Source organism: Misgurnus anguillicaudatus, chromosome 25 (assembly GCF_027580225.2).
Source record: "Misgurnus anguillicaudatus chromosome 25, ASM2758022v2, whole genome shotgun sequence".
Taxonomy (NCBI): domain Eukaryota; kingdom Metazoa; phylum Chordata; class Actinopteri; order Cypriniformes; family Cobitidae; genus Misgurnus; species Misgurnus anguillicaudatus.
The window spans coordinates 16,991,984-17,064,072 of record NC_073361.2 but is presented as its reverse complement, the minus strand read 5'-3'; the positions used below and the strand labels follow the sequence as shown (position 1 = coordinate 17,064,072).

General features: G+C 37.6%; 2 protein-coding genes across 3 annotated transcripts; one reads left to right on the top strand and one right to left on the bottom strand.

Annotated features, from left to right (window-relative positions):
• Positions 1-23,677: 23,677 nt before the first annotated feature.
• Positions 23,678-28,668, bottom strand: gdap1 (ganglioside induced differentiation associated protein 1). 2 transcript variants are annotated; one of them, XM_073864269.1, is made up of 6 exons: positions 28,529-28,668; positions 26,471-26,663; positions 24,866-25,039; positions 24,670-24,764; positions 24,343-24,457; positions 23,678-24,270 (listed from the first exon to the last, which is right to left on the bottom strand). In XM_073864269.1, the coding sequence occupies exons 2-6, from the start codon at positions 26,574-26,576 to the stop codon at positions 23,918-23,920; spliced, it is 843 nt and encodes a 280-aa protein (XP_073720370.1). In that variant the 5' UTR covers positions 26,577-26,663; positions 28,529-28,668; the 3' UTR covers positions 23,678-23,917. The 2 variants fall into 2 exon arrangements, with proteins under 2 accessions (XP_073720370.1, XP_055037782.1); XM_055181807.2 differs by lacking the exon at positions 28,529-28,668 and adding an exon at positions 27,066-27,398.
• Positions 28,669-28,921: 253 nt separating this feature from the next.
• On the top strand, positions 28,922-68,090 carry jph1a (junctophilin 1a). The gene is made up of 6 exons (XM_055181805.2): positions 28,922-29,300; positions 30,533-31,304; positions 52,014-52,132; positions 62,558-63,246; positions 64,287-64,383; positions 64,503-68,090. The coding sequence occupies exons 1-5, from the start codon at positions 28,922-28,924 to the stop codon at positions 64,365-64,367; spliced, it is 2,040 nt and encodes a 679-aa protein (XP_055037780.2). The 3' UTR covers positions 64,368-64,383; positions 64,503-68,090.
• The last annotated feature ends 3,999 nt before the right edge of the window (positions 68,091-72,089 follow it).

Here is a 72,089-nt window from a genome sequence, read left to right as displayed (position 1 = left end):
AATGCCTTGTTTGCTGGGATTTCGAAATTGATAATTAATAAATAGCAATATGTTCAAAATTCAGCTGCTTAAATCCTGACGGGGCCAGGTCTAGAGAGCACATCCCTCCTCTCTCCTATTTTGGAATCCCTTCACTGGCTCCCTGTCAGGTACCGTGTGGATTTTAAAATACTACTGCTTACCTATAAGGGCCTGCATGTCTTGGCAGAACTTTTATCCAATTACTCTCTGTTCCTCTGTCTCCGGGCTCTTGACTGTTCCATCAACCTGTATGTGCTCCATGGGGGAATGGGCTTTTTCATCTATTGCTCCTAAATTATGGAATTCTCTTCTGTTGGAAATTATCATCACTTCTTAAAACTTTATGTGATTTCTCTAATGTTTCTATTTTATTACATTGTTTTTATATATTTTGTCTTCTCCCTCTGTCTTTTATGGACTTTGCACTATTTGTTTTTAATAATGTATTTTTGTATTTGTTAGGCTCTTTGACAAATTGCTTTAAAAGGCACTATATAAAATAAATGTATTATTATACAGTATAAGTTATTATAGCACTGATTAAGTAGTTAAGTAAATGCATATGCATTTCTCATGATTGAACAGTCCAAGTTGCATTAACATGGAATGCATTGTCTGACGAGTCTTTATTTTAACTGGCACCTGGTGATGAAGAATTAGGTGTCTGTTTGAAGATCTGCTTAGCAATAAAGGCTATCATATGTATAAAAGATTATACAGTAAAGCTGACTTTCCCACAATTAACAACTAAAATTATGTTAAAGGGTAGGATTTATGCCTGCTCTATGAGTTTTGTATCCAATATTTGGCCTGAGATTTTATTATGCATATAACTGATAGCACCCATTCATCTTTGATTGTTCATTTAAACGAGCAAGGAGGGAATGTTAGGCCTCGTCAGTGATAAGTCCAAATTTTGTACAATGTGGGGTCTGTTTATGTAGCCTATTTTAAAAAATATCTACATATATCTACATATTTTGACGTATTCTTCCAAATGCAAAATCGTTTTTCACTGCTTTCACCCGCATTGTTTTTGTAAGGCTTCCCCATTGTTAAGAGTCTGGTCATGTGCTTTTTAAGAAGTGAGTGTCAATGAATTGACCCTTGTCGTCAAGAGACGGTCAGGGAAACACTCTTCTAATCCCCATCCATATGTTGAGGAAAACTGTGGGTGGTAGTGACGTAAAACTCACTGAAAGGACATTCTATTAACTTCCCAAAAAAACATTCCAGTCATTCTACAACCAATCTCTTATTCCAAGACATCAAAGCCTCATCATCCAAATGAGACTGACCATTATTGACAACAGCTAAATGGTCAGTATCTTTCATTTGACCTTTATTTGTAAGGTTGTGCAGGAATCTGCATTTTATTTATATACTTTTTTCTTTAGTAATGGGCGCTTTTCTGCTGTAAAGACATTGAATTGAAGTTGTTTTCTCCAGGACTTATATATAAGACGACTTCTCACCCCATATGGAACCCCTAGTGATGAGAAAACCAGTTGTTTTCCCAATGGAGTAGCTAAGATAACATAATATAGTGGATCTGAGCAGTCTTTTTGATATATCTGTCAGGTACATTCATATGGCCTGGAATCAAGCAAACCTTCGGATTTCTTTGAATAACACCCCAAACTAATTTTGGCCCTTATGTCATTGCATTAGGTACAGAAAATCAAAGTGAGTGCCATCTGGCACAGATATACCAAGAGTAAAAGGGAAATCCATAAAGTCTATAGAGCATTGAAGACAACAAACCAAGACCAGTCTGCTACCAACCGCAACTAATAAAGTTAACGGACAGGCTTTTGACTGACAACGCTGATCGTAGATCAGTTCATGAGGGAAACATTTACCAGTGGTACTAATGTAACAGACCTGTTATTCTAAGGGAACCAGTGGCACGGTGACGCAATCCACCACAAAGACTTGCTTCAAATTGGCTGAAGCATAAAATTTTGGTTTCATTCATGCAGATACAAAAATACACATGCTCTCAGCGAACACAGCATGGAGCGCTCAAAACGATTTTCAAAGGGATAAACTGAAAGACATGCTTTCTTTATATTGCAAAAGAAATGGTCACGATTTAAAAAAAGTAAAAATGGTTCCTCCCAAGCTGTCACTGGGTCTGTGCTTTTTTTAAAACAAAGTTTTTTTTATAATTTATGTTGTGTTCACACCGTCAAGCGCGAGTGATTTCAATGTTAAGTCAATGTAAAGACGGGTTGACATGCGTCTGGAGGTCTCGTGGCGTGAATGAGGCGTGTAGCACGGCGCAGTAGACGCGATTCCACGTCTAGTTGTGGCGCAAATTGAGCATTGCGGTGGAAATGCGCGAGTTGAAAAATGTGAATTTTGGCGGAAAAACGCTTTGCGTTAACCAATCAGGAGCTTGCTCTAGTAGTGACGTGATTACAGGAAGCGAGCCCCAGAAGCCCCTCCCATGACGCGAATTTCCGTGGGAATATCTCGATGACTAGAATTTCACGCGCGGCTTTCATGCGCGAATGAAGCAAGTAAATTCAAAATGTTCAAGCGTCCAACTCCGATAGGCAGGCACTTATTTTGACAAAACATGTGATGCACACAGGTTCATTCGACAAGCTGAACACATATTTTAAAATTACGAACCACACCCATGACGGGCTACATGCATCTTAAAAAAAGAAGTCACCGGCCGCCACTGGTATTGGTACTAAAAAATTACCTGTAGGGTCAAAAAATATGTAGCTTTGATGTTTTAACATGCACTTTTTGCTACCAATATGCCCCTCTGAGGGTACTTCTATGAACTCTTTAGGTGCAAAGGTGTACTTTTTATAAGGTACCACCCCAGTGACAGCTAGGGACAATTTTTTGACTGGCGGTGCAGTTAAAATGTTGTGATTTAAAAAAAAAGGTCACAACGACATAAGTGTTGATGTCCATAGTGACAACTACATATCTGCACTCAGATGTTGTATAAGTACCCATTGTACTTCTTCTTAAATGGATGAGTATAACTTGACCTGAATATATTTGACCTGAGTGTCTCACAGGCTTTATTCATTTAAAATATGACTCCTTGAGAACAAACACAGGATTTTCGCAGTAAAAAGACTTTCACCTTATGTTTCTCATTTCTTAATACATTTTGATTCATGAATAAAAAATAGCATCTTTAACAAGCCTGATGATATTCTTTAATCCTTTCAAACCAAAGGGTGCATTGTTTTTTTTTTTTTATAGTGAGCGTCTAGTTCTATGAAATGTCAGTACACTCTCAGAAAATATGGTAAAAATGCTCTCAATGGGGCAGTATTTTTTAAAAGGGTCTTGCCCTAGTAAAGGGTACTGCCCCAGTAACACCTTGGGACCATTTCTTGAAAAATTTTTTGACAGTGTATTAAAAAATATCTCTTTCACACTTTTCATATTTGTATTAGTCTACATGCCCTTTTATTCAGACAATAACAGTCTAGTAACCTAAGGTCGGTTAGTAGCCATGCTATTTTCAGTGGACCTTAATACTTATAAGCTGTTCCTTTGGGAAAAAGAAGTTTATTTTATTATCTGTATTTTGTCTTTTTCCAAGGACATATTCTGCTGGTTATGATTTCAGTGGTCACCATTGGAAAGCCTTGTGTGGGTCATCTGACAAGCCTTCTGTCATGTGACCTGCCACAATTCAGCCAACAAAAAAATTATGGAATTAATGCATTAATGAAAGCAGCTTTATCCAACTATTTTATTTTACTTATTATTATTTTACTGTAAAATAATGCTTTTACTTAAATTGCATGATGTTTGCATGATGTTGCCATTCATTTCTAAAGAAAAGATCAGATCTGAACCAGGCAGAGTCAAGAGAATGAAGAGGCTATTCACAACCTCAAAGCTCATTTTTGGCTCGGGTCGGGAGGTTTTGTGCCAAAATTATGGCAACATGGCAGTGGTCCCTCTTGTTTATTAGTAAAGGGAAGTGTAAACACTAAAACCAGTAACCCATTAAAGCAGTAAATAAATAAAAGGGGATTGAGTTCATGTATTTTCCCACTGTGAATTGAATTAACACAATAATATTTTCCATCCAAGTGTCACAAGGCTTTGGCATGAGAATGTTTGGCAATTTGAGTGGAAGAGAAATTTCTAATCTGTGTGTGTGTGTGTGTGTGTGTGTGTGGTTTTTTTGGCCATGGGAAATAAGCGTGGATTGATTTGTTCATTGTAGACCAAAGGTTCTTTTTGAATTATTTAGGCCTGATTTCATGGGAGATGAGATTCTAAGTGTCGGGGAACTAGATGACGTGTAAGAAACCACATGCATTTTCTCTATGAATTACTGATTTATATTCACATAATGTAGCCCTAAATGTATTTTTAATTTACATTAGTAATTAATGCTGCAATCAGCAACCTTTGTCATCTCTGTTTGAAACATGAAATTGTAGGTTACATTAAGTAATATGTGGGATGAAGTCAAATGACATAAAACTGAGATGTCCTGTGAAATCAAACCCTGACAGCTTAAATTATGAATCGTTATTATAAGCTTACTATTGCTAATGTGGTATTGTAAAGAGTAATTTATCAATACTGATTGTTTATGTGCTTGCTAAAAACTGACTGTTGTTTACCAAAAAGTTGCAGATTGCCGTTTATAAATTAAAATGGTCTTATTTCATATATGTAGTTCCATATTTTTTTTTCCATGTTTTGTTTTTTCTTGATCGCATATGATACTGAGTTTTTACTGCTTTTACTGGTACATGAAAATGATACAAATTAAATACAATAAATGGGTATTATGTGCTTAAAGGGGACATGTCATGAAAATCTGATTTTTCCATGTTTAAGTGCCATAATTGGGTCCCCGGCCGGTGCTTCTAACAACCTAGAAAATGTGAAAAAGAACAATCCAGGAACTTAGCTTTGGGAACCATTCTCTGCAAGAGTGTGAAAAATATATAATTGAAATTTGGCTCCCCTTGTGGTGTCAAAAGGGGATAATACCGCCCCTTATTCTGCACTATCCAGCCACGACACTGTCATTTAGTGCAGATATCCGCTCATTTTCATTTAAAATGACACACCCAAAAACGGCACATTTTTGCTCACACCTACAAAGTGGTATTTTATCATGCTATAATAAATTTTCTATATGGTATTTTGAGCTAGAACTTCACATATGTATGTCACAGAGTGACTAAAGGCAGCGGAACTAAAATATGGCGGAACTAAAAATGGCGGAAGTTGTTCCGCCCGGACCGCTTTTACCAAAACATCCGGCCAGTTCCGGTAACTCCGGGCAACCGTAATCAGGCGATATTAGCGTCAGGTGTGCTTATTAAGCGCGGCGATTGGCGATTGGGCAGTTCAGAACAGAAGAGGAGTATAAAAAGAGCACCAGGAAAACAGGAAGAGGAAGTTTATTCCAGCAAACGTTGTGGGGGAGACGGAAGTGTTTGGTGTGTTGGAGAGGCGTGTTATTGTGGAGTTTGCAAAATGGGCGAAAGACAAAGTAGAGGATTGAGCTGAAATGAAGCTAAGTACTAGGAAAATCCTGCTGAAGTAATTGTGTTGACTTGTGCTGCTTACTTTGAAGAGACTGTGGATATTGAGGAGGCATTGTGTATAACATTGGAAGGAATGAAGGAGTGTTACTAGCAACCTTGTATATGCCATTTCTCTGGAAGAGGAAGGGGAAACGTTGAGAGTCAACAAACTGAGTATGTGGAGTTGTTGTTTTGCCAGTGACATCACTTGCTAACTGTGTGTCCTAGTGCCTCTCCTAAGTGCTCGCTCAGCGTGTATATGTCCCCACCCATTGAAAAGTGTGGTGGGCGAGCCGAAGCTAGCTACGAAGAGGAAAGAGTGCGGGTACAAGTCGTGGATGTGACGTCCCCATTGGTCATCCTCCGTATCGACCCCTTTCTGCTGTTCAGGACCAATTACCGGCCCAACGTGGTGATCACACCTTAATTCACTGTGAGTGTGTGTGGTGTGCCGTGGGTGAGTCTTTTGATGTGTGTACACTGAAGAATTGTAGTGTTATGCTGTGTCAATGTTTTCAGCGATCATTTACTAGGCCGAAGAGGAGAGCCCTGGATTTGAAGTAAGTGAGCGAGTGTCGGTGGACACCTAGTACATCTATTATACAACCCGACTGTGAATCGTAGTCCCTTCTCCCACCTGGTGGTGGCGTGCCAACTGTAAGAAGTAAGAGTATTGCTGTGAATAGCGTGTGGAGGATTTGAAGGAGGGGGAGCTTTAATTGGCTGCTGTGTGGAAGAAAAGTACATGTGTTGTCTTGGTGTATTATAATACGCCTGTTGAGTGTTTACAGATGCTCGCCCCTGTCTAGATCTCTTGTCCCGCTGTTGGAAGAGAGGAGAGGGAAGCGACCGGCCCACTCGTACAGTGCATCATCTGGTGTGGTGTCCTATTCCATCTTACCCACCGTTCAGGATTCCATCTGTGGCCATGTTAGGCCCAACGTGCAGCAGCCTTTGCCTGTCCCTCCATCCGTACGTTTGTTCGAAGTTAAAAGGTGTTGTATCTCTCCCTACATATTCACTGAAGTAGTCTATTGTGAAGAGACTCTGTGTGTCTGTCACCAGTCTGCAGGTTCGAGCCAAGGGCTCTGTGTTGACCTGGGACTGTTCCACAACATATTGGAAATCCATGTTCAAGTGTTGCATCGGAAGTCTGTCCTAGCGAGGAAGGCTAGAAGTTCGCCGTGTGTGCATACATCCTCTCCAGTCACTTACGCCCCAAAGAGCTAAAGCTTGACGTCTGCCTACCTACGGGCCTGTAAGTTGTATTTATTTCAAGCCCTGTATGCCCAAAGCCAAGTGCCCTGTGTACCTCCCTGTATACTCACCTTTATGCCCAGTGTACCTCCCTGTATACTCACCTGTACGCCCAAAGCCAAGTGCCCAGTGTACCTCCCTGTATACTCACCTGTACGCCCAAAGCCAAGTGCCCAGTGTACCGCTCTGTATACTCACCTGTACGCCCAAAGCCAAGTGTCCAGTGTACTTCCTAGTATACTCACCTGTACACCCAAAGCCAAGTGCCCAGTGTACCTTCCTGTATACTCACCTGTACGCCTAAAGCCAAGTGCCCAGTGTACCTACCTGTATACTTATCTGTATGCCCAAAACCAAGTGCCCAGTGTACTTGCCTGTCTCTGCTTTACGTCCAGGAAGGGAGGTTGGAGCGTCCATCTGGAGCCCACCTGAAAGACACAAGAAGCGAAAGTTAAGAATATCCCCCTGCAATTCACGAGAAGATAAACACAGGTTGAGAGGACTTACCTGCGATCCCCCTGGAGAGTCAGAAGCGACTCACCTTTTTAAGAATCCCTTCCCCTTTTCCCCTGTTTTTAATATTTAATAAAGATTGTTATATTTTATCTCGTTCTTTCGTCTGTTTGGTCATTGGGGCATTTTGGGACCTCCTCGGGGTGGAAACTGAGGGAGGGGCGTGACTCACGTTAGAAGTGGTCCGCTCCAACCTGTGACATGTACGCTGATGACACTAAAGATTTATTTCACATCTTTAAAAATTCTTGAAATGTCCCATTTAAGCTATGATAAAGAGAGTTTCCCCATGGAAACATTACAATGTCGTCTGATCGAAGATGTTTACATCAAATACTTAATCAAGATCGATTAACACTGCATTTTTTAAAGAATGTGAGCTCGGACCAGTCGATCGCAAAGGCAATGCCGCGTCACACTGTTTTTTTTTTTTTAAAAAGGCAGTGCGTCGCGCCTTGTGCTTCCAAGCGTTTAAAGCGCTTTTGGTGTGATTAGCCCCTAATTGTGAAACACGCAAGACTTTTTGTGTTGCTGTGCCTTGCTTCTCAAATGTCTTTTTATAAATCTTATGCCTGCCCGTTGCAGCTCAGTCGTCTAATTTCCGAAATTTACCAGGATGCGCATTCTGGCCTTCATCAGGAGCGGATCCATGCGCACTGTGTGTGTGTGCGCGCGAGAGAGAGAGAGCAAATGAACGAGAGAGCTTCTGATACTGTTGTCTTTTTCTAGTTTGTTTCACTAAATTGCATCTCCGCTTTTTTAAGCAGTACTTGACATGGGGACTTTTTTAACTCCTCAAAAAGAATGGAGTAGCCTAATGGGGACAGCCTTAAATTCAATGTAGAGATATGCAGTATAGTCCTAATACGCTTTTAAATTGTCATTAAAAATGTAACACTTTTTTAGCAGGTAGATCTTGTCGGCTTTATCATTTTAAAAGTAGATCACCACACAAAAAAGTCTGTACACCCCTGATTTACTGGTTACACACTGATCTGTTATTGTGAAGATATTTTCACACCCCTAAACATGATGCGGCACATATAGCGAATCGTAATTGATTGGTTTCTTTCTTTTTCTTTCTATCATATGGCGTCAAGGGGGAGCCTTGACCATTCAAAATGACCATGGCCCAGTTCGAGCCCTGGCTAGTTCAGGTGGCCTTTCTGTGTCGAGTTTACATGCTCTCCATGTGTCAGCGAGCGTTTACCCCAAATGCTCCCCTTTGCTCCCAAAGGCCAAAAACATATGAATATAGCCATAGATGCTGGAATAGCGTAAGAATAAACAAGCAAACAAAGTGGCCATGTTCCCAGACCTTCAGTATGGCTATGTGACACTATGAAAATGATAACTGTGTTAACTTATTTTGGCTTAAGTAGAAACCTCTGGAAAAACATGTGTTGCTATGTTGCCTGTATTATTAGTTTATCAGATGGAAGAAAATTTGTTTTTTGGGAACACACCTGGCTTTCTGTCCTCAGTGTTTGATCACCACACTGGGTTTTTTAGTACTGTCTGCAGCTCCCACACAAACCACTAATACAGCTGGGATGCTTTCAGTGGTGCATTTGCAAAAATCGGTCAGATATGTGAACATATGCCAGTCATTTGATAGAAATCTGCTCTGTATTAACCCCAAAGAAAGCTGAAGTGTTCCGGCATCAATTTACTGTCGTATTGGAGGAGCTTATTGGCAGATTTAGGAACAGACAGGCAGCAAAAATGTGATCTTTTTTGGCTTAGCCTTTGTGACTCAAATCCATTTTACAGTAATATTCATAGTCTAAATGGCAAAAAATCATGTGCAATCCGGCGTTTATTAACCTGATCCAAACCAAATCCATATGTGGTTCAAAATCCAATTAAAATTTGACTGTTTTGAATGCTTTTGTCTGAATGGTCAGATCAAATTTAGATTTGGTTGAGACACGTATACTATGCAATGCCAGACAATGTATAATGTCTAAAGCTGTATCCAGATTATTGTCACTATAATAAATAAGGAAATAAAAGAAAATATGAATGCTAAAAATTTCAAAATGCTGAAATGAATGACTAAAAAATTTATTGTACGACTTAACTAAATAAGATTTCCTTATTAAATAAAATATTTTTTAATTAATTTTTATTTTATTTTTTATTTTAAAACTCAATTGGTAGATCATTATGCAAGCAGTACAAAAGTTATATGTTTAATTGAACCCAGTCTCACGGAGTTGCGTAGAAATAGCATGAAGTGTAAAAATCGTGCAATACATACGTCAAAATCCACTTTGGCGTGCATATGATACCCCAGTCCTTCACATTCACTTAAACGGTGCATCTTTTTTGTTGTTTTATTTATTGGTTTCTCAACTTTTTTGCTATTTTTTTACCATTTTCGCTTGGGTTTAGGGTTAGAATAACTTTTTGTTATATAAATATTACATCCTAACCCAAACCCCAACTCTAACCCCAACTCCAAGCGACCATGGCTTAAATATGGACAAAAACATGGAGAAACCTGTATATTAAATAACCTCCTTAAGCAAATCTGAAATCTAACCCTAAAAGCGAAAATGGTTTAAAAAACTGAGAAACCAATAAATAAAACGACAAAAAAAGATGCACCGTTTAAGTGAATGGGAAGGACTGGCGTATCATATGCATGCCAAAGTGGAATTTGCCGTATGTATTGCACGATTTTTACACTTCGTGCTATTTATACGCATCAACATGAGACTGGGTAGGTTTAATTCCCAAAATAAAATCTATATCCTGAACACATCAGATGACTCCTGGCCGGAGCCACACCCAGATTCGCACCTGATTTGGCCCAAAGTCGTCTGCTGTCTGTAAATCACATGGATTAAAGCTACAGATAATTTTTTATACATTTCACATTTTCCATAATGACCACTATAACCATGGAGTAAAAATTAATATATCAGAAGTTTATTACTTGCCACTGCTAGCAGCAAATTCTTTATATTTTTTTGCCTTTTTTTGCCTTTATTTGACAGTCACATGAAAGTACAGGGGTATGGGATCGGCAAATGACCAGGAGCCAGGAATCAAACTCGGGTCGCCGAAAGTGTGAAAGCATCACATGTCGGAGCACTGCCCACTACACCATCGGCTCCAATGCAGCAAATCCTTTTTAACTGGAAAGAGAATACAAATATGAAACTGAACATATCCCACTGTTAACAAACCACACACCAGCGGAGGCAAATTCCACACGCAATATCCAACCGGATTGGCTGATGATGCATATTATGGTGCAAAATGTGCTGGTTTTATGGTTTAAGGGGACCGTTTACTTGGGGCTGTTAGCCACAATGTGTGTCTGGATGAATGCATGACCAGTCGTCTGAAATTCATTTAGTTCATTGTCGTTTTATTCGCTCAAGAAACCTACTCAATGCCAGAATGGAGAGAGGAGACAATATCTTTTAAAATATTGTTTTCAGGAGATTTTAGCTGGAAGAGCAAAGGGATAGGAGAAAAAAGAATGACAGGGATTTTTCGGAGTGCAAAATAAATTAGGAAAATGTTCAGCTTTTACCATGCTACTTTAAATTAGGAACAGAAAAAAGCATTTCCAAGATTTTCTGGTGAGAGGTCACGACTCTGGACATTTCATTTAAAAGAAACCAATATGAATCATGTGGATTATCAGACTTCTGAACTTAAGACAATAATCATCTGTGTTCACAGCCAGTAACACAAAACTGGGTTTTCAAGACCACAATGACCACTCACGTCTAGACATTTATCCTTATTGTGTAAATTCTTGCGAGGTAGGAGATCAACAGCAGCGCCATAAAGATAAAAAGGGAAAATTACTGCACATCATTGTTAAATGTTCATTGTCTAGAATGATTTCTAAAGCTGATGTGTCTGGATTAATTTTGCGATAGTTATGCTAAACTATATTTCTGTACAGACTGTCAGCCTGATTTAAAGGTGCAGTGTGTAATTTTTAAAAGGATCTCTTGACAGAAATGCAAAATAATATTCAAAACTGTATTATCAGGGTTGTATAAAGACCTTTCATAATGAACCATTATGTGTTTATTACCTTAGAATGAGACGTTTTTATCTACATACACCGAGGGTCCCCTTACTGTACATGGAAGTCACCATTGGGACGCCATGTTTTTACAGAAGCCCTTGACGGACAAATTTTTTTACTAAGTTGTCCCCGACGATGACATGTTTGTCCGGTGGCGGCTACAGCTTCTCTATGTGTTTCAAAAGCGAGGGGTGAGCAGTAGGCTGAGCTGTTGGTTGCAATTCGCAACCTCACCACTAGATGCCGCTAAAATGTACACACTGCACCTTTAAACATACATGCACAGCTGAGGTCTCTGCAGTGACTTATAATTATAAGGTTTACAATTTGTTTTTTTTTTGTTTGTATACAATTTAATTTTTAAGCCTTTTTCAGATTTTATTGGGAAAACCAATTACAGGTTGTTTTTGTAATTTTGTAAAAAATACGATTTACAAAGCTTCACAAAAGCCATCAAACACTTCTTGCTATTTGGCCACTGGAGAGCCCTCTTTGAAAATGTGCAAAAAAAATCATTTTCAAGAAAGTAACCTTGACAGACTTTTGTCATGAGATCAGTTTATTTGTTAGCATTTTATAGGCCATTGTACACTATAAATATTTTTTAAATGGTCCCTAGTTGTCGTTGGGGCAGTGACCTTTAAGGAAACGTATAAAGAGTGCATATTAATAAGATACATGTTACCCTGGGCCACAAAACCAGTCATAAGGTTCTAAATAAGGTCCTAAAATCTGATTAAATAAGCTTTGTATTGATGTATGGGTTGTTATAAAAGGACAATATTTGGCAGAGATACAGTGATTTGAAAATCTGGAATCTGAAGGTGCAAAAAAAATCAAAATTTTGAAAAAATCAAGAACATTAAAGTTGTCCAAATTAAGTTCTTAGCAAGTTAGCAACATATATTGATAATGACTTTTTATATATATTTACGGTATAGGAAATGTACAAAATATCTTAATTATAGTGATCTATACTTAATATCATATTTATTTTTGGCATAAAAATCGATAATTTTGACCCATACGATGCGTTGTTGGCTATTGCTACAAATGAAGAGTTTCGTTGCAAAATGAGATAAATCCATTTTTTTTACATTTTTGTCAAAACATGTTTATTATTATGTTATCATGTTATTATTTTGTTTTATGGTGCTACTTAGCTGTATTATGAAGGTTTAAATCAAAACAAACCAACTGCAGTTGAATTGAAATGAATTGGAATGCACAACCAAAAAACAAGATTTCTGAACAATTAAAAAAAACGGTTTTTATCTCGTTTTGCAACGAAACTCTTTAAATATACCTGTGTGACGTATTCCAGGGTTCCACATTGGTACCAAATGTATATATAATTGTCCCTAAATAATACATTTTAGGAACTTTTAAAGGGTACTGCCCCGATGACAACTTGGGACCATTTTGGGAGTTATTACTGTGTTCTCAGGGAATGTGTGCATGCCCTGTGAATTTCTGTTCGATTTATTGCAAGCTACCGAAGTTATCATGAAACAAAATATGCACTCGTAATCATCTTTTGTGAGAAAGAGTCTGCCAAGAAAATCAATTTTTAACCTGAGCAGGACTGTAAAAGTGTTTCGTGAACCGTTGAAACAGTCAGGTTTGTGTTAAGTAGACTTGGAGCTGACAAATGTGGCTTGTTGGAGTTTAGTTTAAGAATTAAACATTGGAAATTAAACATTGGAAAACAGCTGCTTTTGAATTTGCCAAAATAACGGTTTTTGCCTTGCTTCGAAATAAGAGATCCTTAGTGAATACGTTACGTCAATAAACTTAACTGCCATCTCATTCAATGCATATAAATTTAAAGGAATAATTGTCAATGCTTGCTAACCATCATCCCAGTGGGACATGTGAAACTGTTTAACGGCCTATTTAAAAGGATTTACAACAGTACCTCAAACTTTTTTGCTTTTTGTTCATTTTTTTATCCCAACAAGTACTAATTAATTAACTTTTTGTGTCTTTCCTCCACATTTATAATCAATATTTTTACATTAGTATTGAAGAGTTCTGATGCAAAACCCTCTAAGTGCATGTTTTCTTGTTAAAGAGCATATTCTTACCAGGCTATATTGTTTAGGTTCAGTAAATTCACTTTAATGGCAATGAAAAGGTTAGTCAGTAAATGTCAAATGTTACTTTCATCATTCTATTGGTATTTAACAAATTTGACCGCATACAAGTTGTTTCTGCAAAAATCTCAATTTCTCCAATTCTCCAGTCATCACAGTTTTTTCTCAATAAAGGTAAAATACTTCAGTCAATTCCTAATATATTTGGTAAATCTCCTTTAACCGGGAAAAAACTTGACAATTAAAATATCACACGCTCATTTGTCGTTCATCCAATTCTTCTTTTGTGCACTTAGAGGACTTTGCTGAAAAATTGTTGTGGCATTTAATGTATTCAGTCAACAAACCCGCATTTCTGAATGGCCTGAGGCTGGGATTAAAAGGATTCAAAGCTATTTGATGAACATATAATGTGCTGAGAGCATTCTGTATCTTTTTCTCATTTTTGACAAAGGTGTGTTTTAGCGGCTTTTAGCAATCATCACTTCATTTAATTATTTTATCATTCACTTTATCATACAATATATCTTTACTATAAATCCATGCTAAGATCCTGTGTTTAAATAAACTGTATATAAATGCACACTCAGCAAATTTTCCTATAAGCTTGATAAACACCAACAGTGGTGGAATTTTATTGTCCCATAGGAAGTTTGTCCTGCAATGGGGGTGCACTTACTTATGTGGCTGCTGTTGTTTTAAATGACATAAATCATAAAATAGCAGTAACAACAACAATTTATAATTCACATTTATAATTTAACTTAAAAGAAAACAATATTAAATAAATACAATAACTGCTCTTAATTAAAATTACATAGATCATCCATTGCATTCATAAAATATGCAATATGTGATGAGTGTGTTGTTGATCTGGTGCAGGTCTCCTCATAATCATTAGCATTATTAGCGGTTGATAGAGATCATATTAACAGACCCATGAAAGTCAGAGATATCCTGCCAAATGCAGTGGTGAGCCAAGCACAGGTTAGCCAAGAAACTATGGCTGCTGTTATCATTGGCTGTGGCCCGATCAAACTGTAAATGTCTTCTAAGAAATCAGCAATTAGCAAAAAAGTCGTTTGGCCTTTAAGGATTTAGTAAATAAAATGTATTTCTTGACAGATTTTGGCAGGAAGCTTACTTTTGTTGAAATTAATAACTACATCCAAGCATGTAGTTTTTTTTTGTACATTTTTAGATAACAACATAGTGTAGTTTGGAATTAAACTAGTATTTTTTTGTCTGTACTGGTGTAAAATAAATACAGTACCTGTATAAATACTGTTCATATAACATCAACACATCAAACAACTTCTCACAAAATATATTTTGGGTCATATTTGAAATAACCCCTGTACCCCAGACATTTGTACCATACTGTTATATTAACCATACACAGTCCATTTATAACACATTGAGCTTTGCATAAAAAGTGGACCCTTGTGAATGTCCAGCGTATGGATATTTACAATTGATTCCAGCTGTGCTACTCACGGCTGTATAGCTGCAAACCATGTGTACTTCAGAACAGTAAGCATTATTCTTCAGACATCTTTGGGAGAGATTTTCACCCAGAATATTTTTGCAGTTCATAGCCTTGATCTTCAATTCTTGGTTTGGATCTGTAATGCAATGCGATCTGAGAAAACAAAAAATATCAATGTAGGCATTTTCCTCTGTGTTGTGGACTTGGAGTGTTATGATGGTCATATTTAAAGAATCCTCATTTGGATGCTACATATAAAAACAGTTGGGTTTTTAAGGGCACATATTATGCTAAATTAATAATATGATGTTTGGACATAAATGTGTGTTGGCAGTGTGTGAACATAACAACCCTTGATGAAAAACAATAAAAAATCCACCCTCTACTTTTTTTTAAATCTCTCTGGTAGCATGCATACCAAAGCGTTTATGCTGGCAGTCTGCATATGTTTTCAGTTTCAATGGAAGCACCGTTAACCTGGTTTAGATCATTTTGACCAACCAATACCACTTTGTTTATGTAAATGAAGAAAAGTCATGTCACTCTCCGGGTAAATATGGCATACCGCAGGGATCAGTTCTAGGCCCTATCCTATTCCTGTTATATATGTTACCTCTAAGAGACATTATCAGGAAACATAACATAAGTTTTCACTGCTATGCGGATGACATCCAGCTTTACACCTCTTCACTTTTTAGCGAAACCCCCCAGTTTTATAAGCTAACAGACTGTATTAACGATATCAGTGACTGGATGGCAAATAACTTCCTTGTGCTAAACTCCAATAAGACAAGATACTTATTATTGAACCGAATCGCTCCAAACAAAATATGTCAGATTAGAAGTTGCCCATACACAGCTGCACTGTTGTGCCATGCACAGTCAAGAACCTAGGTGTGAAGTTCGACAGCAATCTATCTTTTCAATAGTCATATCTCCAACGTCTGCCACACAACATTCTTCCATAGTCTATTCTTCTAGTATTTTCCTACTTATCCCCTTAAGCTGTGGAATGATTTACGAAACAATGTTCAAGAATCAGACACATTGGCTCACTTTAACTCTTAACTAAAGATATATCTCTTTAACAAAGCATTCACATAATTTGTCTAGTAAATGTACTTATCTCGCAATAGTTAGCTTGTCCGGAACAAAGCATTCCCATAATTCATTTGGAAATATACTTATGCAGCAATAGTTAGCCTTGTCTGGAACCGAGCGGATATTAAACCACAGTACTGTATGATACTTGCATAACATGCGAACGCCCCTACGCTAATAGGATTTTGTTTCTCTTTCCCTGTCTCGTTGTCGAACACGAAGACTCTGAGACTTACAGACCCAATTCCTGCTGCCGTAAAGGTCATCACACCACACCTGTTTTCATTCCCAGCGCTGACCGGAGCTCCCTCCAAGAATCAAATGCCAATCTAATGTTTACTCTTGTCTTTGCCCCGACGCCGTTCACGCTCTATTTTTGCCGCTCTAGATAAGGATTTTTTTTTTACTTACGAGGAGTTTCTGTGGGTGTCTGGATTGTGGTGGAGGTTGGTCGCTTCTTTCCGTCTGCAGAGTCCATTTGAAACATGCTAGCGATTGCCGCTGTTTACTAAGGGGGCGTGCACACCAACGCTTTTACGCCCCCGGCCGGCGCATGTTTTCAATAGTTTCCAATGGAAGCTTGGCGTTTTTCAAATAAGCCAGCAGCTAGCGGTTTTCTCCCGCGCTGAAAACCGGCGCCGAGAGTTGAGAAATGTTCAACTTTGTAAGAAAAGCTCCACTCGTCAATGTCAGTTCTCACAGGCCGTCCAATCACAGTGGAGGTGGGGCGGGACAAGTATCACAGCAACCAACCGTCTCACAGCTGACGTATTAGAGCTACCAAAGCGCTTAGCTAAAGAAAGCTGGCACTCGGCTGAAAAACAGCTGGCATTCGGCGTTGTCCAGGCGTTTTCAGCCGCGTTTAAAAGTTTTGGTGTACACAACCCCTAATAGCTGCCGTACGCGTGTATATGGAACGCCCAAGTAGACGAGCACGTGCATGACGTCACATTTTGAATTTTCGCACCAATTCGGACCCGACTCCTCCACACACAATAGAGCCTACAGGCTGATAGAGACAACCGTGGAGGACAGTCAAGGTGTCATTCTTTCTATTACATTATGGTTGGCTCATAAATATACAAATGAAAACTCTATCTTAAATATTTTTTTAATTAATAAGCTCCTTTAAAAAGCTCAGTTCGTCAATGTCACTTCTCACTTGGCCGTCCAGTCACAGTGGAGGAGGGGTGGGACAAATATCACAGCAACCAATGACTCATAGTTCAACAAATGATAAACAAGCAGAAGTATCATAGCAACCAAAGCCCTGAACTGAAAAAATGCTGGCAAACACCTACTAATTGACTGGTTAATTTGACCCAAAATGTTTGTTAGCACATTGTAGCGCTAATGCGGGTAAAGATACTATTGCCCCAGTCTGTATTTACAGGAATCAGATCTATTTTAAACCAAAAGCGCTTACTATCTGTTGGTAAGGGAATGAGGAGTTGTAGCTCATTTGCATTTAAAGGTACAGACATGAAAACAGCCTTTTTTCTCCCACCCAAATAGAGGCATTTTGGGCATGCTATAACAAATGATCTGTGGGGTCAATTGAGCTGAAACTTCACAGACCCACCTGAGACTTAAGTCCTAATATGGACCATTTAGGTACAAATATGTACCAATAAATCCCACTGAGGTACAAAGGTGTACTCTTTAAAGGGTACCTCCCCAGTGACAGCTTTTGTAAATTTTTTCTGATAGTTTAGGTCAGTTTAAATTTTGGGTCTGTCCATATTTTACTCAGCCATGGTTTGAAAACATCCCAGCATTGTACTGTACCCCTTAAACACTTAATCAGTGAACCAGAGGTCACAGGATGTACGGTAACAGGAAATGTGTCAACACTGATAGTGTATCTACATAGAAATCTCATGCATTCTTCCCAAACGCTATAAAACAAAACATTTCTTTTAGAGCTTGCATTCAAATGTGGAGTTCACATTTGCATGTTTCAGATGGCCCGAGCCTCTATAGATCAAAGCTGTTGGACACTGATGGTTTCGGCATATTTGTGTAGCAAACACATGCGTATTCACAGGCTGGTGAGAGGAGACACAGAGACCTAACCTGAGCATGAGAGCAAAAACACTGGCAGCTTCAAAAGACAAAGACAAGCATTTGAAGAGATGGGGAAAAAAATCTTTCAAAAATAACAATCTGAAATTGCACTTCACTGCCAATCCGAATATTAAATAGTCAATTTCTAAAAAAATCGAAATAGACTATAATTCATGAATAGTATTTAAATGTGTACACATGGAATATGTTTTCATGTGGCTTTGAAAAATAATTCAAAATATATGTGTAATAAATTTGAATAGTACACAAATAAATAAATGCAATGTTTCATTGCCTGTGACAGGTTGGAACTGTTGCAATAGTTACGTAGGACAAAAGCTTGAATTTTCAATGTGCGGCCGTCTTAAAAGCCAAAGATGACTTTATATAATATGCAATGCATTTCAATAAAAAATATGCTGTGTTTTGAAAATGAAGCAGTGCCTCTTTGCGTTTGAGTTCATTTCGGCGTATTCAGAAAATTAATTAAGGATGTAAAAGGAGTCGGTATGCTTAGCTTGGCCGAGACAATCCCGTCGAGCAGGCTTTAAAGTGCACCGGCCTAGAAACTTGGCTCTTCTCTCGGGCCTGCATGCTTGTGTTTATGCAGCGCTTGTTTAAACATTTGAGGAGCACATGTACAGATGAATGATAGCAGCGGGCTTCATCAAGAAGTTACGATGTTCAAACTTGCTGGGGGGTCATTCTGACGCTCGTGTCAACAAGACTGAATCCAAGCGGCTCGATCGGTAAATACTGTAAAGCTGGAAGACGGCTTTTTGGAAGACGCACACTTGTTTCTGCGAAACGTTTGATGGGCCAACACATTTATGCGAAGTCGTTTTTCACCAGAGAGACCACGCCAAATGTGATAATTAAAAAACATATTTTTGTACGTTTTTGTTTTTACTTACGTAGATGATTTGACGTCACCTGCTACACTATCACATGATCTTATATGCAATACTGCATAGTAAACATTAATGAAACAGTAACCATGACACACTGAAAGCCAGCAATCGAGCAAGAATTACGAGAAATAGATGCCTGTGTCGGAGCCAAGTAGTGGCAAGGTCAATCGAATGATTTGATTTGATTCGCTTGTGCATCACATCTACACTGCAAAAAATGATGTGTTAATTTTTTACACATTGTGTGTGTCATGCCATTTAAGGCGTTATTTCATGTTAAAATAAATTAAAAACAGTGATGGAAGTAACGCGTTACAATTAATTCTGTTACTGTAATTGCACTACTTTTAGCGGTAAAAGGCATGTAACGAAGTATTTTTTTTTTTAAATTAAGTAACGCAGTTACAATTAGTGAAATTTAAATGAGTTGGTTACTCACGTTACTCTATTTTGTGATAAATGAACACTTGCAGACATTTCTGATCTAACGTCGCAGGACCATGCGGGGCAGCACAATGAATAATAACACAGAAGGTGTGTTAGTATAGGGACGACACATTAAAGCAACACTATGTAGTTTCCATGTTAAAATGACTTACAGCTCCCCCATGTGGTTGAAAAGCGTAACAGTGCCTGGTATCAGACACTCTTCTGCAGGCAGGGGGAGGGGCGGGGCTGTGTGCTCTACCCGCCAGTTTCAAAGTGTGCTTGTAGCAGCTAGGAGGTTGCTCAGATTGCAGCAACAGTACAATTTGTCCAGTTAAAAGTTTTTCTATCACTGAAATAATTTTAGAGACATTATTTCAAGGTAAAAAACTACATAGTGTTGCTTTAAATGTGACATTTATCACAAAATAGAGTAACGTGAGTAACCGACTCATTTAAATTTCACTAATTGTAACTGTGTTACTTGATTTAAAAAAAATACTTCGTTACATGTTTATTACCGCTTAAAGTAGTGGAATTAACAGAATTAATTGTAACGCGTTACTCCCATCACTGTTTTTAACACAGCTTGTGTTGTCCCTTTCATTAATTTTAAAATGAAATAACGCATGACACACACAATGTGTAAAAAATTAACACATCATTTTTTGCAGTGTATAGCAGTTCAGCTTATCAACAGATTTCACAGTTAAGGTATAAAACCCCTAACTTAAACACCTGACATCATATCCTGAAAATAGCAAATAGAAAAGGCTGGTGAATGCTGAACCTATGATAAAAGCATCAAGCATGCATTCGTGTGCCAATGACAGACAACAGACAAAGCCACATGAAGCTATATTTGTGAGGATCTTGTGAAACACTCAGGAGTGTATATCACGCGTGGCCATGGAAACTGGATAATCTGCCCACTCCTAGCGTTTGTCTTTGCTCGGCCTGCAAAGATGGACTGGCGCATAAAAGCAACCTGGAAGTTTCCATGCACCCCACCCGCTCGGAGACCGGGACCAGTGCCACTCCACATTGAGCTGTGTGGGACGATATTTACTTTATTCTCCATGCCAAAATCCTCCTGTGTTTTTTCTTCTTCTCTGTTCACATTCGTATTTTTACTTATATTACTGTCTGATCAGAGTTTCCAGTGTTCTGCTATCTTTTCTCTTTAAGGGCGGGGCGTCCTCCTAGCCCCTCCCTGAATGTAAGCATGGCAGATGCTTCAAACGTGCCCTGCCAAATTTAAGCAGCATCAATTGGTCCTGGACTGCATAGGGGTTTTAGTTTGCCAACGCTTAATCACGTTCACATTTATTTACCAGATTTAGCCGTTGTGCTCTTGATTGTGAGTTTTTCAGGCTGATGTGAATATAAACAGTACACATGGCCAGCTCCATGTAAGTGATCTGATTTGCACTCTTTTAAATATAACCAGGTTTACAATTGTAAATCTAGCAGGTTTTTTAAACAATATGTTGACGTGGAAGCTAAACTATTACTGTTGTGTGAGCAACACAATAGATCATATGATGATCACATAAGTCAAGTCTGTTGTGACATGTAATAAAATGGGAAAAAGGTTCAAACTATTTAGATGTGTTAACAAAAAAGATATGTGTACTCAAAAATAAAAAAGAGACATTTTGTGTATTCTGATATTTCTTTTTTAATTGCAGCCTAATGTGCCATAGAGTAAATGTGAACTCTATAAAGTGTGGATCATACAGACGTGCCTTATATTTGGCAAGAACACTTTAGTATGCATTTGTAATATTTGCTCTCCACAACAGTGAAAGGATTTGGATAGATCATGTACTGCAATAAAATATCATGTCTGTTACATTTTGCGAGACGTGGTGAACCTCATCCAATTGCTAAAAAACACATGCTGAGATTTAAAAAAACTAAATAACAAGATGTCAAATCCAATAGACTGAGAAATATGCGACTGTTGAGAGTTGCAACATGATTTATAAGCCTGTCAGCGGCAGGGTTATTGGACGCAGGATATCTTGCACATTGTCTTAGTCCACACAAAACAATTACTGTAGATCAAAAATTCTGCTTTCAAACTTGGATAACTAGAACTGCCTTTACAATGATATAGTCTTAAACATACAGTTGAACACTGCCACCTTATGATGACTTTGTTTCTACACAACATCACCTTAAAGGGATAGTTCACCAAAAAATGAAAATTGTGTTATCATTTACTCACCCTCATGTTGTTCAAAACCTTGATAAGTTTCTTTATTTTGCTGAACCCAAAAGAAGATATTTTGATAAATGATGGTACTTATTCAACTCCATTGTTTGTTTGTTTTTCCTACTATGGAAGTCAATGTGTACAGTCGACTGTGTGCTTCATCATTTATCAAAAAATATTAAGGGCCCAAGAATGGCCTGCACCGAAACGTGCGAAGCCCTATTGTTTTGCTCGAATTTATAAATATTATATACACTTTTGGGCATTTTGGGTCCCTTAACATGCTCGAAAACTCTTTGAAATTTGGCATAGATGTCAAAGTCGTCCGTCATTGGGGCAAACATGTACGCACATGTATGAAAGTTGGTACGCATATAGATCTCATCGACCCAAACAACTTTCGCCCTCACACCTATTTGACCCGCCCAACAGGAAGTCTGCCATTTTGGATTGTTTAAAAAATGTATGCGGTGAACTTTTAAATACTCCTCCTAGGGAATACATGTGATTGACACCAAACGTGGTGATCATGATGTTGACATTGCACTTGCTAAATTGGGGATTTTTGATATCTCGAACGGTTCTGCCATGGCGAGGCATCAAAGTTGTGTCGAAATCAGAGAAACAGGAAGTGTCTAATATCTATGGCAGAAAATGTCTTATTGTGATGACACGTGGGCTGTATGTTCGGCCAAAGATTCCGATCGCATCGATGTGCCTATTGTGACTCCCGGGTATAGCGCCACCACCAGGCGCCAGGAAGTGTATAAATCACAGAGGTGGATTTTTTTGACAGTTGAGGATTCATGCAATTGACACCAAATGTGGGTAACATGATGCCGAGATATTGTAGATGATAAATTGCGTAGGGATTTTTGATATCTCAAACGCTGTTCCCATGGCAACGCCTCAAACTTTACATTCATTTTTAAGGCATATTTAAGCCTTACAGTTGCATGCGGTAAATACTACTCCTAGAGAATTAATGTGATTGACTCCAGAAGAGATCAACATGATGTCGAGACATTGTAGATGCTAAATTGCAAACGGATATATGATATCTCAAACGCTGTTGCCATTGCATCGCCATTACTTTTATTTCAGACATATTTAAGGTTCTTGGTGGGCTTAGATTAACTTACTTAATTTGTTTGGAACAGCTTGAGGGTAAGTGAGTGATTTTTTTCAAGTGTGGTTTTTTTTTTCATTTTTGGGTGCACTATCGCTTTAAGAATAAAGGGATGCATACAGATGATGCAAACAATACTTATTAGTATTAGGTTTTTTTGCAAAATGTAATGACTGAGTAAGGTCATGTCAAAGATGAAAATGTAATGATTTAAATCAAACTTTGATGCTCCAAATCTCATCATTAGATTATGAGACTTTGGATTTCAAAGACAAGTTTACATAAATGTACTCAATTATTTTTAAAGGCTTTAAAATTATTTTCTTATTTAAAGCTTAAAGACTTATATTTATATTTATGCATTACATTTATGCTAGACAGTTTTATAAGTGACTTACAATGCATTTAATTTATACATTTTAACACTACATGTGTTCCCTGTGATTGAACTCATGACCCTTGCACTGGTAACCCAATGCTTTACCAATTAAACTATACAGGAACACATGATTTTTTTATTTTAACTGGGTTTATCGGTCCAATAACCCGAGGGGAAGCAAGGATATTTTATCTTGGTATTCTTTTCTTTATAATTTGTGCAAGGTACATGCAGACCCTTATAATCAAAAGTCATTCGTTTTTGTGTATTTCATTTCATATTTCATAAGCTTATCATCAACCCAGTTCAAGTTATGTGTACACACTGACCATGTTATATAATCTGAATAAAATATAGCACTTGTGCTAAAATATAGCAATTTTGTTTGATATTTACAGTATATAAATAAATAATTGAGAAATACATTCCTATTTTTTGTGCAGACAAAGGACTGTTACGTGAAATATTACATACATATCATTTAATTTAACAGATGAAAATTCACATCATTATAGATATGCAAAATTGCGTGGCACATTAGAGATGCAGCTGCATGATGTGAAGCCATGACATACAATTTGATATTGTATGACTGAAAATATGCATTCAATTTGTTTCAATAAATGTCATGTACTGTTTGAGCAAAACGTAACAATTCATGATGTACATAGGTCAAGCCAGAGCACTAAGTCCCAATATCTATCTCATGATACAAAAAGTCTCTTTTTGAAGTAATGGAAAGCTAAGTAAGTGGCGCCCCCTAGCAATCCAACTAACAAAGTGGCACCAACAAATGTTGGAGCTTTTCTCTTCGCCACCCTGAATGCAGTTGGAAGCACGGCGGATATGAGGATGTTATTGACTTGTCCGAGCACCCTGCGGAAGGTGGGCCGGTTCAGGACACGCTCGTAATACGTCTCCAGGTTGACCCGGATCCCATTCCCCCAGTACCGGCGGGACAGACCCAGGAACTTGAGTCGGTGAAGAGTGACAGCGAGAGAGACGTCAGCTATACTAAAGAACTCTCCACAAAGCCAAGTCTGTTGGTTTCCCTCTTCTAGAAAGACAAACCAAATATTTAATTATTTTGTTTTTAGATATATTCAATATTATTTTGTATTTCTCTCACCTGGTGTCTCCTCAATCCTCCTTTGCAGCTCTGTCTCTACTTGATCCAGAACATTCTCTAGTTCATCCAAGAGTTTCTTCAGATATTTCATATTATCATGGTCAAACAATTTACTCTAGATGAATGCAAAATAAGTGTTTCATTCACGTGAATCTTTTTACGAAAATCATCAATCAGTCGTTTGCATTGTAAATTTAAATGCACACACTCAAAAGAAAAACATCTTTATTACCATGAGGTCTTGCCAACATCTTCTGTACTCTGCTGCACAGATGCCCAAAGCAGATGAATAATTTAAATTAAATCAATAAATAAATGCTTACTTACCTTTAAGCGTCTCTGTTTTGCAATGTAAGCATCTTTAAGGTCAGGATTCTCTGCTGCTAGTTTCTTTAGCTCCGATTCTGTGTTTCCAATCTGTGCTATACATGTATAAGATAACTTATATTACACCCCTTAACTAAGAAAACTATTATAAGGTAATATATTTATGCAGTTAATACACTCAATCCCTGTGCCTTACTGCGTATGCGGGTGCTGGCATATGCCGGGATGTGGGAGTCCACGGTGATCTCTGGATGAAGGATGCATCCATGGGTGTAGGCGTCCATCTGAAGGGAGTCCAGCAGTTCCCTGTAATGCTGTACTCTATGGTAATAAATGCTCTCCTCCTCTGGGATCAGTTTTGTGGTGTTCTCTATTGCAGACATGGAGAAACCACAAAAAACCTTTCAGGGATATCAAGTGATGTGGAAACAATGATACAGTATGTAAGGAAGATTTTTTTAGGTTAATCATATTAAACCCACCCTTTCTACAAGTCTCATATTATCCAAATTTCTGCACCGGCATACTAAATTTAACACGGTACATTGCAAGTATGTAGCAAAATTAAATAAAGATTCCACACACCACAAAATCATAAACATGGCAGAATTGATATAAATGAAAGAATGATAATTAATTTTTTCTTAACTTTGGTGTATATACTAAATATATTTTTTATTTTAAAAAGGACATTTCACAAGACTTTTAAGATGAAAAAAAAATCATTGGTGTCCCAGAGTATGTATGTGAATTTTAGCTCAAAATACCATATAGATTGCCAATTTGTAGGTGTGAGCAAAAATGTGTTTTTTTTTTTGGGTGTGTCCTCTTAAATGTGCAGTGTGTAAATTTAAGCGGCATCTAGTGGTGAGGTTGTGAATTGCAACCAATGGCTCAGTTCACTGCTCACCCCTCGCTTTTGAAACGCATAGAGAAGCTACAGTAGCCGCCACCGTACAAACATGTCATCTTCAGAGACAACTTAGTAAAGGATAATTTGTCTATTAAGAGCTTCATGGTGGCACAAAATGGCGACTTCCATGTAAGGGGACCCTCGGTATGTAGATAAAAACGTCTCATTCTTAGGTAATAAAAAACATAATGGTTCAATATGAAAGGTCTTTATACACCCCTGATAATATAGTTTTGTATATTATTTTGCATTTCTGTCAAGAGATCCTTCTAAAAATTACACACTGCACCTTTAAATGCAAAAAATGCAAACACTGATCGCCATAATGGTGCTGAAACTCAGTTATGCTGTTAATTATTTTCTCTCTCTCTCTCTATCTCTCTCTCCCTCTCTCTCTCTCTCCCTCTCTCTCTTTCTCTGGACTAAATAGCAGTGCCGTGGTTGGATAGTGCAAATTTAGGGGCGGTATTATCAGAATAACATCCCCTACTGACATCACAAGGGGAGCCAAATTTGAATGACCTATTTTTTTCACATGCTTTCAGAGAATGGTTTACCAAAGTACTAGGTTGATCTTTTTCACATTTTCTAGGTTGATTGAAGCACTATGGACCCAAATACTTAAACATGGAGAAAGTCATATTTTCATGATATGTCCCCTTTAAAAAAATGGTTGCACACACAATACCAGAATACATTTCGTTACAGGTTATGTTTATAACTAAGTATGTGACAAATAAATATCTAAAATCTTGAATTACTTGTAGCAGTTTGCTAACTCATACATTTATTAAATCACGCCCTTCCTAAAATCGACTGTATCCATCAATGCATGCAATTCTGTAATGAAAATATAGTACAGTACATCCAATAATCATCAGTATTTACCATCACAGAAGTTCTGCTCCAAATAGTCCATGATTTGTGTGGGATCGCATATGACATTATCATTGTGAACCAGCACAGGAACTTCTCCAGTCGGGTTCAGACGCATGAACCAGGGCTCATTGTGTTCACTCAGAGGCAGACTCACGTCATATTCCTCACAATGAAGGCCTTTCTCAGCTATTGCCAGTCTCACCTATGATAGAAACACAATGTTTTATGGTTTGGATGATTCTTAATATTCCAGCCAGGCTTGGACTCATTTCATCCAGTGTTTTGCTTTTACAATTAAATATATCTATCTGTCTGTCTGTCTGTCTCTCTATCTATATGGCATAATGATATTGTAGTGCATATTTTATTGCATTTCTATATTTGTTACAATACACTTATGCATATTGTAATGCATATACAGTAGCTACAGTCCATCGCCTCCACATTTAATATCATTCAATATTAATATATGTGCCATTATTAATAATTAACATACAGGCTGTCAAACCGAAAATAGCATTACAATAACAGTGTTCACGCAGCCACCATTGTACCCTTGGGCTGTCCACGCCTCTCGTGCTGTATTTGTGTGATCATCACTTACCTTCTGTGAGCTGAATGACTGCGTCCAATGGTATAATATCAGTTTAGACTCTTTGTTTTGTGTGCTTCTTATGACCTCGCCGCTTTCTTGTGGCACTACATCGTTTTTCATAAGAGTTTCCTGCGATTCGCCGATGTTTTCCACCGCCATTTTATCAGTCACTGGCTGTGTTTCAAAAGCTACTAGCCTATGATAACATTTTTTGGACGTTTGTCAGTTATTCTGTTGCACCTACTGTATGATGCTCAAGACACTGCTGGTGACTGGATGCTGTCTAAGTAGAAAGCTCATTGGGTTTTAAGACACAGCCACAGCCCAGCCTCCAGCAGTGGTACCCATGCAAGTTCTTAAAGGACACGCAACCACATTTACAGTCAAACATCAGTAAATATAAATAATATATGATTTCGCATTTCCACCCAATTTACATAAAATAGAAATAGTAAATTTATAGCACATTCAGACTCATTTAAAATCAAATAAACCTCATTAATTTTACTTAACTGATTGTACTGTATTATCTGTTGTAAATAATTATACTAGTATTTTAGTGTTATTTTCGAAAAGGCCTGTATAAATACAGTGGATACGTGCTTGAAAAATCATATCAACATTAGGTGACAAATAATTTTTATGAAGTTTTAATCGTTTAAGTTTTAAAAAAAAAAGATATTTGGACAGATTTTCAATATTCAATATACAATAAAAAAATTGTCTCAAAGGAATGACAATATCACGTGACATAACATATGACCTATATTTAATATCAGCCTAATTGTGTATTGAGGGTATAATTTTGCAGACTAGTATACTTTATTAAAAAATGTATTATACTATTCATTATCTATTATTCCTTAAAGAAACCGAAATAATTTTATGTAATTGAAGATATAAAGTATATGTATAAAAGGTAGGTTATGCAAGTATATAACCAGATTTTTATAAAAAGATTTTTATGTTGACAGAAACAGCTTTAAATAAATCTATCTAATTCAAGTTTTTCATAAATAATGCTGTTTTCGACAGCCAAATTCACCTGTCTATTGCGCCCTTTCCACTAGGAAACAGGGGGCGCTTTATGAATCAAGCTGCCATTTGAAGAATGTCATGTTTCCACTAGCATCACATATTTCAAAGGGCCCGGAGCACGAGCACTCTAATTAGATTTTCCTTTTTAATGCTCATAACAACGTGCAAAACCTTTGAAAATATTATCGTCAATTACAGATAATGGCAAATAAGAATTAAGGAATTAAAGAAAAAAGGTGGAATGCAAATTTAGAAAATCACAGGTCACTAAATAAGTAAGAAAAAGTTTCCAATGCTTTTAAACAATGTAATCGATGTAAAGTATTGCTCAAATAAAGTTAAACATAAAGGTCTAGAATTTAGCGATGAACAAAATATATTAATTTAATAAAATGTCAGTTTAGATTGATAATAATAAACAAATTAGCACTTACCTTTCAATACGTTCATTATAAATTCCAATTCTAATAAATCTTAAAATATATTTAGTTCAGCGACGTCGAAGTGGGCGGAGCCACGGCCATGACGCAAGAGTATTGGCAGCGTCTCTCAAAGTTGCGCAGCTGTGTCGCCGTGTCTGCCTGCGCAGCGCCTGCGAGTGAAACGCAGCGGCTACAGCGTGCGCGGCTCCGGGTAATGATGTGCTAAGCCTGCCTCCTCATTCATACCCCCACAACCCAAGCAAAAACATCAAACAACACTCCCGTTGCGAGCTATTCTCCCTGTTTTCATCGTTGCTACGCAACTCCGCTGGAAACAAAAACGGTTTAATGAAAGAGAAAGAGAAGAAGCACCGCACGATTGTTTTTATTTTCATCCCATTCTGAATGACGGGCGGACGGTTCGACTTCGACGATGGTGGCACTTATTGCGGCGGATGGGAGGACGGCAAAGCCCACGGACACGGCATCTGCACGGGACCCAAGGGTCAGGGCGAGTATGCCGGGTCCTGGTCCCACGGCTTTGAGATAGTGGGGGTTTACACCTGGCCCAGCGGGAACACGTACCAGGGCTACTGGTCGCAGGGTAAACGGCACGGGCTGGGAGTCGAGACCAAGGGAAAATGGATGTATCGTGGGGAGTGGAGTCACGGGTTCAAGGGTCGCTATGGGGTCCGGCAGAGCACCAATACACCTGCCAGATACGATGGGACGTGGAGTAATGGATTACAGGATGGCTATGGGGTCGAAACGTATGGGGATGGTGGTAAGTGTTGTTTACAAGTCTGACATTTATGTTTGGACCAACTGTCAGGTCACAGGCCATTGCCATTGGGTCTAAATAAAAGTCATGTTAGAAAATACACTTCTTGTGATGAAGGATTGTTTTGTGGTTTAGAATAAATGCACACCATAATGCAAACAACCTTGTGCCAGTCTACTCTATTCATGTAATTCATACCATTGCAATCTGATCCAGCATTTACCTACCTTTTGCATTTCACAGTAGATTCCCAAAGGGCCACACTGATTTAGAGATCTGTGTCAGATGTCTTTGTGACTGTGGTTGAAGTTCGGGTCTGGGATAATGGTGACATTTATGAGCAGTAATTCTAAAAGCAAATTTCATGTGTAGTTGATCAAGTTATAGGTCTTCCTATTTGTATTTCTCCTTGTCAATGCTATAATTGTGAATGAAGGTGCTCACATTGATCTATTGAAAGGATAAAGTTTTATACGCCCATTACAATTGTTTACAAATCCTGATTCTTCAAAATCCTTTTACTTCAAAGCCAAAGTTAGCCGTGACTAATATTCGTATTTACAGTTCACAAAAAGGTATTATTTACAAGCACAGTATATACGACTTGCAATTTGCCATTGAAGATTATTTAACTTTTTTAACCACACTACAACCATACTAAAACCACTATATAAATTATTTAATCATTTATTTGTTACATTATGCATTAATCAGACACTTTTATTCAAATTGACTTACAGCTATTACATAAATATACATTATTTATCATGACCGTTGTGCATTTCTCTACAAAGTGAGCTACAGTATCTCATGATGAAGAGACTATTAAAGTGACACCTTCAAGCTTAATCATTTATTATTACGGGGCAGTTTCCTGGACAGGGTTATATAAATCCAGGACTAGTCCTTAGTTATATTATGACATTTAAGTAGTTTTTACAAACATACTGGTGTGCATCTTGAGACTCGAAATATGTTAAGATACGTCAGTGCGAGATGTTTTTAAATTAAGACAGCTCATACATGCATTTTAGTTTGGGACTACAATAAGCCCTGTCCAGGAAACTACCCCTATGTGTTATTGTGTATTCATCTATTGCACTGGGTTAATCCTAAACTAGTATTTTCCTTGATCATTGATTAACATACATTTTTTTCAGCATTTATTGATATAAATGAAACATCTTCACTGTGTGCTGTTAATGAATATACTACACAATGTTTCTTTTTCTCAGGCACTTATCAAGGCCAGTGGATGGGGGGCATGAGGCACGGTTATGGGGTTCGCCAAAGCGTGCCTTACGGAATAGCAACAATTATCCGTTCTCCTCTTCGCACCTCTCTGGCCTCCTTGAGAAGCAATGGCACCGTGCAGAGCAATGGCACCGTTTTGCAAGATTCTGTTGCAGACACACCGGTTGGCACTCGCGGTGGTTTCGTGTTGAATTTTCACAATGATACCGAAGTCGCCACGGGCAAGAAGAAGGGCCTGTTTCGCCGCGGGTCTCTCTTTGGCAGCCTTCGCCAGCTCCGTAAATCCGACTCCAAAACGTCCATCTCTAGCAAACAGAGTGCTGCGCGGAGCGACGCCACCATGAGCCGCATCAGCTCCAGCGATGCCAACTCCACCATCAGCTATGGGGATGGAGAGGTGCACGATGAGTACATGCCCATGGAGGACCATGTGGACGCCACCACCACTGAGTCTTACATGGGCGAGTGGAAGAATGACAAACGCAATGGTTTTGGAGTCAGCGAGCGATCCAATGGGTTGAAGTATGAAGGGGAATGGTTGAACAACAAGAGGAATGGATACGGATGCACGATATTCCCGGATGGAACCAAAGAAGAGGGGAAGTATAAAAATAACGTACTGGTGCGTGGAATAAGGAAGCAGCTTATTCCTCTTAAAAGTCATAAAACTAAAGAAAAAGTGGACAGGGCCGTGGAGGGTGCTCGAAGGGCGTCAGCTATCGCCAGGACTAAAGTGGAAATAGCAGTTTCAAGGTAAGGCACCTGCTTTTACTGATAAACTCCTGTTTATTAAAGTTAAAATGTGTTATTTGTTTTAACTCAACCAACACTGGCTCAACCAGTGGCATGGGTTTGGGGTGGGTCCATCTTTTCCTGTCTTCCTTTCCTTTCTCTTTAAAAACAAAAATCTTTACTTTTTCAATTCCTTTTGATTACACAAGAATACATGAATACTGTAGCATTACCAAGAACTTAGTCATAGATATCATAAATATAATTTGTAATCATGACATTTTGGCTTTCAAGCTGCTCTGAACACGTGTCCCTCCCCCTTCCAGGCTTCCATAACATTCAAGATTGACACTACTTGTAATTTTAAGCTGTGATGTCTGCATGGTTCAGTTGTATGACTGCATCAGGGGAAACAATTTAGACAATTCATTGACCGTATGTCATACCCATTATTTTTAGATGTAGCTTCACACACTAACAATGTTCTTAGATCAGTGTTTTAGATTCATCGATTCGTCTTCGAATGTGGTTTGTTTGGATGTCTATTGCAGAGTTTGTAGGTTGCGTAACCTTTTAAGAGGACTGGCTTCTATTATTTGTCCATAGCTCAGATTCACAGAGAGGAGTCATGGGATCACGTATCTCATGTAGACTATTGTGATGTTTGTTCTTTTGCCAAGAGCTACTCCAGACAGATATATTAATGACTGTACTATGTAAACTATGTAAAAATGGCACTTTGTACAAATTCTTAGCATCCTGAACAGGTCTTGGGGAACACACGCCGTCATGTTCCTTTACTGATTAGAATATTATTTTTAAACAACATGCGTCAGTCCTCAATTAATCGGGATGAAGATTTAAACATTTTTTACATTAGTACAGAGTATTTGAGGTTACTTGCAGTTATGTTCCATTAGTATGTCAATGTAAAGGATTATCTATGCCTGAGATAATATAGTAAAAATTGTCCTTGTTTTATCCCACTATGTTGAATGAACCTACAGAAAAAAATATGCAGAACAAAAACGTTTCAAAATTTTGCAGAATAAACGTTAAAGCTGCAATCTGTAAAAAAAAAGTTGTTGAATTAAAAAATAGATAAAAAAATCAGTGCTCAAAATACCGAATACGAAAATACGAAAATTTCACATCGACGTTATAGTGACCAAAATCACCACATTTATCAATATTATCATGGTTTTAAAAACAATTTCTAGAAATATAAAAAAGTACTGATGCAAACCAAACTTAAAATAGATTTTACATGTAAGTGCGCTTTTGTTCGCATAAACATCAAATAAATAACGTTAATCATGACACATTTGGGGTCGTTCCACGGTCTAGGTGTAATGCTGCGTTCACACCAGCCGCGGTAGAGGCGTCAAGCTCGAGTGATTTCAATGTTAAGTCAATGTGAAGATGCGTTGATGCGCTTCTGGAGGTCTCGCGGTGCGAATGAGGCGTTTAGCGCAGTGCGGTAGACGTGATTTGGCCTCATTCGCACGAATGGCGCGAATTACGATTTGCCGCGACAAACGCGCGAGTTGAAAAATTTGAACTTTGGCGGAAAAACGGCCCGCGTTAACCAATCAGGAGCTTTCTGATGTGATTACAGGATGCGAGCGGAGTCGCAGAAGCCTCTCCCATGACGCGAATTTCCGCGTTAATGTCTCGATGACTAGAATTTCACACGCAGCTTTCACGCGCGAATGAAGCGAGTAAACTCAAAATGTTTAAGTGGCAAGCTAGACGCGGTAGACGCAAATTTGTCGCCTCAAACGCGGCTGGTGTGAACCCACGGTAAGAATAGAGGACATCAAGCATTTTCGGTTGCGGCGCCTACATTATAGAATGGTTTACCATTAAGACATATTTTTATTCTTTGGCTTTTAATGTAAATTGAGGGTTGAGATATTTTGACAGTGTTGTTATGTGTTAGCTGATGTGAGTTTATGTGTAGTACTTGATTCTGTGAAACACTTTGGTCAACTTCGGTTGTTTTTAAATGTGCTATACAAATAAAGTTGAAGTGAGATAAATGTTCTATCTAGTTCAGATAAAACACAAGTAAGTAAATCAGATTTTCATATAAACACAGGACAAATCAGCAAGTCATCTGTTTGTGTATGTTAAGAAATGGGGTGTACTTTATGACCCAGTAGCAAACTGCAAGACACCTGTGCTCACAGCAATCATGGAAGAAACACGCAGAAAAGAAACTTGCTTTAAACTCATCAGATCACATTATTTAATGGAAAATTAATAGAAAAGATAGATCTGTCTAAAAAATATTAAGTAAACATGTTTCAGTACAACTAGATTTTTATAAATGTGAACATTTTTTTTTTTTTGATTTAAAGTCAGTCAGTGAAGTACTTTCACCACAAACACATGGGAGCAGACTTGAATGAATGTGTTTGTCTCACGTCATTGTTTAAATTGGTTGATGCTGGATAGGGGTTTTCGAACCATGACATTGGCACAGTACGGTAATTAAAAAATGATGCGGTAATACTAACCTTTGGACATTTTTAGTGCGGTTAACCATTCCGTCGTGTCGGATTTCACAGGAAATACTTGAACTTTTTGATCTTTGAATTGCATGATTATGCTACATCTGTAAACCAAAAGAAAGTACCCGGCTACTTGCATGTATTTGCTGCAGCGGATGGAGTGTTTGTATCATGTAAACATGACAATTTATTACATCCTCACATCTGTTGTTGAAACAATTAAAGTTCAAACTGTGGACAGCCTTCGGTCAAAAGGGAATGTAACAGAGCTGGTGCTAAAACAAGAGTTAATATCAACGGGGACGTGTGCGCGCGCAAGGCAGACGCTGGAAGAAAGTAACAGTAGTGTACCTATTTTGTTTGCTGTGTTCCCGGCTTTAACGAACCCTGTTTGCGCTTCCAGCATTACACAAAAGGAAAATGTTTCCGTGTATTTGTATTCTGTGATTCCGTCCGTGTTATCCGCATTACGAAAATCATAGGGCTCTACTAATAAATGAATAGCTTGCCCTTATCTAACTCCACTCTTTAAAATCTAACTGACACTGTGATTGTAAACCAAGAGCGCGTGCCGCATCCGAAGTGCTTGCGCAACATAACGCACAGTGCGTAAACATTACCGATCACTTAATGAACTGTTGTTATTGTTTTATCGCGAAAATTTATATCAGCAAATTTATTGTTAACAAATTATCGCCCAGCACTACTTTTAGCTAGGGCTGTCAAAAGATTAATCGCGATTAATCGCATCCAAAATAAAAGTTTGTGTTAACATAACAAATGTGTGTGTATGGTGTATAATTATTATTCATATATAAAAACACACCCAATTATGTATATATTTAAGAAAAATTTATTATATTTATATATAAAATATTTATATTCATATATAATATAAATTATATAAATGTATATACAGTATTTAAATGCAAATATTTCTTAAATATATACCTGAATGTGTCGGTATTTATATATACATAATATTTAGACACAGTACACACACATATGTTATGTAAACACAAACTTTTATTTTGGATGCGATTAATCGCGATTAATCTTTTGACAGCCCTACTTTTAGCATAGCTTAGCATAATCCATTGAATCTGATTAGACCATTAGCATTGTGCTAAAACATAACCAAAGAGTTTTGATATTTTTCCTATTTAAAACTTGACTCTTCTGTAGTTACATCGTGTACTAAGACCGACGGAAAATTAAAAGTTGCGATTTTCTAGGCAGATATGTCTAGGAACTATACTCTAATCCTGGTGTGATAACCAAGGACTTTGCTGGCAAGGCAAGGCAAGGCAAGTTTATTTGTATAGCACATTTCATACACAAAGGTCATTCAAAGTGCTTTACATAGAAATGAGAAAACAAAAATCAAAGATACATGAATTTAAAATATCAATTAAAATAAAAAATAAATGTGATTTAAATAAAAACTGTTTAAATGTGTGAAAAAGAATAAAACAGGAATAAAAGTATAAAACAATTAAAAATATGAATAAAAACAAGAGAAATAACTGACTGGCGTAACATAGCTGCAGGAGGCACAATGATATTACGCAGTGGCTGAAAATAGTCCCCTGCTATTGAAAGTAACCAGCAAGGGGACTATTTTCAGCCACTGCGTAATATCATTGCGGATTCCAAAATGTTAAAAATCAAATGTTTAACTCTAGGGCCATATTTTCAAAAAAAAGTGGAGTGTCCCTTTAAAGGGGCCATGGCACAAGACTTTTTTAAGATGTCAAATAAATCTTTGGTGTCATAGAGCACATATGTGAAGTTTTAGCTCAAAATACCATATAAATAATTTATTATATCATGTTAAAATTGGCACTTTGTAGGTGTGTGCGAGAATGTGCCATTTTTGGTGTGTCCTTTAGAGCAGTGGTTCTCAAACTTTTTCTGCGTGCGGCCCCCCTTGTGTACGGTACATTCCTTCGCGCCCCCCCCCCCCCCAAAGACAATTTATGACAAAAACTGTTCTAAAATTTTACATTTTTATTTAACAAAACATATTAAGTTATACAAAGTAGTGCTGTTGGTTAGTAGCCTTGTTTTTTTTTAGGTTTAATTACACAGAATTCATGATAAATGAATGTATTTTATAAAATGTCATAAAACTGGGGCCCCCCTGGCACCATCTCGCGGCCCCCCTGGGGGCCCTGGACCCCAGTTTGAGAACCACTGCATTAGAGAGACAAATTTCAACGACCTATTTTTTCATGTGCTTGTAGAGAATGGTTTACCAAAACTAAGTTACTGGGTTGATCTTTTTCACATTTTCTAGGTTGGTAGAAGCACTTGGGACCCAATCATAGCACTTAAACATGGAAAAAGTCCGATTTCCATGCCATGGCCCCTTTAAAGCTAGAAATATAATTACGTTTTAACGTGTACGCGAGCGTTCACGTACAGTGCAGGTGATGCATCGAATATTAAAATATTTGTAACCACGCATACTTTTAACTGTACTGTTTATAGGTTGCGCATGCTTGCATGGTATAAAAGGTACTTAGGAGATATCTTATACGACTTACGGGACAGTAATTAAGGTGAGTTCTCTTGTGAATAAAGCTGGATTTTAATCACAGAAGTTTAATTGCCTTGTCTGGGACACCGCTACATTGAATTAAATGTGTAACCTTTGTGTATTCAATCTAGAGCAGATGAGAGTAATAAACATTTTTCAGTAATTGATTTTAAGTTGAGACTACTGAGTCGTTGCTGTGTGTATGTGCACATACATGTGCTTGTGTACTTTATTCTGGTACAAGTTAATGATCACCCAGATTATTAATATATATAACATGATATATTCAGTAGAAAGCATTTGTGGTCCTATTGGTCATAATATGCTTGCTTAATATGACTAGTTGATTTTTCAGCTTCTGGGAAAAAAGGTTTTAGGATACATACTTTGAATTAAAATGCACAAATCTGAAGCAATAAAACCCAACAAATGAAGAAGGGACAACACTTTAAAGAACAAATAATATTTATTTTATTTTCATGTGCGCATTTAAGAAACAATGTTATGGATTTGACATTTCTCTGTTAAAAACATGTTTGCCTGGCACATTCAGATTGCTTACCGACAGTTCCTTTTTTTTAAACACTGTATAATCTATGGCGCATTAAGGAATGGTAAATACTCAGAGCAAAGTTTTCGAGAGCATGTACTGGGTGGCCCGAGCAGAGTACTGTATCTGGCATTTGTCCTCAGTGTGGCTTATCTTCTGTGGTTACACCCCAGTGGGTCGGGGTTATAGGATTCATACTCCAGGGTCATTACAAGTGCTACGAAATGAAAGGAAAGCCATTTTACTATGCATTACTTGCATTACTTCAGTATCAGCTGAGCAAGAACTTGTTTGTAGGCTAACAGCTGGACTCTTGGCAGGCCAGGAGGCTTAAAAGAAATACAGAGATTAAACATTTTGTTATGCCTCTCGGATCATAAACTATTGAAATAAGCCAAGAAGTATGAATGTTTTTGTGCTTTTATCCAGACAAACCATTGCTCCTCTCTTGACTGTGTGTTTATAGGACAGTCTTGCTATTTTAATATGGTGGTGCCCAGAACTTGTGTCTATGTATCCCTATGAAAATAAGTCCTAAACTATCTTTTACTTCACCATGTCTTCCTCGAAAATATAAACTGCACAGATCCCCTTTTGGACCCCCACTTTTTTCAGGGGCAGGGCTCTTGCTGCAGCCAACATAATTTGCTATTTAAGGTGTTAGCTGGAAAGGTTAACTAGCGCTCTTGTGTTCACTATGAAAAGAATTGTGATAGAAACTATTACAGGTTCACATTACAAAAGGGATTGTCGATTCATTTGGGGGTAGACACACAGGGGTGTGTAACAATATGACCATCAACATACAGCCCTATGCACCTAGTACATCTCTCTCTCCCTCTCCCTTTCTCTCTCTCTCTCTCTCTCTCTCTCTCTCTCTCTCTCTCTCTCTCTCTCTCTCTCTCTGTTGTGTCAGCAGCACAGAACTCTAACGCACTAAATAAGGCGAGGATGGAGTCAACTTATCAGCTCTGGACAGAAATACATAAGCCAGCAGCAGTTGATACAGTAGCCCATAGCTGGCTGCCTGTCATCAGCCTTACGTGCCAAAAGAGTTCACAAATGTATATCATCAATCATAACAATGACTTCATCTGCCTTTGTTTTGTACTCAAATACAAGCAGACAGACATAAACAGACACACACAGAATAAGTAATTTCTACAAAAAATAAATGTATTATTATATTAAAATAGCTGCTTTACATACTTTATTTGTCATTTCTGAATAATAATAAATTAATTTTACACTACATAAAAATTTCATCCATAAAGTCATCCATACCTAAACTGGTTGTAAAAAATAAATAAATAGTGGTAATTCTCTACAGATAATGCTAAGTTAATCATGACAAGCAGGTAAATGAGAGGCGACACTGTATACAAGGTTTAAAAAATCTAATGCTGATTTTAGTGTACAGGAAAGAACAAACTCTGATTGGTTGCAGAAGTTATCCATTACCTGAGTCGCCCAATCCATCTCCTTTCTTTATTGCTGTGGCTGAACCGAAGCAAGTGATTTTTTCATGATGACAGGTTATGAGTGAGTAGCCGATCTAAGCTCAACACAGGCCCATGTGAGAGTCACTGTACCCCAGAGCTTCACTAAAATTAAACGTGCTGATGCCGAACTCTTCGATGGTGCCCTGATTAGACCTTAATATGAGCAACACATAAAAAGACTGCAGCTATCAAAGTTTTAATTAATGCGTCTCAGAATTAGGACGCATAAATTAAAAGGGTGGTGAAAATTGGTGGTCACATGGTCACATTTCAATATGACTTAAAATATTGTCACAACCACGCGATATTTATAATATTTATCAATATTAAAATAGTCACTGGTATCCACAGAATGTGTCTGTAAAGTTTCAGCTAAAAATACATCACAGATCTTTCATTATACGATGTTGAACATGGCCATATGTTGCTGCAATGAAAAACGCGCTGTTTGGTGTGTGTCTCTTTAAATGCAAAGAAAGCTTCTGTTTCCCTCCCCGTATGCAAAGTAGGGAGTATAGTGCTTACACATGTGCTTTGGACTAGATCAAAACATGTGTCTCTGGCAAAAGTTTGAACTACGTCCTATGAGCAGTCATGGGTGGGGCGTAATCATTGTGACATCACATTGATAGGGGATCTAACAGCCTGTTTTGTGTGACTGTTGCAGTTTAAAGGAGATTACACAAAGAAGAATATGGATTTGTATAATAACAGGATATTTTTGCACACACATTTGCGACTCATTTTCTGATAGAAACCAATTTAAAAGTGCACTTTTTAGGCGACGGGGGCTTTAATTTGTAGTATTCTGCAGTGTAAGTGGTTAATATTGACCATTATTTTTAGACAATATTGTTTATATAACTGTCAAACCAGTCATCGGTAGCTTTGATATGTGACAACTAACTCTTATTAATTTGCAACTACGTCACCTAAGTTCTATTAATTTGAAAATACATGTCAATTTACTCTTAATATTTTGCAACTATGTCAACTAACTTTTATTAATTTGCAACTACATGTAAACTACCTTTCATCATTTTGCAACTACGTCAACTATAACTCTCATTAATTTGCAACTACATGTAAACTAACTCATTAATTTGCAACTACATGTCAACTAACTAATTAATTTGCAACTGCGGGCCAGATTTACTAAAAGGGGCAAATTAGCGTGAGAGCGCAATTCCAAAAAAGCGCAGATAGGAGTGGTAATATCTGCAGGTAATTTACTAAAAACACAAATTAAATAACACAGCCGCAACATCTAGTTTTCATAATGGCCAACGCTACAAAGAGCAGCGCAAATTAGTTTAGTGTCGTAAATCACGTTGCGTGAATCATTTAAATACTCTCCTCCCATAAATTTTGTGTCTGAAAGGGAAACTCCTAGAAATGCATATGCAATAAGGTCAGTCGCAAAAAAACTAGATCACATTTTTTTTCAGCAATAATTATCCACTGTAAGTCTTTAGTAAATCCCGACTGTCATATTTAACGCCAAAATGTTAGTTTGTGCTGGCGCAAGCTGTTAGTAAATCTGGTCCTACAGGTCAACTTACTTTCATTAATTTGCAACTACATCAACTAACTCTCATTAATTTGCAACTGCGTCAACTAACTCTCGTTAATTTGCAACTACATGTCAACTTACTCTTATTATTTTTCAACTAAGTTACCTAACTTCTATCAATTTGCAAATACGTAAACTAAGTCTCATTAATTTGCAACTACATGTCAATTTAATCTCATTATTTTGCAACTATGTCAACTAACTGAACTAACTAAAAAAATAACACAGGCGCAACATCTCATTTTCATAATGGCCAACACTATCTATTAAGAGCAGCGCAAATTAGTTTAGGGTCGCCTATAAGCAGAGCTTATTCTCCTCAGGTGCAAGTGATTTACTAACACCTGATGCGCTTGAGTTCAGCACCACAAACATCACAGCTGAAAATGCAGGGTGTGAAATCACAGCTAACGAAGCCATAGGACACTGAAAAGAACCGGAGGATCAAAAATTAAATGTAAATCGCGTCGCGTCACTTGCGTGAATCATATAAATACTCTCCTCCCATAAATTTTGCATTTGAAAGTGAAAATTAAAAGAAATGCCTATGTAGAAATACCTATGCAATAAGGTCAGTCACAAAAAAACTAAACCCCACAATTTTTTAGCGCTAATTACCCACCTAATTAACGCCAAACTGTTAGTTTGTGCTGGCACAAGCTGTTAGTAAATCTGGTCCTACAGGTCAACTAATTGACATTAATTTGCAACTTCATCAACTAACTCTCATTAATATGCAACTACATCAACTAACTCATTCATTTGCAACTGCGTCAACTATATTCATACTAACTTTTGTTAATTTTCAACTACATGTCAGCTTAACTTTATTCCAGGACAGGAATTATCTTAGTCCTAGTTATAGGCAGCACAGTGTTGCCTAGCCTGCCACAATATAGCTTAGCTATTTCATAGACCTTGCTTTCCATTTGTGTTAGTTCCCATTAGTTACTACCTAGTCATCATTAAAGATACTCATATTCTCATATTGTTGTCATTAAAAGTTGTTGATAAGACCCATATCATTGATATAATAGATGTATAGACTTTCGTTTTTAAGCGAACATTACATTTATTCGCTGAATGACTCACCAGCACTATATCACCTTTACATCTTTTTCTTTGCCACCACCTTTTACTAAGCTCAGTAGGGTTCAAATCTTTACACCTTTCTTAGAGGCCTTAGAGCCCTTTAAGACACTACATGAATATATGAGTCATTCCAGAGCCAAGTGGATTAATAAAACATTGCTTTTACGTTGCATAATATCGGATTAATAGAAAACTGTCTCTTGTTCCGCTTTAACCTGTAATAGAAGGGCCATATGGATGTGTTTGCTCATGAATAAGGCTGGTCAGGTGGAAGACGTGCCCACTTCACCTGCAGTCTGTATTGACTGCAGGCTGAGAGGAAACAGGAAATGGTCCTCCTCTAATTAAAATAAAGCTCAGTGGGTTCTGTTGCCAAGCAGTCTGACCTTTTCTCCAACAGGGTGCTACGAATGTCGAAACATCAAGTGCAATGTACGTGAGCGTGTATACAACGATTCGCTTGAATGCACAATATGAAATGTCTGGCTCTGCTGGAAGATGTGTGTTTGCATTGGTGTGTTTGTGCACGCACCTCAAGTGAGTATATGTGATCACGAGCGCGTGCTATAGCCTTTTATGCTTGGTTTGTAAATGTTCATGTTATTTGTTAACACAGGGCCAGATGATGTGTAGAAGCACCTGCTAGAGTGCTGTAGGGTTGCCATGGCGATCACATCAAGTCATCCTATCATCCACGCACTGCTTTTCCGCAATAGAAGTGTTACTGCGAGCCAGGCAGATGGTTCTCTCCTACTTCCAGTTTTTTATTTCATAAAAAGCGAAAAATAGAAAGTAAGGGCAGTGTTTTTACTGTACGCTGATCATGAGATGAAACACAGGATGCCCATCCGGTTACATTGTACATTTACACTAACCTCCTTTGGTAAATTGTGTAAATTGTGAGCTGAATGTTTTATGTTTTGGCCGTTTTTTTTGTGTGTAGAAAGCATAGACTATGAAAAAGATAGACGACGCGACGTCGCCTCCCTCCATTGTAATGAATTGAAGCCAAAAATGTCCGACCATGGTCGCCGCCATTTTACGTAAAAACGTCAATTTGGAGCCAAGGCATGCGCAGAAGGAATCGTCCGTGGAGCCAGAGGCGGAGCCGCAGTATCAAACTTCCGCCCAAACGCTCGCGCAACCAATTCAACCACGCCAATCATAACGACACGCCCCATTTCTATAGCATCAAATTACTAGCTAAAATTAAACTCATCATAAAAATGAACACTTGAACATATATCAGCATGATAACAACTACTTGAAAGGACCAAACCCATCTTTCGGTAACTTTTACTGGAAGTGTAAATATTTTTTTTATTTAGAGCAGAGTCCCAGTCGTTTGAATGGAGAGGGCGGGGTTTATGACTTGTACTGCAGCCAGCCACCAGGGGGCGATCAAAGAGCCAGAGTCTACACTTTCCAAGACTTGTGAGGCACACCCGGCAGAAAGTCATTAATGTAGAAACACACACACACAGAGACATTTCCAGAGTGACTTGGCGGATCATTTTAAGTACTTAAATAGTCAAGGACTACCAGTAAATGTATATCAAAGAGAGTTTCAAGAGCTAATTCAGACACCAGATATTTTTCATTTAATCACAGCTGATTTTTTCCACTATTTTTCCAACCAAGCATCTGACTATGGTAATAAGTGCCGATTAGTAATGTTAGCCCCCTTTAGACTTTTGCCATATGTACCAGTGGGGGCCGGTGACTTCTTTTTTCGAGGGCGCTCGATGCGAAGTTTGTCACAACATATATGTAGCCCATCATGTGTGTGGTTCATAATTTTTAAATATGTGTTCTGCGCATCAACCGATCCTATGTGCATCACGTGTCTTGTCAAAATAAGTGCCTGTTGCAGACGCATCTAAAGGGTTTATAATAAAAGAGACACTCGCGTTGCCAGATACTCGCATAATCTCATGCCTAATTAGAGTTTACTGTTAGGGAGTGTCTTGCGTGTATTTTGTGAACACAACTCTTTTATCATAAATGGTTTTGACGCGTGTGCAGCAGGCATTTATTTTGACAAAACACGTGATGCACATGGTTCACTTGACACAACAAACACATATTTTGAAAACACAAGCAACACACATGACACTCCGAACACATATTTTGAATTTGCGCCCTTCGGATGAGCAGTCACGAGCCGCCACTGAAATGTACATTGTAATCAGGTCACTGACCTAAGTATAAATAAGATCACAGACTTCACCTATATGTCCGGCCAGCCTAGTACGTCACAACCATACAAAATTTATTGTAATAAATGTATAAATAAAACTATATTTCATTACACAAGATTTCATAAGCATCTTGGATTATGCACATCATGATGTTTCTATTTTGGTTTTAAAATACTTCATCCACATTTTATGCACAGCTTCATATTTTGCATCTCTGAATGCCAGTAGCTTCATCTCTCCATATGTTCACATGTAAAGTATGATGTGTCTGTTTTGTGTAAGTGTTGTTAGTTATATCAACACATTCATTCATATAATGGCTGACTGCACCATCATTGTTTATGTTTAGATTACTGTGTCTATGTTCTTCATACCATTTGCATTTAAATAATTTGCAAGTCAACACAACTAGGATAATGAATCATGGTTGTGTTTTTTAGCAAGCCATTAATAATGTCAGCATAATTTCACATTCTCACCTGTTGCCTCCTGTCCAGCATCACACACTGTACATTCATAAATGAAACATTGTGCTAATGGCATATAATTTAAAGTATGCTAAACGCTACATTAAAATATCTGAGTGATTATTTGAAGTGTGTTCTTCAAGTCTATAATTGACTGAAAGTCATTTGGGTTTCAAAAGACATGGATGAATAAAGACCACATTTTAAAGGCAGGATAGGCAGGAATTATCTAAAAAAAACTTTTTTACAAATTTGTTTAAACTGTCTTTATATACCAATACATAATTAAAATCACTCTCTCTCGCGACCATGGCTACCACCCCTGTTGCTATGGGATCTGCCCACACATGCGCACACCCGATTGATTTGAACTTGCAGGAGGCACTCTAGGAAGAACAAAAGTACGGCAGAGAAAGTGCATTCAGAACTCACAGTACCTGCATATCCAGTCAGCAAAGGCAAACAAGGCAAAAAAAGAAATAAACGAAGAAATCAAACGAGAGTAAATATCGCGTGGCTTTTCCTTGAGTCGACGATGTGGTAGCGGTATGGTCTCCGGAGTGTAGTCCTCATCAGAGTCAAAAATGCTTTCATCATGGAAACTCTTACATGCAAAACACTGTATATTTTATGAATCTTCCACAAAATTCACCTTCATCACAGTGTAACTGATGGTAATAAAAAAACTTGTATCAATGCAACCTGTTTTTAGCTTTGTCTTATAAATATAACTAGCTCGTTTGTTACCGAATCAAAAAAAATAATTTTAAACTTTACCAGTATCGATATGCTAGCTTAATAGTGAGTACTAAAAGCCATCCTATTTGTTTAGATTCATAGTGATAAAGTTAGGTGCATTATTACATGTGATTCTGACATGATGTTACTACATGCACCGCGTTCCTTCCTTTCGGCTTGTCTGAGGTAAATGCTTCTCCCAGCAGAGCCGGTCAGCGTCGCGCGTTCATGTGTTTTAGGGGCGTGGCTTTAGTAGAAACCCAGAAGGGAGGGGGTGGAGTGAATGGAAAAATGAGCTGTGTTTAAAACAGTCGTGAGAGGTCTACAGACACTCAATTTTTATACTCTCTTTTTCAGAGTACTTACATTTTACTTATGTATTGGTATATTAAAACAATTTAAACAAATTTGTAAAAAAGTGTTTTAGATAATTCCTGCCTATCCTGCCTTTAATGCAGTGTACCTATTCATGCAGTTAAAGAGCACCTATTTCATTGCTAAAAAACAATGCTATTTTGTGTATTTAGTATAATACAATGTGTTTGCGTGGTTTATGGTTAAAAACACATTGTTTTCCACATACCGTACATTTTTGTAGCTCCAGATTTGAAAAGCGTTGTGTCCCTAATTGGCCTGAATACGTCTGACGTCAGCAGGAAATGTGACGCTTCTTAACATGTTTGAAAGATTCAGTCACAATGCAATGCTAACAGGAGTTAACTTACAGGCTGTGAGCTTGAAGTGGGAGGAATTATTATAATGTCTGTCTTTACTACATCACCAATCCCAGAAAGTAAACTGTTGCCTACAATCCTTGTGTTTGTTGTAGTCCAAGAAAAGAGATTTACATTGTAGATGATAACTCGCGTCATTGTTTACTTTGGGGTTTGTACCTTTTGCATATCGTTAACATGTAGGCTACTAATACACACTTACACACCAAAGGAAATGTAAAATCGTGAATGGGACAATAGGACCAACGCTTCATCATCTTTTGTAATACCCTAAAAAGATTTGTTATTCAAAGTAAGTGATTTAGCTAAAAGTAGTTTTAGTAGTTTTTCATGCAAATAGACTTTCCAACACAATACTGATGTCTTTGAATGATTTATGATTGAGAATCAGAGTTTGATTTATATCCCTGCCTTCTACACTGTCAGAAGAAATGGTCCCTAGCTATCACAGGGGTGGTATTCTTACAAAAATTTGGTACATTGTTACCAAAGAGTGCATATTAGTACCTTTAAGGTATATATTGGTACCAAATGTATATCTGTATTAGGACCTTTTTAAAGGCTACTGCCCCGATGACAGCTTGGGACCATTTTTTAACATATTTTTCTGATTGTGTAGTTATCTCTGTCATAGCATCTTTTGAGGAAGATTTTGGTCTGATGAATGAAATTTAAGTATCTCCTTTTAAACAGAATATGTGGGAGGAAAAAAGGTCAAGAGAGAGAGAGAGAGAGAGAGAGAGAGAGAACTGCCAACATTGTTTTTCAGGATTTTTTTTCAGGAAGCAGTTTGTGGTTTCAGAACCTTCATCTTAACCACTATATAAAGAAACTGGTCTCAGATCAGTAGTAGATGCCAGCTCTTATCAAAATAGGCCAATGGCCTGAGGGAGACCAACCAATCCTGAGGGTAGATAGGCAGTCGTTTGTGCCGGCCGTGGCCTGAAAAGAGGTCGAGTGGAGGGGATGAAATTCAAGTGCACCATAAAATTAGAGGGGTGCAGAGATGCATACCATGGTTTCAAATACCCGGAGGTCCTGTAGTAGGTACACACATAAACTGAAGCATTTCGAAGAAGTGGAGAATAAGAATACTTAATTGTTCAGAGAATTATGTTTCTGTATCTACACTTGATTTACTGCTTGGGTCATTCATATTTCACTACAATATCTCAAAAGGTCTTGTATACATTGGGGCCAAAATAATATATTTTAAAATAATCAGAAAGTTCTAGATTTTAAAAACTTGCATTTAATGCTGACAATATAAAATTGAATTAAAATATGTAATATGAATGTAATATAATAAAAATATATTGATGGTCTCAGGCTTTTGGAGACTCTTTGTAAGACTTACCCCATAACCCCTAAAACCCTAAATTGAGTCGTCTGGAAGCCTATGACATTTCATCACTTCCCTTACATACTTCACAGTGTCTTCATGAGGACAAGACAATAGTGGTTATTATGTGACCATCAGAAATAAATGCACATGTGTGTCAAAATTTGAGGCTCGGCAGAATGCACCACTTTGTCCCCCAATGCTAAGCTATTTTTGATCTAGCAACCAGACTATCGCAAAACATCTGGCTTAAAACAGTCTTTGTCAAAGAAGTTTGTAAAGAAGCAATAAAAAGCATGAACACAGGAGGGAACAGTTCTGTAATACAGTGATACTATATTGGATATTGTACACCATACAGTAGAGTCAAGATTTCTTTAGACACCCTGTTTTGCATCGCTCCTCTTTACTCATTTTGCTTGCAGTTCATCCAGAATTACTAGGTTTGAGTTTATCCCAGCATTTATTTTGTGTGTTTGATGCTGGGTTATGTAATACTTATTGCAATAGCCTTGAAAAGAATAAAATCCCTGCCTAATGCGTATGCTGCCACAGCCCAATCTGGTCATATGTGAGGAGATAAAAACAGTGTGTCGGGTGTTATTTAGGGATTTGAGAAGCAGGTCACCTCTTGATTTCCGTCTATAAGCTTGTGTTTTAGCATGATGCGTGCTTCCTTAAATCTGTTCGAGGTACAAATGATCCCAAAACGTGTTAGTCTTCATGATGATTTGGTGTGTTAATAATTAAAGGAAATAGTCAAAAAAACTAACAAATTTAAATAAAGAATTTTCATGTACACATGACAACAATGTCGAAATGATCGCATTTACATGGATCCGCGCAGACGACTAAAAACTGACTTTGTAAGGAAACACTACATGCTTGCGCACATACAGTACATGTACATTTGTAACAATACAAATAAATTTTTGTTTTGTTTAGACAAATGATGAGGTACTTTTTCTACTACAAGTGACCCTGCATAAAGCTGCAAATATTGGTAAACTTTGTTGGCGAAGTGTTAAATTCAGTATCATTCTTGATTAGCACATACAGTGGCAAGAAAAAGTATGTGAACCTTTTGGAATTTCATAATTTTCTGAATTAATTTGTCATAAAATGTGATCCGATCTTCATCTGAGGATATTGACAAACATAATGTGTCTAATAAGAATTACACAAAATAAAATCTGATCTTTCATGTCGACAACTAGCCTGGGTGCCAGCCGATCTTAGCCCCGCCCACAAGAATTTGAAAACGGGAAGATCGGTCTGGGGTTTCTCCGTTGAGGAGCTACTATGCTAAGACAAATGCTGGTCGAACCAATCAAATTGTCAGGGCGGGCTTTATACGATGATGGACAGATAATCAACAGTAACGTAATGAACCACGTCACCAAAGAGCGCGTGTGTTGAATGGCTGCCGCTGTAAAGTTCAGATGTGTGGATTCTGACATTGAGTCTGTTCTAAAAGATATCGACAGAGCATTGGTTTTAAAAGAGGAACAGAGAAACGTGAGCAGGGCATTTGTTGATGTTTTTGCCGTCCTTCCTATTCGGCAAAAGTTGGTCGCAACTGAAATGGCTAACGTTATCACGGCGATGCAACTCAGCGTGCACGACGAGATGGATATAATTAGCGGTCGTTGCCAGCTTCTTTTCGGAAGCCCGGAATCATGGTTGCTGAATAAGTGGAGGGACATGCTAGGCTCCAATATTTTCAAGCCAACGTAATGGGTATCGTCGTGGATGAAGTTCACCTAACGTACAAATGGTAAGAGATAGTCTTACTCTATGACTTAGTAAATACTTCATGTTGTGATATAAACGAAATGTTGTAAACATAATAGGTGTTGATGTACATTCGCTAACTCAGTATAATCACAATGTTGTGTCATTGTAGCATTGTAGCATTGTGTCAATAACTAGCAGTTCGGTCAGGCTGCAAATACGTAATTTCAACATACATCACACACTCCGTTGCTCTGATTGGTCGTAGGTCTATCCAATTGAGTGCAGAGGCATTTTTCGGTTGAGACACGGCTCATAATTATAGCTCAATGGAGCGGTATCAGACTCAAATTCTGACTAGAATTGAGTATGGCAACGTCAGGCTAGTCGACAACCAAAAAACCTTAAAGTGCTTGTGGAAAAAGTATGTGAACCCTTAAGTTAATGACCTCAAAAAATCTAATTGAAGTCAGGTTTTAGCACACCTGGAGTCTGGTTAAGATAATACAATTACATTTTTACATAGGTGCTGACTACAGCTACTTTGACTGATAAAACCCCCTCAAACTTTTGGATTTTGCTCTGCACAAGAAGAGCATGCTTATGTTAGCCATCCCTTGCCAAAAATAGCTTTCAGGGGGGCTACGATCAAGAATTGTTGCTTTACATAAAGGGTTACAAAGTTATTTCAAAGACTTTAGAAATTCACCAGTCTACATCTACAAATGGAGATGCTTTGGGACTGTTGCTACTCTACCACGAAGTAGTCGTCCAGTCAAAATGACACTAAGTGCACAACGAAGACTCATCGAAGACTCATAAAGAAACAACCTCAAATAACAGCCAAAGATTTGAAGGCATCATTGGAACTTGCTAACATCTCTGTTCATGAGTCTACAATACGTAAAACACTGAACAAGCAGGGTATCCACGGCAGGACACCACGAAGGTTTTGATTGAACTATTTGGAAAAGCACACAGCGCTACATCTGCCATAGAAAGGGCATGGCATATTATCATGAAAACATCATCCCAACTGTAAAGTATGGTGGAGGAAACATCATGATTTGGGCCTGCTTTGCTGCATCAGGGCCTGGCCAGCTTGCAATCATTGAGGGGAAGATGAATTCCCAACCATATCCGACAATTTTTTAGGACAATGTGAGAATGCCTGTATGTCAGTTGAAACTGTGTAGAAGGTGAGTGATGCAACGGGACAATGACCCAAAACACAGAAGCAAGTCCACAACAGAATGGCTTCAGAAAAACAAAATCCACCTTTTGGAGTGGCCAAGTCAGAGCCCAGACCTCAACCCAATAGAGATGCTATGGATTGACCTGAAGAGGGCCATACACATGAAACGTCCAAAGAATTTGATCGAGTTAAAGCAGTTCTGCCAGGAAGAATGGATTAAAATTCCTCCTCAACGATGTGCAGGTCTGATCCACAGCTACAGGAAGTGCCTGGTTGAGGTTATTGCTGCAGAGGGGGTCAACCAGTTATTAATTCTAAGTGTTTACTTACTTTTTCACTGCCATTTTGAATGTTTTTTGTGTAATTATTTTTAGACACATTATGTTTGTCAATACCCTTGACTAAGATGAAGATCTGATCACATTTTATGACAAATTTATTCATGCAATTCCAAAAAGGTTCACATACTTGCCAATGTACACAGTTCTGTAGGCAGGCATTGTTGTTTTTATTTTGCTCGCACATGCCTACAGACTAAATGAACACATGCGCATTTTTCTCTCATTAGATTTTTCCCAGACAAAATATCTAAGCTACGATACACACACACATAAACAAGCTTTGGTTTCTGCTTGGGGCTCAAACCAACAAAGCAATTTTTATATCACCGTCATGTTTACAAATCTATAAATGGCTCTTAGTTGACTTGCGTAAGCTGTAATAAGAGAAAGTAATGTAGGATCAAACAAACTGCTTATGCATGTTGTCTGCTGAGTGAGAAAGTGTTCATGTGGTCTTTACCCTCTGACCGGATTAAGCGCTTTGTCCCTCATCTATTTGTAAAAGCAGGATTTAGATTTGACAAAACAGGCGGGTCAGCTCTCTTCTTTAGTGCTATACAGGCAGTGGATTCTTTCACTGTACACACGCACGCACGCACACACACACACACACATGTACACACACACACACACACACACACACACACACATGTACACACACAGCCCCTCTGTATAGAGAGAGATGCACAGCTAAAGGCAGGGCCATGTCCTGCATTAAGTTAATGCATCCTCATTTCAAAGACCATTCAGCAAAGCACCCAATTCAACTAAATGGACACACATACATACATATTTGTGACCCAGTCTATTTGTGAAAACCCAGGCGAAAGTCATATTTTGTCATTTTAATGTCAAAGACCGAAATCAATGCATGAAATCAAACGTTGATGCTTCTAATCTCATATTTAGATTATGAAACTTTAGCCTGGATTTCACAGACAGGGTCAATTATATACATATAAAACTATAAATTACATGTATACAAATATATGATATATGGGTGATTCTCATGAAATCCAGACTTAAAAGGTGTCCAGCATCAGATTTTTTTAAAAAGCCCTTGAAGTTAAATTTTTTTTTTTGCAAATATAAGATTAAGGTCTTACTATAACCGTTATTTTTAGAATATTTTATAAAAATATTTCCTATAGAATTATTTACATCTTTTAGATTATCATTATCAAAAATTATGATTACAGCAACATGATATTACATTAAATATATACCTTTACAAAATCATGTTTTGGTAATGAGAACTAAAAAGTTGTGTAGGTACTATGACAAACAAAATTTAAAAGATGAACTTTTATCTGGAGAAAAAAAATAAGAACTGCTTACCTGGTAGCCATCTTGAGTGTCACAGTCAATTATGTCCTTTCCAACTAATTTCTTTTCTTTTTGAAAATGTTATCTCCTTAAGGGCTTAAACAATTATTGAAATTTGTTGCGGACGATGAGAATTTTTCTTGGACACATTTATATTCCTTATTATTGTCTCTACATTTACCAATGATCACCAAATACCACATGTTAGATTTTTTAATTATAAATATTTCCATGTCAAAGAACGCAAATCCAGTCATTGACACGTTGCGGTAATGACAATTTTCCCCTTAAATGTGGAAAAAAACCAAAATTGGTTTGTATGATGTCATTTGAAATCATGTGCAAAATAGTACGTGAATAAATGTTTGTAACTGTATGCTTCTTATTTTGATACTCTTCCTCATAAGTCTAATTTCGCGAGAATCACCCATATGTGTATTGTGTACATACTGTATAGCATTCACTAAATGTATAAATGTCTTTGCAGTATGCTAAATTTCAAAACAAATGTTGTTTTTTTTAAATAGATAATGAGAATATAAATCAGTAGTTAATGTGATGAACTACACCTGTGCTTTACACTTGTGTTAACTTGAGGTCAACTGACCTCATACCTCCACTAAAAATGACCACGGGACCAGCTGGTTAAAATACATGTCACAAAAGGCTTTGAAGTTATTTCTGAGTCAGTGTCTTAAATCACTTCTTAGAAGGTATTCGGTTTGCTAATTTGTACGAAATTCATACATTTTACTAGGCATAAAATATAAATACGTTCATATTAATTGGGCCACTGTCTATGTAACATTGTATTGACGTTTCAGGATCATGTAAATGCCATTAACTTTCTATATTATGTGTTTGCATGTGTGTGCAGGACGACCCATGCCAGAACAAAGAGTGAATCAGCAGACCAAGCCGCACTTGCAGCATGTCAAGAATCGGACCTGGCCAGAGCCGTTGCTCGAGAATTATCTCCAGGTTTCTATCAACCAGGTATGAGTATCATATGTTATTGTGCTCAAAGCTGTGATTTAAAAACATAGTGATTTCTCAATGACCATTGCATGCTCAGGTATAACTGATTTTGATAACAAAATCATTTGCAGATTGACATTTTTTTCTCTAGAAGTAATACATCTAAGGCCAACATAAATGCATGATATGTGTATATATTACATAACATTATTAAAGAACCCACATATGATAAGAATTGGCTGTCATTTAGTCATCAAGAGTTTCTTAGTAGTATATCTAGTTCTCTTGAAAAGTATTTTTAGACAGTGCCAAAGATTGTATGAGAATGGACATATCTGGATAAGAAATGTGACTTGTCAAGTGTGTCATACATACAAGAACAACGGTTATCAGTAAGTGCTTTAGATAAGAAGTGGTCATATCAAGTTACAGCTCTATTGTACAGGTCAGCTCATGTGGAAAGGGTCCCAGAACATTTTGGGCCAACCCAAACCAGCACAAACTCCTGCCAGCTGATCAGAGAGAGGTCAAGGGAGAAAGGTCAAACATACAAGGCTCTGGTACATAGCCTTCTGCAGATCTATAACTGGATTTCACATTCTAGAAGAGAGGGGGGGGGTTAGACAAGCAAATTTTACTTTTTAAAAGGTACCTGTAAGATCTTTGCATGCACCAGCAGGGAGATATAATCTTAATTTAAAGAAGCTGTTTCAGGGGAATTTCGTCATTATTATTTCCATTAAAGATTTGTGCAAAACTATTATTTTCTGTTATTTTATAAATGTCAATAAAAATATTGTAAAATTACAGGGTTTTTATAGACCCCTTCACGGTTCACGTCACAGGCGGTTCCCACTGCGCATGTCGGGGTCAGAAAAGTCATTACAGCAGATTGAATTGCGTATTATTCAGTATCGTAAAAAATGCCTACTTACGTCGTGGGCTGTGAAAATTGCACCAGGTCTTCCGTTAAGTTTCCGCGATTCATGCAGAATCTCAAAAACAAAAAAATACAACATCTGTGTCTGCAAGCAATTAACATGCAGACTGGGACAATGCAAAGATCAAAGAGGCTTGTGTTTGTAGTGCTCACTTCATTTGAGGTAAGTCATCATTTTTCAGCCGTCTTAGATTAAATTATAAAGCCTCGATTGTATGAACAGTTTGACCCCATGCTGCGCGCGCACCCGATAGTCATTCAATGTTTACAAACCTTAAAGGGGTCTATTAACCAATATTATGCAACTAAAACAATTTTTGCAGTCGATACCGATTACCGATTTGTTATCTTTATGCTCGGCCAATCTTTATGCTCGGCTTATGCCGATATCGATTGTAACTGTTAACATTTTTCTAGATAAAGTAATACCACAGATGTTGCCTTTGTTATATTACTTGCAGTAATTAGGTATATTATTGTTTTAATAGAGAATCAAATAAATAGGCACAACAAATATTTCCTCTGCAAAGAGCAATTTAATATGCCTTTAAAAATGCTTATGAATGTTAAAAGTGATGAAAATAAAACACTTCACAGTCTAAACTGCATGAATTAAATATACACGCATTCATATGAAGTACAGTACAACAGTTCTTCAGTGAAGAGCAGAGAGTGATTTTATTGAGAAATAAATTAGGTTACTGTAGCTTTAAGACGTGAGAGAGATCGCTCTGTTCACATGCACTGATGACAGGCTGCCGTGTGTGCGCGTGTCATGTGTATGCAGACAAGAGCAGCTGTGAGGAAAATGAAAGTTAAAAGTGTAACTAAACCCCTGGTCAGAGCCTGACTCCACCCACTGGCAATATTTAAAAAACAATGCAAGAAACGTGGGCAGACCCCAACGGAGATAGAGGGGATGAACTGAGCTTGTACCAAGGGTGTGGTGACATCGTAAGAAGAGCGTGGTGAGCTTAAACCTGCTTACGTAGGGTCGTACCGCTTGCGTCACGCGGTACCGCAACATCCAACCGGAAAATTCAACTGCAATAGCCACCGTTCAACCTGAAGAGGGCAGCACTCAGACGTTTTTACACCATATATTGTAGCATTGAAACACTTTATACCCAAATGTCAAAAAAGTTACTCAAATCAACAAACAGCACTAATAAAGCCCCTTCTTACAGATCATAAACTAAAAAAAGTTGGTTTAGGATTTAGTTACTCTTTAAACTGTCAAACGTTTAAAACGCATGCAAATAATAAACTTTCGGCATGAATAAGCAATTGTCCGCAATAGATATGTGTTGTTGACAAAAGTAAACAGAAAGATCAGTTAATGAAATCGGCAAATTCAGCGAGTACCGATTGAGTACCATTTAATGCCATTATCGGCCAATGATGATCTGCCGCCAATCAACCGAAGCATCCCTACCAAAAACAATGGTGACGGGTGTGTTCGACTTCATACTGCACCACACACACATTCGGATGACATAAAAATACACAAAAGCGATTTGAAAGCATACAGAGCAGTTGACTCTCTGATTGATCTCGCTGTATTTTGATATCTTGTGCTTGTCATTACTTGCAAAAGTGCAAGTCAGTCTTCTGTCTTGTAACATATCACATAATATTTAAAGAATGATCATGTGACTTTTACACATGTCAGGTGACCCGTAAATGCTTCCGTTGCAGTTTTGTGATATTTTTGTTTTTTAAATTCCCTGGAAAACCACCACGTGAGCATAAAACGTTTTTTTTGTGATATATGGGAGTTTTCTCAACTAGCTAGGTTTTTATTTAAATGTAAAGGGAATGTTTTTAAAGTTAGTAAAAACATAAAACAAAACTAATGCGAATTAGTTTTCTATCCAGTTCTTCAAGCGGATAAAACTGAATTTTGGTTAGCAGAGACTAGCAGCAGCAGAGCGACGCAATCTCATTGATTTCAATGGAAGCTTGGCGACATGAGCGACAGTGACCGTTGGCGACTGGATGGGGCGTGTCCAGTTGCGTGACAAAGTTAAGAAATGTTTAACTTTATGAAAATTATGAGCGACTTTGGGCGCGACTACCAACGAGAATGAAGCAGTGAAGTTCATGTCATCCGTCTCTCGTCAGTTTCTGGAGCGGACGTTACTCATTTGTTTATGACAACCAGATATAGAAATGCCTCTTTTGAAAGAGACGAGTGACACACAGCGACAAAGTCGCTTATAATGTGAATGTACTTTAATAGTGGTATTGGTAACCTAGTAACCAGCAGTAAACAAAACAAAGAAATAACCTAAACCATTAATGACAGAACCCAGAGTTGTAACGATAGCCGGGGCAGAGGATCCTGTAGCCTGGCTCCGCCCTCCTACGTGCTTCCGCTTAATTTTCATTTCGCTTCAGTACTGCATCTGGGACTGCTGTGTAGAGTTTCGTTTTCTCCTGCAAAAATCTGCAAGACCAATCAGCGAACAGAGGGGGGTGGCTAAGAACGATGACGTTGAGGTCGTGCGTAAGTTTGAGTTGTAGTTCAGTAATGGCAGTGGAGAAAGACATGAGAAAAGCTATTCGGTCCGTTGTTGCAAAACTGCCGAATATTCTGTAAAAAGCCAGAGCAAGAACCAGGTTTGCTAAGTTTTGTTGGTCTGAGTATTCAGACTTGTTGTTTCCGGCCGGTTTCGGCGCATGATATACATCACGACCACACGTTAGCCGTCGCCTATGGCAGATCCTGAGTGACTCTGGGCAGATCCAATAGTTTTAAACTTCAACAGAGGACCCTCCTTAACGGAAGTTACGCTTTGCAATGGAGCGTGGCCAGACTCTCTGTACAAATGAAATAAATGTACGAGAGTCTGGTTGGACCAGGCTAAGGATCCTGTGCATTTTGTCAGTAAACTTGAATTTTGTGTTTTTCCCTCATAACCGCATCTGGACAGCTGCAGTTCATGCCCACCCTGCTGAAAAATTCAGCTAAGACCAGCATAAGCTGGTTTAAGCTGGTCTCCCAGCCTGGTTTTAGCTGGTATTGCTGATGAAGCAAGCTGGTCTAGCTGTGTTTTGGTCACTTTTTAAGCTGGTCTAGCTGTGTTTTGGTCAGGCTGAAAGACCAGCTGACCCACCAGTTTGACCAGCTTTGCCAGGCTGGGAGGAACAGCTGAAGCCAGCTACTGCCTCCTTAAACCAGCAAAATCCCAGCTACCAGCTTATGCTGGTCTTAGCTGGATTTTTCGGTAGGGCACGTACTCAATTGTTCATAACTTTTGCAGTTGCTTCGTAAAACCTTTCAGGTTTTGTACAATTCATCAAATGAAGCAGCCGATTAGTCATGTGGGTTTATTGTTCGCTACGTCAGAATTTATTTGGCATATGCGTTTCCATGTCCAATTATTCGCATTTGTTTCTCGCACAAAACAAAAACCACCTGAAGCAAGCGTAAATATAAAGAATTAAGAAATTTGGCATTTCTATAACTCGTTTCTGATACGATACATCAAATGCGCAAAAAACAGGTGGATGGAAACATAGCTATTAACGCGTTTCAATTGCCGCATTTTCAATTTGCTATTGAAATGGGTAATGGAAACGAGACTACTGTGTACTTCACTGTCTTTTAACTGCATTACTCAGATCTGTTCCTTTGCTATGTTGACATCTTGCTTTACGTTTTTTGTTACTACCATTTATTTATATCTTATTCTCTTTATGACTTGATATGCCACCCTATCATTAAACTATAATTCATTGTTTGTGATTGGGATGCACCGAATGTTCGGCGACCTAAATTGGCAAAATAATTAGGAAAAAAATTGTTTTGGTTGTTCGGTATTCGGCTTCGACCAAGAATTTTCCCTCCGGTTCATCCCTAGTTTGTGAAATGTAACACCAGATGGTGTTTAAACACTACCTATTTCCTGTTTCCTGGTTTTGTACGAAGTTGTAATGTAAGACTGTCCATTGACAGATGGCTTCTTGTGTGTTATATTAAGCACCCTGTTAGTGATCAAGATGTACCAATATATAAAGTAACTGCAGACCTCAGAAGATCTAAAAATACATTTGAGGACTCCAGACAAATCAGTCTAGATGTAAATGGGTTCAGGTTCATAGCCCTTTTCTCATACTGATAACATCTGTTATGTTGTAAACGTAAATGTTGATCTGGATTTTCTGTTCTTAATGTCCGAAGACTTTTCTGGATTGGCGGATACGCAATTAAATACATTACATTACAGTGAATTTAAAGCGGTTCATCTGCCAAACAATATAGCTTAGCAGTAGCCGTAGCATAGTACCGGCTGTAGCATAGTTGTGTGATCACAGACGTGTAAATATCATGCGTTTCACGACAATTCAAAACCTAGTGGATGCAAAACAACTTAAATCTCAAGCGTAATTTCAAACAAGGTTGCTTTCTAATATGTTCTGGCTTTGTCTGGTTCTCCGGCTGGCCTTCGAGAATCACACCCAGAACACCACTAGCACTCGTAATCGACACTTCCAGCTTCTGGCAGATTGGAGCAGAGGTTAAGTATGCCTTTGTAACACATCAGGAAAACACGCTCCACTGTCGCCGTGCTCATCTTCGGGCCCCATCTGAAATGACCCACCCGATGCGTTTTATAGTGTGACGTTAATTGCTCTATATTTGGAGCAAGCGTGTCCTTTACGGGGAGCTAACGGAGGGATAGATGGAATGATCAAGAGCGGCTCTGACCGCAGCTGTCCATTCCTTTAGTCAGACGCTTGAACCCTGACTACACCTCCTTGGCCAACCTTCCTCTAAATCACTCCATCACCACACATTTCCTCAATGTAAGGTGCACAAAGGGCAGGTGCTACCATGACCCTATAACCCTCAAATACCAAACAGTCTCACTTTCTCTCTCTCTCTCTCTCTTCATGATTAACTTTGGCAGCACTTGAGAAAGTTGGTTTGAATTTGGAAGGATGTAAGGTGGAATTTGATTTTGTCCTTATAAACACTTAGTGTGAAACTCAGTAGAATGGTGCCAGGTGGTTGAAGGGGGAAGTTGAAAATGCGATTGGTGACATGAGATCAGCTGAAAGGATTACAGAGGCAAAAAATTTTTCTTTGAAATAACATGCACTGATGAATTAGGCACAATGAGACCAGGAACATGTATTTCGAAAGTAAATATGGTTTGGATTTCATTGTAGACTTTATGGGCAGGTACAGTAACGCACAGAACAACTATAAATAGCTTATTACTCCTTAAGACGTCTCTTATGACACACGAGAGTCCATTGCTATGACTTTATGAAGTGCCTAATGGGCTTTATTAAATTTCATACAGTAGATAGCTTGTTTATAGGGTATGTTAATATCTTTTAACAAATTAAACATGAACAATGCCCAAAATCCCAATTTGGTTTGTTTACATTACTTAACAGCATCTCTGAATTGAATCTGTTACCAGTGTACCGCTTTAGTACAAAGCATCTTGTCAGGGGTAATTGAGTTGTGTCTCTTAACTGTGGGTGAAAAGATTTCATAATCCTTCTTGTGTCATAAGAGATGTTTCTGGATCTTTGTCAAATGCTGTGTGCCGATTTTGAACCCATGTGATTCTATTGCCACCACTTATTTATGGAGTTAAATTTGACATGACAACATGGCAGTTCTCATTATACATTTTGAAGCATCATCATGTGTTCTTTTAAGGCAATAAGTAGGGTACAGGATCTTGTTATTTAATTAGTAGTCGTGTAGCTTTACATGGCTTTACACATGTGTAAATCATTTTCTCTATCAAGATTTAATCTTGTTTTTAAGGAATATCCGTAATGTTGGTTTAACTTAAAATAGTTAGTTGCCTGGTTGCCTTAAAGTTTTAAGTTAATTCAACTTGAAGGTAAAAGACTATTCGCGATTAATCACATACAAAATAAAAGTTTTTTTGTTTGCATAATATGTTTGTGTGTATTCAAAACACACATACGTGTATAAATAAAAAAATCATTTTGTATTTATTATTGTATATTGTGTATTTTTATTTATATATATAATCTAAAATATATTACAATAAAATATTAATATATACATGTACACAATGTAAACATTTTTTTGCTGCCTTATTTTTTTTGTTGAATTAACTTAATTTACAAGTTATGTCAGCTTACTAACTTATAAAATGAAGTTGACCTCTTTTTACTATATTTTATAAGTTATAACAACTCATCTCTAGTCAAGATAAATAATAGTAAGTTAAAATGACAACTGATTCAACAAAAAAAATTAAGGCAGCAAAGATTTTTTTACAGTGCATATTCAGTGCAGTGCAGCCCTACTTAAAAGTATTAGTTGACATTTTACACACATTTTTAAGTTAACTATTATTTTTAAGTTGAATTAACTCAAACTTTTAAGGCAACCAAATAACTTACTTTTTTAAGTTAAACCAACAAATCTTTTTTACAGAGAAGTTACTTAGGATTTCAAGATGTATTTTTAGAGAATAAATGAAGAGTTTGGTTCCAAAACGCATTAAATCCATTTTGACCAATTTCAGTAAAAATGTGTTTTCTATACCAAGAAAGTGACAAGATGAAAACCATCTTTTTTCTGTTACAAACTTTCACATAGCATCTTAAGGTTATAAAAACATAAAAAATTCTAATCCATAATTAGATTTTCAAAGATTTATTATAAAAACAGTTTTTTTTCTTCGCAAAAAGTTTTTTTTTCAAAATGCTGTAAATCTATTGAATCAATATATAAATGTGCATTCATCTTTGCCATGTTATATTAATTCGTTTAGTTGACTAGTGGTATACAGAGATTAAAAAATAAACATTAATGACATTAATCAAAACATATTAAGAACACTGTCATTGCTGCTGTCATCCTTGGGACGTCGTTGCTGAATCTTTTTGACAGCGATCAGCTGTAAAATGTTTTGGTCCTGCTCGATTTTCGTTGAAGTTTTTCATAAGATACACTGGGTCAATGTGTTAGCATGACAGAAGCTTGATGCTTTCGTGCGAGAACAAGCAACAGCCGGCATTTTTCTGTCGCCCGAGTGGCTTACGTTTTTTTTCCACCACAGAAAACCACCATTATTTTGTATTTGTTTGTTTGTTGATCACGTTGTACAATTTGTAGATGAGGACATTTTTCATGTGTATTCAACGTGCCACCATTATTGTTTACAATGCGTGGAATGGTGCGCTGTGATTTGTTATGCGGATTTATTGCATTCTGCAGAGAAGGAGGAGTGGCGTTTATAACGTTTTGGGAAAAAGGGAGAAAAGATGACAGAATAACACAGCGGATATCAGATTTTGCGTAAAATTAAAAATGTACTTTTTAATACTGACCTGATATACTGATTTTGGTGGTAACAATTTTTTTAAATAGCGTTTATTGCGTTTTGGAACCAAACTCTTCATATATTAAATTATGCTTTTCATACTCCATTTGCCAATTTTCCCTTAAGCTTAAATGTTACACATTTTTATGCTGTAAAAACATTTAAACATTTGCCACTGGGGAGCAAAAATAAATGTTGTTTTTCCTGGATTAAGTCATATTATCATATACGATTTTGTCAATTGATCTCATTTTATATGATTAGATGTATTTTTTATTACCAGCAGCAGATGTTATTGCATAACTCCAGTACAACCTTAAGATGAAGGCTTTCTGTTCCCTCTATCAGATTAATGTCCCACATATTGACACTCGCTCTAATTTAAGGTCAGCAATGGTGCAACGCTCTAAAGGATTTCAACAGACAGTCCACCCCATCCACCCCCAATAGTGCTGGATTATCTTAATCAGCATCTGTGTATAAAACACAGAAATGTTTCAACTGTATATAAAACTGCCAAAAGGTAGATTTAAAAACATTTTGTGACGTTTTGTTGATTTTATAGTTTAACAGTGAGACAATTGTATTATTGAACATCACTTTATTGTATTGTTTATTCTAGAGATTTACTTTTGTAGCAGTCTTTCACTATCAGAGTTCATTCTAAGGATTAAAGAGAAATAAAAGCAATCTCAGAGCATTATGTGGAACACGGCTTCATGATTATCAGTTCTTGGTGTTGGTTAGATAATAACAGTCTAAAAACAAAGGCTTGTAACATTGCATTTAATGTTACCAAAGTAAAACTCAATGCTTTACCTGTGAATTATCTTTTGTTATGTTAAAATAATACATTTTAACTAAAAGAACTACAAGTTAATGCCTGGGACACACTTATAAATCAATGTGCAACCACAGACTTTAGGACAGTTTGAAGATTTTTAACAACATAATCCTAAAAACGCACACACTGGATGATAGGGCTGCATGGGCAAAAAAAAAATCGATTGATTTATACATTTGTATATATATATATATTTTTCAGACGATGTAGTGAACATTCCTGTCTTGTGTTTCCATAGTCATGTCTTTTATTTTGAAATCTTGTCATTGTCTGCCATGTCTGTAGTCTTTTGTAGTTCTTTTGTTCATTGGTCCTCGTGTTGATTGTTTCCCAGGTGTGTCTTGTTATCTTGTTTACCCATGTGTATGGGTATGCATTGACGTCACTTTTCCATGTGACCACGCCGGAACTCGCCCTGTTGAGTGGCAAAGTATTCAACAAAATGGCTGGCTTTCATAGCAGCTGCTGCGAAAAATGCCAGTAAAACTGACTATTATCAGCTTAAATTGAATTTAGTTGGACTTGATAGCAGAGGTGGACAATACTTAGTTACATTAGTTACATTTCCAAGCATCCGTGCTTTATTAGGATGTTTGTATTGGGAAAAATGTTACTTTACTACATTCTAAAGCATAGAATCATACTGTGTATTCTTTAATATTGCATAGTAAAATTATTACATTAAAATTGTGTATTTTTACTTAAGTAAAAGTACGTTAATTTACTTAAATATTAAAGGTGCAGTGTGTACATTTTAACGGCATCTCGTGGTGAGGTTGCGAATTGCCGATTGCTCACCACTCGCTTTTGAAACACATAGAAAAGCAACTTCAGCCGCCACTGGACAAGCATGTAATTGTCGGAGACAACTTAGTAAAAAAAATTGTCTGTTAAGGGCTTTTGTAGAAAAATGGCGGCACAAAATGCCGACTTCCATGTAAGGGGACCCTCTGTGTATGTAGATATAAAGGTCTCGTTCTAAGGTAATAAACACATAACGGTTCATTATGAAAGGTCTTTATACACCCCTGATAATATAGTTTTGTCAATTTACTTCTTCTTTCTGTTTTTCTTGGCAGTCTGTAAAATGATAGCTCCGAATACTTGTTAATCTGTTAGTACAGTCTATCGCACAACAGCTGTTTCCCATTTAGACGCATTTTCCCTTTATTTTCGCTGATTTCAAACTGTACACAAATGCTGCCTCTCTTTCTTTTGCCACTCAGTGGGGGTAACCGCAGTGATTTTCGCCGAAGGTGACGTCATGTGCATACCTGCCTTTCTTCATTTGAAATGTCTCTAAATTTCCTCAACATCTTTCTACACAGGTCTTGACTATATCAAACAGAAGTTCACTGAGCCAGTAGAGGAGATTAAGGAGGAACCGCCAAAGGAGGAGGAAAAGGGGGAAGAGAAGGAGGAGGAGAAGTCCGGCAGCCCTTTCTATCGGCGTGGCACGACTCCCTCTCACTCTCCCGCTCGGGGCAAAACCCCATCACCTCCTTCCTCCCCCCAAAAGAGCCAGCCAGCCAACTCCAGCATCACACGGAAGATAAGCAAAGACAACAGCATCCCAACCAGAAAGATAAGCAAAGACAGTAGCAGTGTAGCTCGCAAGATAAGCAAAGAAGAGAGAGCTACGATCGTGGCTGAGATCGCCAAAGTGACCGCGCCTGCTCCTGTACAGCACTTCAAACTGCAGGACGTTCCCCCACCAAAGCCCCCCAAGGCACCCGAGCCCGTGTCCAGATCTGGACAAACGGGTAATGGGCAGCTACATGCTGCTTATCACAGTTACTATGTGAAACCAGTGGTACAGAAACCTCCTCCAGAGGAACCAGAAGATGAAGAGCCTGAGATGACACAATCCAGCCTGGCCAGGATGCCACCGCCGCCTAAAACGGTCATGACACCAACTCCCAAGATCAGGAAACAAGAATCTATCAAACCAAAGAGCTTAGCAGAAACCAAGAAAGCCAGCATGGATGACGCCAACGAAACATCAGAGCAAGAATCCGTAAGTAAATTTAATCATGACCTTACTCTGTAAAAATATCAAGGTTATATTTTCAAAAATGTTCTTTACAGTCCATTTTCTTAAAAAAAATCCAGATAATTTACTCACCACCATGTCATCCAAAATGTTGATGTCTTTCTTTGTTCAGTCGAGAAAGAAATTATGTTTTTGAGGGAAACATTCCAGGATTTTTCTCATTTTAATGGACTTTAATGGACCCCAACACTTAACAGTTTTAATGCAGTTTAAAATTGCAGTTTTAAAGGACTGTAAATGATCTCAAACGAGGCATAAGGGTCTTATCTAGCAAAACGATTGTCATTTTTAGCAAGAAAAATAAAAATATGCACCTTTAAACCACAACTTCTCGTCTTCCTCTGGTGCTGTGACGCGCCAGGGCGACCTAACGTAATAGATCATCACGTCAAGAGGTCACGGATGACACATCGAAACTCCGCCCCAGTGTTTACAAGTGTGGAGAAAGAGGACCATTCCGACGTTGTTGTATGTGGAATGATACTAATTAATGTCTTTGTGTCAGTTTATTGTTTAAAATGGTCCGCAAATGTGCATTTTATAAATGTAACACGTGACCTTTTGACGTCATTACGCAATTACGTGAGGTCGCGCTGGCGCGTCACTAAGGCGAGGGAAGAAGAGAAGTTGTGGTTTAAAAATGCATATTTTTATTTTTCTTGCCAAAAATGACAATCGTTTTGCTAGATAAGACCCTTATGCCTCGTTTGGGATTGTTTAGAGTCCTTTGAAACTGCAATTTTAAACTGCATTAAAACTGTTACGTGTTGGGGTCCATTAAAGTCCATTAAAATGAGAAAAATCCTGGAATGTTTTCCTCAAAAAACATAATTTCTTCTCGACTGAACAAAGACTCAACATTTTGGATGACATGGTGGTGAGTAAATTATCTAGATTTTTTTTTAAGAAAATTGACTACTCCTTTAAATCACTAACTTGGTTTTCACAAATTGGAACATGCGTACATAATACAGTTTCCTAATAATTTTTGTCTTTTTATCTAGGGCCCCAACTCGATTTTGGTCGTCATGGTAATGCTTTTGAATATCGGATTGGCAATCATTTTTGTCCATTTCTTGACCTGAAAGATTGCCATCTCTGGTAAGTATCCATCCATCAACAGCCAATCAGTAACCATAGAAATGTTAACCCTTAAGGACATCAAACTCATCCAGAGTATTTTCTTTCAAATTAACCCTGTATTGCATTTACTACTCTAGTGTTGTTGGCTGGCAACCCGCACAGTTGTGTCAATGACCTTTATGAAATCCACATGGCACCAGAGTATCTCCAGAAGGGCGGCGAGATCTGAAGGAGTTGGAAACGCACGGCATCATCCTTGAAAACGACCTAGTCAAATGTCATGTGGCTCTGAAAAAAGCTTAAAAAAAGGGAAAAATGTTTTGGAGATAAAACTACCATAAAAACGGGAAAAAGGAAAGCTTCATAACGTGACTGCTGATGGAAAGCCTTAATATCTGATGTGTGAAGCCGTTCCATGGGTCTCTGGCTTTTGGCAGAGACTTTACTGGAAATGTTTGATGATGCACTTTTGCATGATGGGCAAGAACAGCTGCCTTACTCTTTTACCATCTGACGTGTGAGTGGGAAATGCGCTCGCAGTGCCAGAGGAATGCGTACAGGGGACTTTGTTGCAATGGGCAGGCGTAAGTTCCTGAAAACGGCGTCTCCCATCTGACTCGCGCCCTTTCCCAACCCACCGCAGTTTCTTCTACGCATGTGCTGCGTTTTTGATGGAGGCTACCAGTACTGTATCGGTCATGTTTGTTTTCGTATACTGTTTTTCTTTCCTTTTATGTTCGTATAAAAAAGTATACCTTTCACAAGTCCCACTTATTTGTGAGTTTTTGGTATCACGGTAGTGTTTTAAAAAAAGTATATTTATTTATAATGTGCAATATGATTTATTTTGTACAACTACAAAATTTTAATATTTGCAGTTCAGTCCTATTTATTCTGGTATTCGATAAAAGATTAAAATTAAGAGTGGGATATCTTATTTCCCACAATGCAATGAGCTCGCCCACCCTGATTATGGCTAAACTGAAAAAGTCTTATGAAGTGTGCTATTTATTGAATTCTGGGAACTATTTGTTGTGTTAATGTAAATTAGGAATATGCCACTGTGCATGCAATGTTGTGGAAGAGTTATTGTGCTTCAAATGTCAGGTATTTGACATGTGAAAGCAGGTGAGAATTTTTAAGTAACAAAAAACAAGGCTTAGGGCTTGCTTGCATGTTTGTGACCTTGGATACTTTGGCTGTCAAATGACTAAATGCGTTCAGGTAGCGCTACAGTTGGGGTGGTGCTAGAGGAAGTAGGATGTTGCCTTTAAAAAAATGTCTTTAACCGTGCTTCTGTTTACCTCAAAAGAGATAAGAAAAAAGAAAAAGCCTCATTAGAGATGACGTCTTTGTCTTAAATCTGTCATATGCAAATTCTGATCTGGGATGTGCCACTATATTAAAAGTGTTTATTGTCCTAATGACTTTATTTTTATTTGTTTATATTTATGTGAATTTTCCCTCTTGAGAAAGTTAATTATAAAAGATTTATATATTTATTATATATCGAATTATAGATATGTGACTTTGCCTGTGAAATCCCAGCTAAAGCCATTTACTGTTTTCTACATAAAATCATTCTACATAATTTAAAGAACATATAATATACTTAAAGGGGCCATGGCATGAAAATCAGACTTTTTCCATGTTTAAGTGGTATGGTTGGGTCCCCAGTGCTTCTATCAACCTAGAAAATGTGAAAAAGATCAACCCAGTAACTTAGTTTTGGTGAACCATTCTCTGCAAGCACATGAGAAAATAGGTTGTTGAAATTTGGCTCTACTTATGATGTCATAAGGAGCTCTTATTATAATAATACCGCCCCTTAATCTGCACTATCCAATCACAGCACTGCCATTTAGTGCAGAGAAAAGGAGAGAGAGAAAATAATTCACAGCACAATTGAGTTTCAATTGCAACAAACTGCTCATTTGCATTTAAAAGGACACACCCAAACCGGCACATTTTTGCACACACCTACAAAGTGGCAATTTTAACATGCTATAATAAATTATCTGTGGGGTATTTTGAGCTAAAACTTCACATATGTGCTCTGGGCACACCAAAGATTTATTTGACGTCTTAAAAAAGTCTTGTGCCATGGCCCCTTTAATATTGACTGAGTAAGGTTGTGTTAAAGTTTGAAATTTTTGTAAAATGATGCTTCTAATCTCATAATTCGATTATGAGACTTTAGCCTGGATTTTACAGAAAGTGTCACATATAGTTTCTAGTGTTTGGTGAGTGTAAAGGGCTTTGGGAAATTCTTTATCAAATTCTATTTGGTTTCTCTTTATCAAACCTTTATTTTTTTTCTCGCTTTTAGTTGTTGTTTGCATGGGGTCTTGGGTGAAAAGCACTAACGCCTGATAAAGGGACACTCCACTTTTTTTGAAGGTGTGCCCATTTTCCAGCTCCCCTGGAGTTAAACATTTGATTTTTACCGTTTTGGAGTCCTTTCGGCTGATCTCCGGGTCTGGCGGTACCACTTTTGGCCTGGCTTGGCATAATCCATTGAATCTGATTGGACTATTGGCATCGCGCAAAAAAGTGGCCGGGGAGTTTGGATGTCGTTCCTATTTGGAACTTGACTCTTCTGTATTTACATTGTGTAATAAGACTGACAAAAATCATTCTGCCGTAATAATCAAGGACTTTGCTGCCGTGGCGTGGCTGCGGCAGGCGTAGTGATGTTGCGCAGTGCCTGAAAATAGTCCCCTTGGTAACTTTCAATGGCAGGGGACTATTTTCAGGCACTGTGTAGTGTCATTGCGCCTCCTGCAGCCATGTTGCGGCAGTAAAGTCCTTGATTATTACACCAGTTTGAGCCATATCGGCTTAGAAAATCGCAACTTTTACATTTCTGTCTGTCTTGGCACGCGATGTGGCTACAGAGGAGTCAAGTTTTGGGTGGGAACGATGTCCAAACTCTTTGGTTGTTTTTGGCGCGATGCTGGTGGTCTGGTCAGGTTCGGTGGATTGTGCTGAGCTATGCTGGGGGTGGTGGTGCCGGACCCGGAGATCGGCTGGATGGATTCCAAAATGGGGAAGATCGGGTCTTTAACTCTATGGGAGCTGGAAAATTAGTATATTTTCAAAATAAAAGTGGAGTGTCCCTTTAATATTAAATAGGTGCAGGGAAATTAAATAAATCTTAAAGAAAAATTATTTAAATGTTTATTTTTTTTAATTATTCGTCATTGGGTGAACTTTTGGCATCTTCAGGCATCTGTGTTTTATATTGGGCATTTATCAAAAACAATAATGGGCTCTTTTTATATACTTTCCAAAGGAGTGTTATATGCTTACAGTGCAGAACAAGGAATTATTTTTCTAAAACAAATGTTGCAGAAGCAAAAAAGCATTTATATATTAAAGGTTTATTGTATTTATAAGCATTTTTACAGAACACAGCCATTACAATAATGAATTCTGTGATATTTTTCTATGGAAATGCACAATTGTATTTTGTCAAAAGCAGTATAGATCCTTTATATTAAGCATTGTATCACCCACATCAAAATTATGACCTATATTTGATTCAGTATCATTTCAAATGTGGAGAATTCTTTTTTTGGTTTAGCTTTTGAACCCTTCCATGCAGAAAATCCCTGTATTTTGGAGATTTCAAGCCCACAGAGCCCCACATATTTCTGTCATTTGAAATATTATAATATTTATCTGTACAATAAAAATGTTATGACTTGTAAGTCTGCTCTTTACATGTTTTTGTCTGTCTTCATTAAAAAAAATATATATTATGTTATAAATAAAACATATTTGTTTGCTGACTCCATAGTGCTAAAGATCTAGGGCTAAAACTGATTCTAAATCAGTTCACCGAGGTGTCTGGTCTGTTTTCTTATTCTTTGCTGCGGGTTTGCACATAAAATGCATGCATCTTACTCTTTAACCAACAGAAAAAGTTGTATTACATGGGGCATCTTTGTCATTACTGTTTCGTGTTTTCTTGATGCACATTGTACATGCCAATAGTGCATTACTTGCAACAATATCTGGCTTTGTTTTGGCATAAAGATAAAAAACATGTCAGATGTCACTTCTAAAATGTACAGATACTGTTTAAAATGTACAAACTTCATTCTTAGATCTTTGCTGCTCAACAGTATTGTTATTTCTCTGATATATTTCTGCTGGTATTTCCCAAATGGTTATGATCTTCACAGCATGTATCATGCATTTATTTTATTGAATCATACTATATTGACTATAGTACAGTGCATGTTGCTATGAATACTCTGGCCATTTAAAATACTTTTAGCGTTTCAATTTTGCATGACTAAATGTAGACATGCATGGCGTGACCATCGAGGGTCGTGCTAAAGAGTCAGTTTCACATGTGTAATCTTAAACGTCTTCAGAGGTTGATCTCAACTACTTTCTAAAAACCGAATGTACTGTCTTGCTAAGATTGAATTAAGGTTAGTAAGCAGTGAATGGATATAACTGGCTGGGTGTTTATTTAAAACAGAGTTGATAGGACATTAACATAGGTAAAATTATCTTTCCATGTTTAACTTCGTGTCATCAGCACCATTGGATCACTGGAATAGGAATAACTATCATTGGAATAACTCGTTTCATGGTTTTATAGTTTACATCCAACATTTTTATAAATGCATAACATTCAAATGATCTATTATTTTCATTACAATGTACTGGATTATATGTTATTGTGTCCTTCATTGTAAGCACTGTGATGAAAGAAAACCAAAGGCTTGGCGAATGTACTAAGAGTCAAAACAAACTTGGTGTCTGCTTTCCTGGTGTAAAAAAATGTAAGAAAGTAAAATAAGTATATTTAAAATGTTTTATTACATTAAACAATGCTGTATATTTAGCTTCTCTATAGTTTACACCATGCAGGTCTCAAACCACAATAGATCTGGAAAGCTACTTTTTATATAGTCTACACAAAACTTTTATGTTTTACTTGTTAATTGAATATGTTTATTGTGTTTAAAATGTAAACATACATAAAATAAGCAAAGCTAATACAAAAATATGTAATTCATTAAATATTAAAATGAAGTCTATTAATAGAATGTGCTTTGGGGGGCAACATGCAGACTCTGTGCGGGAAACTTTGTGCCAACAGGCATCATGTTGGAGACCACTGGTTTTCACGGTCATCAAAAAATGGTCCGAAGTTGTCACTGGGGCAGTATCCTTTAAAAAGGTCCTTTAGGTACATATGTATGTGCATACAATACCATAACTGTACCTTTGAGGTACTAAAATGAACTAACCCTAACCCTAGGTACAAATTTGTACTTTTTGAAACTGCTCAAGTGCCAACAACTGCATAGGCCCATGCCAACAGAGGGTATGCATTGATGTCAATTTTCCACGTAACCAGACTGGAGCACGCACTGTTGAGTGGCAAACGTTCAACAAACTGGCTAGTAGCTGTTTAGAAAATGCCATTAAAACTGACTATTATCAGCCTAAATTGATATTAGTTGGATTTGACAGCAGAGGTGGACAATACTTAGTTACATTAGTTACATTTTCCAAGCATCTGTGTTTTATTAGGGTGTTTGTCTTGGGAAAATTTTATATGCATATAATCATACTGTGTTTTCTTTATTATTTTAGTATTAAGATTTATTTAATACCTAATTACATTGAAATTGTGTACTTTTACTTAAGTACTTGTATTAAATATTAAATGTAAAACAAAAACGTGTATTTATGAAATATAATAGAATAAAAATTATGATAATATGCTTTGGAATGTATGTTTTCCAAAGAAGAACACCGATAAAATACAAATACTTGAAAAAATACTTTTAAGTAGAAAGTAAAACCTGTGCTTGATAGTAACCCTATAGCAACTTATCAACCCATGTGGTCTGTGGACATTGGTATGAACAATCTATTTACTTCTCCTTTCGGTGTTTTTGGCAGTCTGTAAAACAATATCGCATTCTTGATAAATCTGTTAGTACAGCCTACAGCTTTTTCACAATTTAGAAGCGTTTTCACCGTGTTTTCGCTTATTTCACAAATGCTGCCAGTCTGTCTTTTGCCACTCAGTGGGCATAACCGCAGTCATTTTCGGCAAAGGTGACGTCACGTGCATACCTTCTATAGACGGTTTAAGCAGGGACAACATAAACAAACGGCTTTTGTGGACTAAATGCCGGAAAAAATTACAAGTAAATTACCTTTGTTCGTATATCAATTCGTATATCTAATGCATTTCAACTACACAAATTAACACAGTTAACGTTACTGTCGCTACTCCTTGTCTTTAGCAAACCAAAACATTTTATGATCAACAAGATATTTCTTTCAGAGATAAGTTTAGCCAACCAGATAAATAAATACAGACAGGAAGTTCACTTTGGCACAGGCCGATGAAACCATGCATATGTGCGAAATTTTTAACATGACAGGCTGAACAAAAAAGTTGCACTCATTTATACCAGGAATAGTCGTGAATTCTTTTAAAAGTTGAAAGGCTATTAATTTTACCATCTTAAAGGCGGGGTTCATGATCTCTGAAAGCCAATGTTGACATTTGAAATCACCTAAACAAACACCCCCCTACCCCAATATAATCTGGACCGATCTTTTGATAGACCCGCCCCACACATACGCAAGCCATGCAACGATGTCGGTTAGTAGACACGCCCCTTACTGCTGATTGGCTACAAGTATGTTTTGGTACTCTGCCTAACTCCCCTTTCCAAAGTATTTTTCAAAAATCATGCACTCCTCCTTTAACTTTGCACAATTTTATAATGAATCTGCATTGTGTTTTCTTCCAGATTTTTTAAAACCTCTTAAACATATTTTCTAATACTTGCCTTTTATAAATTCATATAGGTTTATTATTACATTTAAAAAAGCAAATGAGTCATTACATTTTATAATAAATTACTCATACATATAAAAAATAAATAAATAGGTCCCTTAGATATGCATTCACATATTACAGTTTTTCTCCATTGGTTTGGCTCACTTCCCGAAACAGAAACCACACTCCCAAAACAACATGGACAAACCTCCAAACCACTTGGCAAGTGTTCACAACAGAATTGAATTTCTCATTCATTTCATCAAATTGCAAATATCTAAGTACATGTCTCAATAGCTCAGTACATCTTTGCAACTGATTAAGTACAGGTAGCCTACATTTAGCACAATTTCCAAGGGAATAGATCTTGTGGATCTAAACTGATTGGTTGATTCTCGGTCTAATGGCTGTTCACTCCAAAATGTGCCAGCGTTATTTCATTGTATAAGTCATCACATGCACAATAGTCTGTTCAATTGGCAAAATTAGTCAAGAACATAATACCATGAATAACATATATGAATGCTTTGAACATTTGATACATTTATTACAGCAATTGACAGTCAGGTAAAACTAAAACTTGACTAACAAAGTAGGAGTTTACGCTTTTGTAGAGAATAATGGCATTGGAAGGAAACGAGGCCCCTCACATCCTCATGTTTGTGGATGAAGCTGGCTTCAACCTGGCCAAGGGCCGAAGACGTGGCCATAAAATTATTGCCCACCGGGCCACGGTGGATGTCTGAGGCCAGTGAGGGGGCAATATTACTATGTTTGATGCCATATCTGAGAATGGTGTGGCCACTCACATCCCCAGTCTTGGCCCATACTATACACAGATGCTCCTCATCTTCTTGGACCGCCTTTATTTTGATTTGATCCCTCAAAATGAGAA

What these genes read in the sequence shown, in the direction of transcription:
- jph1a (XM_055181805.2), top strand. Translation starts at nt 28,922, where the DNA reads ATGACGGGCGGACGGTTCGACTTCGACGATGGTGGCACTTATTGCGGC. An exon ending in GTGGAAATAGCAGTTTCAAG is followed by an intron (nt 31,305 to 52,013) that starts GTAAGGCACCTG and finishes ATGTGTGTGCAG; the next exon opens with GACGACCCATGCCAGAACAA. An exon ending in TCCAGGTTTCTATCAACCAG is followed by an intron (nt 52,133 to 62,557) that starts GTATGAGTATCA and finishes CTTTCTACACAG; the next exon opens with GTCTTGACTATATCAAACAG.
- gdap1 (XM_055181807.2), bottom strand. Translation starts at nt 27,215, where the DNA reads ATGGCGGTGGAAAACATCGGCGAATCGCAGGAAACTCTTATGAAAAAC. An exon ending in TGCCAGCACCCGCATACGCA is followed by an intron (nt 24,765 to 24,865) that starts GTAAGGCACAGG and finishes ATACATGTATAG; the next exon opens with CACAGATTGGAAACACAGAA. An exon ending in GAGGATTGAGGAGACACCAG is followed by an intron (nt 24,271 to 24,342) that starts GTGAGAGAAATA and finishes TTGTCTTTCTAG; the next exon opens with AAGAGGGAAACCAACAGACT.